At 44.9% G+C, this 71,600-nt stretch overlaps 1 protein-coding gene across 7 annotated transcripts; it reads right to left on the bottom strand.

The window, feature by feature from the left end:
• Positions 1 to 22,450: 22,450 nt before the first annotated feature.
• On the bottom strand, positions 22,451 to 69,723 carry IL12B (interleukin 12B). 7 transcript variants are annotated; one of them, XM_069953224.1, is made up of 8 exons: positions 69,704 to 69,723; positions 29,711 to 29,798; positions 27,565 to 27,828; positions 26,893 to 27,004; positions 26,363 to 26,562; positions 25,839 to 25,990; positions 24,647 to 24,768; positions 22,451 to 23,118 (listed from the first exon to the last, which is right to left on the bottom strand). In XM_069953224.1, the coding sequence occupies exons 2-8, from the start codon at positions 29,796 to 29,798 to the stop codon at positions 23,025 to 23,027; spliced, it is 1,032 nt and encodes a 343-aa protein (XP_069809325.1). In that variant the 5' UTR covers positions 69,704 to 69,723; the 3' UTR covers positions 22,451 to 23,024. The 7 variants fall into 7 exon arrangements, with proteins under 7 accessions (XP_069809325.1, XP_069809333.1, XP_069809315.1 ...); XM_069953232.1 differs by lacking the exon at positions 69,704 to 69,723 and adding an exon at positions 40,598 to 40,617; XM_069953214.1 differs by lacking the exon at positions 69,704 to 69,723 and adding an exon at positions 31,644 to 31,717.
• Positions 69,724 to 71,600: the final 1,877 nt, after the last annotated feature.

Raw genomic sequence — 71,600 nt, 5'->3', positions numbered from 1 at the left:
GGAGGCAGTGCCCTCTTGTCTCTCCAGACGGAGGCGGTGCCCCCTTGTCTCTCCAGGCGGAGGCGGTGCCCCCTTGTCTCTCCAGGCGGATGCGGTGCCCTCTTGTCTCTCCAGGCGGAGGCAGTGCCCTCTTGTCTCTCCGGGCGGAGGCAGTGCCCTCTTGTCTCTCCAGGCGGAGGCAGTGCCCTCTTGTCTCTCCAGGCGGAGGCAGTGCCCTCTTGTCTCTCCGGGCGGAGGCAGTGCCCTCTTGTCTCTCCAGGCCGAGGCAGTGCCCTCTTGTCTCTCCAGGCGGAGGCAGTACCCCCTTGTCTCTCCAGGCCGAGGCAGTGCCCTCTTGTCTCTCCAGGCCGAGGCAGTGCCCTCTTGTCTCTCCAGGCGGAGGCAGTACCCCCTTGTCTCTCCAGGCCGAGGCAGTGCCCTCTTGTCTCTCCAGGCCGAGGCAGTGCCCTCTTGTCTCTCCAGGCGGAGGCAGTACCCCCTTGTCTCTCCAGGCCGAGGCAGTGCCCTCTTGTCTCTCCGGGCGGAGGCAGCGCCCCCTTGTCTCTCCGGGCGGAGGCAGTGCCCTCTTGTCTCTCCAGGTGGAGGCAGCGCCCTCTTGTCTCTCCGGGCGGAGGCAGTGCCCTCTTGTCTCTCCAGGCGGAGGCAGTACCCCCTTGTCTCTCCAGGCCGAGGCAGTGCCCTCTTGTCTCTCCAGGTGGAGGCAGCGCCCCCTTGTCTCTCCGGGCGGAGGCAGTACCCCCTTGTCTCTCTAGGCGGAGGCAGTGCCCTCTTGTCTCTCCAGGCGGAGGCAGTGCCCTCTTGTCTCTCCGGGCGGAGGCAGTGCCCTCTTGTCTCTCCAGGTGGAGGCGGCGCCCCCTTGTCTCTCCGGGTGGAGGCGGTGCCCCCTTGTCTCTCCAGGCCGAGGCAGTGCCCTCTTGTCTCTCCAGGCGGAGGCAGTGCCCCCTTGTCTCTCCGGGCGGAGGCAGTGCCCCCTTGTCTCTCCGGGCGGAGGCAGCGCCCCCTTGTCTCTCCGGGCGGAGGCAGGGCCCCCTTGTCTCTCCGGGCGGAGGCAGCGCCCCCCTTGTCTCTCCGGGCGGAGGCAGCGCCCCCTTGTCTCTCCGGGCGGAGGCAGCGCCCCCTCGTCTCTCCGGGCGGAGTCAGTGACCTCTTGTCTCTCCGGGCGGAGGCAGTGCCCTCTTGTCCTTTGAGGGGGTTTTACCTGGAACATCTTTTCCCCATATTTCTTGTAGGGGCCATTTATATATTTGAATAAATTAATCATATCTCCCCTGAAACGTCTCTTCTCCAGACTAAACAAATGTAATTCTTTTAATCTCTCCTCATAACTAAGATGCTCTATTCCCCTTATTAGTTTAGTTGCCCGTCTTTGTACCCTCTCCAGCTCTAGAACGTCCTTTTTATGAATCGGGTTCCAAAACTGGACGGCATACTCCAGATGAGGCCGCACCAAAGCTTTATAAAGCGGTAATATTATATCCCTGTCCAGAGAGTCCAGGTCTGTTATATACATGACAATATCCTGCTGGCCTTAGAAGCAGCTGACTGACATTGTGTGCTGTTCTGTAGTCTATTATCTACAAGTACACCCAGATCCTTCTCCATTAGCGACTCTCCCAGAGTAACTCCCCCCAGGACATATGATGCATGCGGGTTATTAGTACCCAGGTGCAGGGCCGCCGATAGGGCAGTACAAGTGGTACTGCCGTATGGGGCCCGGACCCTAAGAGACATTGGGGGGGCCCGCCGCCCCCCGTCCGCTACGCTAGGGGGGCCCGCACGGCCCCCCTTGCCCCTTGTCTCTGAGCATCCCGAGAAGCTGCATCCCGATGCACTGATCGCTTTGATGTTCCGCCCGCACAGTAAGCGGGCGGAACATTAAAGCGATCAGAATACAGGAGCAGGACCTGTCAGCGTCCTCCTCCTGTATTCCCTCCCATAGGCTGCCGGAACTTCATACCAGCAGCCTATGGGAGGGCGGGACGTGACCTCTCCGGCAGGCGTGATCATGTGACGTCATCACGCCTGCCGGAAGTCCCGTCCCTGTGGCTCGCAAGATGGAGCCCGAAGAGGAGGAAGAGCTGCTGCCTGCACAGCGCGGATTAGGTGAGTAGGATGTTTGTTTTTTTAGGGGCACCTCTGGGGGCATTATTAGCTCATGGGGGCACCTCTGGGCAGGGCCGGCGCCAGCACCCAGCTGACTAGGGCAAGTGCCGGGGCCCACAGCTCCTCTAGGGGCCCACTCCCGTCTGTTACTACATTTCTTTTTCTGTTAGTAAAAAAAAAAAAAAGTGTAGTAACAGAGGGGAGTGGGCCCCTAGAGGCCGCATGTGACAGTTAGGGGCCCGCCGATACATACAGGGGTCACATCATGTCTTCCTTCCAGGGCCGGCTGGAGGTGTAAAGGACCTTTGATGAGGTCATGCCCATGTGACCAGTCTCATGTGTGGGATAGGCTATATTCCTCTGCTGGGAGATCTATGGGCCCAGGAGAAGGACCTGTGATGATGTCACAGGTCATGTGATTGGACACCTGATAGAGGGCAGAAAGGTAGGCTGTGTAAACTAATAGTGTTCTAGTTGCTTTGGGTATACAGGTCCTGCAGTGAGAGATATAGAGATTATTTATATATATATATATATATATATATATATATATATATATATATATATATATATATATATATAATCACTGCAGGACCTGTATTAATTAGAACTAGAGGTCTCAGCATGTTCATGTGTTATATTTGTATATAATATGAACAGTTGGGGCTTCTAGTTTTAGGGCCATTTTTAGCATTGTGCAAGCTGGACCTTAGGGTAAATTCACAAGGGCGGTTCCGCAGCGGATTAAGGGTGCCTTCACACCTACCGTATCGCAGTAGAAAATCCGCTGCGGATCCGCAGCAGATCCGCAGCGGATTTAACTAAATGAATGAACACAGCACTAAATCCGCACTTACAAATCTGCTGCGGATCCGCTGAGCTGGGAGCCTCAGACACGGCCGGATCTCGCTGCCGGTAATGTATTATCCCGGGCGGTGGGGGTTAATGGGGCCGGGACTTACATACTGGCAGCGAGATGAGAATCCCGCTGCGAGTATGTAATCACATTGGAATTCACAGGGGAAGGATCCACAGCGGTTTCAGCGGTGAATTTGCATTGTTAAATCCGCTGGGGAACCGCCCTTGTGAATTTACCCTTACTCAGCAGTGATTGTTACCCCTCATCCTGTCACTGTGTCTGACTCCTCCAGAGTCCTGACTACCGCAGAGATCAGGAGATACAGGAGGAGAAAGATATGAAGCAGCCGCATGTTTCTTCTGCTGCATATCTTTCCTCACCTGGATCTCCATGATTTGCTCCTCAATGGGGCCCACCGAGGCTCTGTCGCCCAAGGGCCCACAAAAACCTGGAGCCGGCCCTGCCTCTGGGGGCATTATTAGTGTATGGGGGCACCTCTGGGGGCATTATTAGTGTATGGGGGCACCTCTGGGGGCATTATTAGTATATGGGGGCACCTCTGGGGGCATTATTAGTGTATGGGGGCACCTCTGGGGGCATTATTAGTGTATGGGGGCACCTCTGGGGGCATTATTAGTGTATGGGGGCACCTCTGGGGCATTATTAATATATGGGGGCACCTCTGGGGGCATTACTAGTATATGGGGGCACCTCTGGGGGCATTATTAGTTCATGGGGGCACCTCTGGGGGCATTATTAGTATATGGGGGCACCTCTGGTGGCATTATTAGTTCATGGGGCACCTCTGGGGGCATTATTAGTGTATGGGGGTACCTCTGGGGGCATTATTAGCTCATGGGGGCCACCTCTGGGGGCATTATTAGTTCATGGGGGCACCTCTGGGGGCATTATTAGTATATGGGGGCACCTCTGGGGGCATTATTAGCTCATGAGGGTACCTCTGGGGGCATTATTAGCTCATGGGGGTACCTCTGGGGGCATTATTAGTTCATGGGGCCACCTCTGGGGGCATTATTAGTTCATGGGGGTACCTCTGAGGGCATTATTAGCTCAGGGGGGTACTTCTGGGGGCATTATTAGTTCATGGGGCCACCTCTGGGGGCATTATTAGTTCATGGGGGCACCTCTGGGGGCATTATAAGCTCATGGGGGCACAGCAGGGGATCCTACATACAGGGGGCATCCCACATTCCTACTCGCTTTACTGCACATAACACCAAACAGTGCAGTTACTTTGGGAGCCTACAAGGGGGAGAAAGGAAAGGTAGTTGCTAGAAATGTGCGGAGCCTAAATTGTTTGTCTCGCAGGTTCTAAAAAGATGAAACATATCTGGAAGGAATCATCATGGAGGACTGGGCCGGATGGAGAGGAAAAGGGAAAGTGACGCCTCAGATCAAAGAAGACGTCACCTGTGAGTCCCTGTATGACACTTTTCTTATTTTGTAGAACATCATTTAGTAGGGGCGCCCCGAGGTGACAGCTACTACATTATCTGTACTCAGAGATATCACTGTGTTATCTGTGTTGTTACATAGGACTGCAGGTGACTACTACATTATCTGTACTCAGAGATATCACTGTGTTATCTGTGCTGTTACATAGGACTGCAGGTGACATCTACTACATGATCTATACTCAGAGATATCACTGTGTTATCTGTGCTGTTACATAGGACTGCAGGTGAAATCTACTACATTATCTGTACTCAGAGATACCACTGTGTTATGTGGTGTTACATAGGACTGCAGGTGATATCAGGTGATTTCTCCAGGTTGCAGAAGTTCAAACTTCATCGTGCCCTGCTGACAGTTTATTATGGGAGTTGTAGTTTTGCAGCATGTGGCTCTTCAGGTTGCAGCACTACAACCCCCATAGTTTCCAACTGGCAGTTTATGATTAGAGTTGTAGTTTTTCAGCTGGAGAGTCAAAGATTGGAACAGCTTCCCTGGTCAGAGTAAGTGTGTGTCTGTGTGTTTATGTATACATGGGTGCTGGTGTCTGTGTGTTTATATATACATGTGTGCTGGTGTCTGTGTGTTTATATATACATGTGTACTGGTGTCTGTATACATGTGTGTTGGTGTCTGTATGTGTGTATACATGTGTGCTGGTGTCTGTATGTGTGTATACATGTGTGCTGGTGTCTGTATATGTGTATACATGTGTGCTGGGGTCTGTATACATGTGTGCTGGTGTCTGTATACATGTGTGCTGGTGTCTGTATTCATGTGTGCTGGTGTCTGTTTTCATGTGTGCTGGTGTCTGTATTCATGTGTGCATACATGTGTGCTGGTGTCTGTATACATGTGTGCTGGTGTCTGTATACATGTGTGCTGGTGTCTGTATGTCTGTATACATGTGTGCTGGTGTCTGTGTGTGAGATCAATTTTAGAGAACTGGCTCATATATCCCATTTTCCCCAGTCGCTTAAAATGTAACCTCTGTTATACAGTTATAAAATTGTAGAACCTAAATGTGAACAAGGTGCAATTCAAATAGACACTTACTTGTAGAGCTGTCTCTTGTGCTCTGTATGCAGTGCATTATATTCACCCTTGCAACGTACAATTTATAGCGTGTCTACAAGCCCAGCGGGGCTCATTATGATGGAGACTAAAACTTATACAAGAGTGGGGTAGGGGTTCCCCTGTATTCAGAATGCTGTTGAGTGCTAGGCAATGCCCCGTCTGGGATTATTGAATTTCGAGGGTCTATGCAGAGCAGGATAAAGACACCTCTGCTGCACAAACAGGATCTCCTAGAAAGCGTTCTCACCGCCATGTATTCGCTATCACTGGCTTGGGTGAGCTAAACTAGTCTGCCTGGGGGTGTGTGTGATTTGTATATGCTCACTAACATGGAACAGCCTCATTATATTAGCCTTATCAACATATTCTATGTTAGTGAGCATACCGGGGGGGGGGGGGGGGGGGGGGATATTGGTGAACATATACAAATCAAACAGCCCCCCAGACCCTCGAAATTCAATAATCCCAAACGGGGCATTGCCTAGTACTCAACAGCATTCTGAATACAGGGGAACCCCTACCCCACTCTTGTATAAGTTTTAGTCTCCATCATAACGAGCCCCGCTGGGCTTGTAGACGCGCTATAAATTGTACGTTGCAAGGGTGAATATAATGCACTGCATACAGAGCACAAGAGGCAGCTATACAAGTAAGGTGTCTGTATGGTGACATTTAAATTGCACCTTGTTCACATTTAGTTTCTACAATTTTATAACTGTATAACAGAGGTTACATTTTAAGCCACTGGGGAAAATGGGATATATGAGCCAGTTCTCTAGAATTGATCTGAACCAAATTATACCTCCCAGCAAGGCGTGGGTCGAACACACAATTTTTTTTTTTATTAATGTGGGGGGCCCAGACACTTTGGTTGTATGGGGCCCCGAAATTCCTGATGGCGGCCCTGCCCAGGTGCATAACTTTACATTTATCCACATTGAACCTCATTTGCCAAGTGGACGCCCAAACACTCAGTGTGTCTGAGTCATCCTGTAACATCTGCACATCCTCCATAGACTGTACTGTACTACAAAGCTTGGTGTCATCTGCAAAGATAGAAACATTGCTGTTAATTCCATCCTCAATATCAGTAATAAACAAGTTAAACAGAAGGGGGCCCAGTACTGACCCTTGGGGTACACCACTTTCAGAGTAGGAATCATTGACCACCACTCTCTCAAATATTAAAGGGAACCTGTCACCCCCCCTGCCGGGGTGACAGGCTCCCGACCCCCCGTTAGAGCCCCCTATTCTCACCTAATCCCGCCGGGTCCCGTTTCTGGAGGTGGTCGGGTGATGGAGATCTCAGCCGCTGCAGCCCGGCGCGCGCGCTGAGAGATAAGTCCAACACCCATAGAAAATGACAGGAGAGTCCAGCGCTCTATACAGAAGGTGTATAGAGGGGCAGAAGGTGACAGAAGTGAGTATGTGTACTCAAGTAAGATCCTAGAGATCGATGGTTAATGGGTAACTGAAAGCCTGTACACCTAAAAAGTATCACACTCTGGACCTCCTGTCTTGGGTACCAAGAGTGATTGTCCCATGTTTGATAGGAACTAGGAGACTACCACCATTTGTTTAAAGGGACCGGATAACAGATTAAAGGGGTTATCCAGCGTGGGGGCTATTTTTAGATCTGGCCGGGGAGGAGGTGGCTGTAAGAAAAGACGACCACTCACCTCCCCGGTTCTAACGCCAGGATCCCACCTCCTTCACTGAGTGGCTGAGCGGACCTGAGATGTGGGTCTCAGGCCCGCGTCAGACACCCGGAAGCGGGCGGGAATCGGGCACCGGAGCGCTGCGATGTGGGACCCGCCGCTGGAACTGGGGAGGTGAGTGGACGTCTTTTCTTTCAGCCACTTCCTCCCCGGCCAGATCTAAAAATAGCCCCCACGCTGGATAACCCCTTTAATGCTTTGGATACTGGTAGAGGACAGGACACCAGGAACTGTCCAGAGCAGGAAAGGTTTTCTATAGGGATTTGCTACTGCTCTGGACAGTTCCTGACATGGACAGAGGTGGCAGCAGAGAGCACTGTGTCACACTGGAAAGAATACACTACTTCCTGCAGGACATACAGCAGCTGAAGTAAGGGAAGACTTGAGATTTTGTAATCAAAATAATTTACAAATCTATGTAACTTTCTAACACCAGTTCATTTGATTTTTTTTAAATACTGGGCACCAGGGATCAGGGAAATTAAAAAAAGAAACAAGGACAATGGAAAAATGTCCTTCCACACATCACGCCACATACAGTATTATACCCTAGAAGAGAATAAGATCTATGTACTGTCCTAGCAACACGGGAGACGTTGTATTTCTGATTCCACCATAACACAGGTGAAGCCGCTGTGTTCAGCTTAATTCCCTCTCGGCAATCTTGCAGAATTCCTATGATCCAGCTGCCCCCTAATAACAGGGAGGATGGACCTCTCCCATTGAGTATAATTTACTGTAATGTTTCTGTAACAGGAACCACTCCATGAGGCGAGAGGAGGGGAGCTCCAGATTTATAACCTCACCAGAGACTTCATATATCCAGGTGGGAGAAAACACTCGGTTTACAACTCACTGCGATACTGTTGACCTTTATACTGCTTGTTTTACCCTAGTAAGCTACTGTGGTGATGTATTGCGGCACGTGGCCAGTGATGGTAGTGTCGTGACGCCAATGCTAGTCCAGCACACAGGTGTGATGTTGGTACCTGTTTTATATATGGCCGGTTTGTACTGTTCCCAAATGGTCCCCAATGTGATGGGTCCCTTGGGCTCTTGTCACAGTAGTCCTGAGTGGAAAATGACCAACCGAGACTATCGGTACCGCCACCCATAGAAAGGGGAAAATGACCCAAGGTGTGTAGCGGATGTGTATAGGTGCTGGTGCTGGTGCAATGACGACTGAGTCCCAGTAGAATAAATAATGGCTTAAATAAAAAGTCTTTGGGAAATACAGAACACTTTGGCAGCAAATTACTTATCTTGATACAGAACTGTGCTCTGCCGGAATTTTACATAGAAGAATACTTGGGAGATACTTGAGAGATAGATACTTGTGCCTGTGTTTGGACTTTGTTGTCTGACCACCTTTTGCCCTACAGTGTTGAGGTACTCGTCCTAATAAGGTGACACAAGCCCCAGTCTTGGTTACCTGTGTGAAGCTAAGTGTCCAAATTTTTCCCTGCGCTGCGAGATAGAGTACGTAGACCTTTGTTATAGTAGCTTTGCTCTATCCGTGTCAGTTCCTCTTGTAGCCTAGGATACTGCCCTGCACTTTTTAGAGATGTCCTTGGTGTGCGCTGGATTTTTCCCCGACTTGTCCTCCTTGTAGTGTCTAGCACTGCATAGTTGAAAAAGTAGATAGACTGAAGAAGTGGAATGTCTCAAGTTGCTCCATACGTGTGTGTCTTGACTCACTAACACAGTTGGACTGTCCCGGACAGGGGTCCTGGCAGAGCCAGGCCCTGGCTTAACTACAGCAGGGGTGCCTACTCTGTGTGTGTCTTCCTCCCATGAGAATCTGAGGGAAACTGAAGCTACACTTGCTCCCACCGAGTGACTACTTCCTACAAGGGTGTGTAAGAGCCCCTGTGAGTGGTGGAGAAGTATGTGTGCAAAGAGAAAGAAGTATCTCCATTTGACAATAAAATAAACAATACAGAAGGAGCAGTTACTCTTTGTTCACTACAGCTGTGCAATATATACAGGATCACATACAAAACACTGACATCTGGTGGTGAAACCAATACTTGACTTTGAGTGAAGGGCTTTTGTGACAGGTGTCGTACAAGAAACACCCATGGTGGGACACCACACAACCTGCCCCCCCTAAGTACCCTTCATGGCCTGGCATCTAGTCCCTGTCCTTGTGCAACCACTAGTCCAGCAGAAGCAGCAGGGGCTGTCACCTTAGGCCTTATTCACATAAGATCCGCTATTTTTACTCCGTGATCTGTGCAATTTGGTCCGTAATTGCATCGTGGTGCATCGGTATCTACGTCCACAAACGCATAAAATGTTGAACTAGTTTGATTTGATCCGCGTCTTTCACAGACGTCACGGATGATGTCCATGAAAGTCACGGATCCCATAGACTTCTTGCACCTGGGTGCACAGTTACTAATGGTTTGCACTGCACATAGAAATATGTGTATGTTAAAAACAAAACTTTCATTTTTCAATTGGACTCCTCCAGTGGAGGGGGTGGGGGTGGTATTTGCTTTATTCTGATTGATTTCTATTTGCTGTGGTAACTCATAGTGATATTATAAATTGTTCCAGATGTTCCCTGTTTGTCTATACCAGTATATTGGGGAAAAACATAAATATCTATTTTCTCTTATATTTCCCTTTTTCTCTGGTCAGGTAAACTTATGGGCCTTTGACCAGACTATTAGGCAACCAGTACTTGATACACACCACACTTGTCTATGGGTTGACATATGGTGACCACAAGCGATATATGGTGCAAAGCTAGATGAGGGCAATAGTGCGTTGTATATGTCACATGGCAGGGTGGCGGTGCTAGAGTAGTGTTCCTAGTGTACCACACACACTCTTTTTATTCGTTGATACAAATCTCGATAAGATTCTGACATTTTAATATATTCTTTACTAATCTTCAGTATAATCAGTGCAGTGTCCTGGTACCCGCACCCATCTACTAAAAGTATAAAGTTGTCACATGGCTGAGGAATCAAAGTGAGTAGATCAGTCTGGGTATCATGAGTTGCTATCACTGTCACTGTCATTTTGCTTGTCACATTATTGATACTGGATACTTTATTATTATGGACAAGCAAAGGTTTATATTGTTCTGTATTGCCACTCCTAGTGGGTCACATGTCAAGGATGTATGGGACATTGGTCACATGACCTCTTCTCAGGCAGCTTCAGTTAGAAGTGGGGTCTGAGGGAGGGGTATCCCAGGTTCGCTGGTTAGAACCGAACTTAGTCAGTCAAAATTAGTCAGTCTGGCTTGGTGAAAAAGTATTTGCCAGTTTTGCAGCTCAGTAGACTATAGTTCCTAGGCTGTGGAAAAATTTGCTTTGCTGTTGCCAGTTGAAGCCTGCTGCAAGCAATATAATCATACTTTCATGGCTTCTGATGCCATTATTTTCTTTTAATCCAGTGGTACAGTGCCAAAGGGGTGGGGCCTAGAGTGTCCGCTCCCTAAACCTGCGGTGGTTCTCAGGTCTTCCTCCAGGCCCTTCTTCTCTCCAGTGACGTCCTCCTAGGTCTTCCTCCACATCCTCCTTCTATCAAGCAACGTCATCCCAATTCAGCATATGCGCAGTTACAAACCGATACCAAAAAGATAGTCCTGCCCTGGGGGTGTCGCTTGAGAGAAGGAGGGCCTGGGGGAAGACCTGAGAGGAGCTGAAGGCTAGGGCATGGACACTTAGCCCCTTCCCTTTTGACACAAAAAATTTGGGTACAGATTTGCTTTAAAGAGTAACTGCTAACTTGTATAAAAGGGCACAGAGGAAACCTAACTTCTGTATGGGGGCACTGGGGCATTAGTACTACTATATTGGGGCACAGAGTTGTGCCCAACTTCTATACAAGGTTACAGAGGGGCCCAGCTTCTGTATGGAGCTTTACTACTATGTTGGGGCACAAAGGGGCCTTACTTCTACATTAGGGCAAGAGAGGCCTGTTATATAAGAATACTGAGGGGCCTAACTGCTATATGGGGGCACAGAAGGGACCTTAATTCTATATGGGGCACAAAATGGGAACCCTTACTTTGTTGGACAGTACAGATGAGGAGTTTGCATAGAGGTGATGATGGTGCTGGAGCAAGAGTCCTAAAATGTTTTTCTGGCACACTCTACGGAGAAGGGCTGTGGCCAAGAGAAGTTTTTAAAGCTTCACTTTCATAATTATACAACCATAATAAATTGGTATTTCCAGGAAACGATCTCTCCTCATTTCTAATTGTGACTCACACATTATCGGAATGTCAAAGGGCTATTATGGTACTCCATCTAGTAGGAAGAGACAGAAGATGAACCAAACTGCACCAAAGCTTTTACCAAGATCTCTTCCCATGATAAGAGTCATCTTACTAGTAATAGTAATACATTACTGCCGCATACCTCACATTCCAAGAAAAGCCCAAATACAACAAAACTCTTTATAGTTTAACCCCTTAAGGACGGGGCCAATTTAGATTTTTGCGTTTTCGTTTTTTCCTCCTTGTGCTTAAAAGGCCATAGCACTTGCATTTTTTCACCTAGAAACCCACATGAGCCCTTATTTTTTGGGCCACTAATTGAACTTTGCAATGACAGGCTGAATTTTTTCATAAAGTACACTGCGAAACCAGAAAAAAAAAAAACATATGGTGAAATTGAAAAAAACCCCCGCATTTTGTTTATTTGGAGGGTATTTGTTTTTACGCCATTCACCCTGGTTATATATGTTCCTCAAGTCGTTACAATTAAAACGATATGTAACGTATAACTTTTATATTATGTGATGGCCTGTAAAAAATTCAAACCATTGTTAACAAATATATGTTCCTTAAATTCGCTCTATTCCCATGCTTATAACGCTTTTATCCTTTGGTCTATGGGGCTGTATGATGTGTCATTTTTTGCGCCATGATTTGATCTTTCTATCGGTACCTTGATTGTGCATATACGACTTTTTGATCGCTTTTTATTACAATTTTTCTGGATTTGATGTGACAAAAAATGAGCAATTTTGCACTTTGGGATTTTTTTGCGCTGACGCCGTTTACCGTGCGAGATCAGGAATGTGATTAATTAATAGTTCGGGTGATTACGCACGCGGCGATACCAAACATGTTTGTTTATTTATTTCTTTACTTTTATTTATTACATGGGAAAAGGGGGGTGATTCTGACTTTTATTAGGGGAGGTGGCTTTTTATTGACTATCTCTTTTTTTTTTTTTTTTTACTTTTACACTTATACTAGAAGCCCCCCTAGGGTTAGGGTTATTCCCCCTGGGGTTAGGGTTATTCCCCCTGGGGGACTTCTAGTATAAGTACTCTGATCTCTCATTGAGATCTATGCTGTAAAGTTATACAGCATAGATCAATGAGATCGGCATTTATTTGCTTTCGGCTGCTGCAGCCGAAAGCATCCAAGTGCAGAGTCGGGATGAGCGCCATTTTGGCAGAGACCCCGGCAGGTAACAGACACGGTGATCGCTCCTCTGGGACAACGTCCGGGGGGCGGGGGGGCAGGGGCGTTCTCCGCCACTAGACACCAGGGATCGGCTGCAGCAAGTAATCGGATGCAGCTGTCAACTTTGACAGCTGCACCTGATTACTTGATTATAGCCGCGGCCCCGGGCTACATGCGGCACCCGGGACCGCGGTGGTCTACAGGGTGGCCGCCGCGCGGCCCCGCTCTGAGCTCCCTTACCGACCGCAGGGCGTAAATATACGCCCCCGGTCGTTAAGGGGTTAAAGGGAAGGTGTCACCTAAATTTACTTTTACTGATTAGACTCAGATACAAAAAGTTTTTATTTTATTCTAATCTTATTTTTTTTATTTCACTTTTTGTACATTGTTATGTGGGCGGCCATCTTGTCTGGGCTGTTCTTAAAGGGGTAGTGCGGCGTTTCAAAATTATTCACTAAATAACACACAGTACAAATTTGTGTTACAAACTTTGTAATGTATGTTATGTTAGTGAATGGCCCCCTTCCCCATGTTCCGTGTGAAACATTACTGAGCGGGATCTGCGACCTGTGAAGATGTCATTCCGCAGGGAGCTGCTATTGTCTCCTCTATCTACTGTCGCTACAATGCTGTACAGAACACTTTACAGCAGCCTCCTCTTATCACCACAGACACTAAAGGAAGTCTCAGCATGGTTTTAGCCCCAGTGGTGAGAATGAAAACTGCAAGATTATTTTGTAATATACAGGTCCTTCTCAAAAAATTAGCATATAGTGCTAAAGTTCATTATTTTCCATAATGTAATGATAAAAAATAAACTTTCATATATTTTAGAATCATTGCACACCAACTGAAATATTTTAGGTCTTTTATTGTTTTAATCCTAATGATTTTGACATACAGCTCATAAAAACCCAAAAATCCTATCTCAAAAAATTTGCATATCATGAAAAGGTTCCCTAAACGAGCTATTAACCTAATCATCTGAATCAACTAATTAACTCTAAACACCTGCAAAAGATACCTGAGGCTTTTAATAACTACCAGCCTGGTTCATTACTCCAATCAGCCATCATGGGTAAGACTGCCGACCTGACTGCTGTCCAGAAGGCCATCATTGACACCCTCAAGCAAGAGGGGAAGACCCAGAAAGAAATTTCTGAACAAATAGGCTGTTCCCAGAGTGCTGTATCAAGGCACCTCAATGGGAAGTCTGTGGGAAGGAAAAAATGTGGCAGAAAACGCTGCACAACGAGAAGAGGTGACCGGACCCTGAGGAAGATTGTGGAGAAGGACCGATTCCAGACCTTGATGGACCTGCGGAAGCAGTGGACTGAGTCTGGAGTAGAAACATCCAGAGCCACTGTGCACAGGCGTGTGCTGGAAATGGGCTACAGGTGCCGCTTTCCCCAGGTCAAGCCACTTAGGAACCAGAAACAGCGGCAGCAGCGCCTGACCTGGGCTGCAGAGAAGCAGCACTGGACTGTTGCTCAATGGTCCCAAGTATTTTTTTCTGATGGAAGCAAATTTTGCATGTCATTCGGAAATCAGGGTGCCAGAATCTGGAGGAAGACTGGGGAGAAGGAAATGCCAAAATGCCTGAAGTCCAGTGTCAAGTACCCACAGTCAGTGATGGTCTGGGGTGCCATGTCAGCTGCAGGTGTTGGTCCACTGTGTTTTATCAAGGGCAGGGTCAATGCAGCTAGCTATCAGGAGATTTTGAAGCACTTCATGCTTCCATCGGCTGAAAAACTTTATGGAGATGAAGATTTCATTTTTCAGCATGACCTGGCACCTGCTCACAGTGCCAAAACCACTGGTAAATGGTTTACTGACCATGGTGTTAGTGTGCTCAATTGACCTGCCAACTCTCCTGACCTGAACCCCATAGAGAATCTGTGGGACATTGTGAAGAGAAAGTTGAGAGACGCAAGACCCAACACTCTGGATGAGCTTAAGGCCGCTATCAAAGCATCCTGGGCCTCCATAACACCTGAGCAGTGCCGCAGGCTGATTGCCTCCATGCCACATTGCCGCATTGAAGCAGTCATTTCTGCAAAAGCATTCCCGACCAAGTGTTGAGTGCATAACTGAACATAATTATTTGAAGGTTGATTTTTTTTTATTAAAAAGACTTTTCTTTTATTGGTCGGATGAAATATGCTAATTTTTTGAGATAGGATTTTTGAGTTTTCATGAGCTGTATGCCAAAATCATCAGTATTAAAACAATAAAAGACCTGAAATATTTCAGTTGGTGTGCAATGATTCAAAACTATATGTAAGTTTAATTTTTATCATTACATTATGGAAAATAATGAACTTTAGCACTATATGCTAATTTTTTGAGAAGGACCTGTAGATAGAAAAAATAAAAAATTAGAAAGAAAAGTCACCAAAAATTCTTGGCCCCATGAGCTTCAAGGTGGTGTTGGTGTCATTGCTGGCCACAACCCTATATCTGGGGGTTTGGTGCTCTGAATGTGCCGTTTCCCAGCAGGTATGAAGTCCAGGCTCTCTATCTAGCAGGTGCAAAATCGCATCAGTCATTAAAACATCCAACATAGCAAAGTGCAACATTCCTGCTGACATATGGAGAGAATTAAAGGATTATTGGGAAATCTGAATTTCAGTAACATGTCAATTTGTCAGAGATTTTTACTTATTGTATCTGCCTCCTCGCAGCGTCGGTGATTTATTACAGACGTCCTTTATCCCAATAATTATATACATATAGCGAAAAGGTCTTGTTTATCTTGGAGATGGGAACAAAACCTGATAGATGATCTATGGGGTTGCTGCCACCTATAGGTCATACTGGAGGTTGCAAGCCTTGAATATATTGAATATATATATATATATATATATATATATATATATTTTGGATAGGTTTAGTAATTTCAAGCATTGTCTTCATGTTCAAAAGACAGACGTCACCTTGATGTCATGCACACCTCTTCATGTGGGAGGACCTGTTCGGTTACATACTGTATGTCCCTCTGTGTTCATGGCTATAATAAGATATAGTGATACAGAATGGGGGTTTCCAGCTTCTTTGGAAGCTGAATTGGCCATAGGTATAGATACTAGAGAGATAACATAACTATATATATATATATATATATATATATATATATATATATATATAGACAATATTTGTCCTACTGTCACTTTGTCCTATGGACGTCATTTAAGGAAGTTGAGAGACACGGCCGTATGATTTTACCATGGAAATATTTCATAATATTCTACTTCCTGTTTTCATCTCCGGCCGCATTTAATTTATTATGATGAATTCCGAGCTCCTATGTTTTGCTGTAGATGAGAAGCCTATGGGAGAACATTGGCTTATATCCCAGAATAAGGAATACGTCTATAGTTGTGTCGCAATCTCTGTAGAAAGCCAATAGATTTTAGCTACGTTATCAGATGAAGTGAGCAACTACTACTGTTTATCTATCATTACCAGGAAAAATTGATATATACTGTATACCAGTGGCGGATTAAATGTACCCTGGGCCCCGGGCTGTCCACCCAACCTGGGCACAGATCTATATATATGCAACAAAGCATCCAGTGTATAATGCACCTAGGACCCAATTACTACAACAGCTGCAGGCACTACAACTCCCAGCATCAGGGGCGTAACTAGAAATGGCTGGGCCCCATAGCAAACTTTCCAATGGGCCCCCCCTCCCCCCCACACTGTGACTGGATAACACCAGCACACCAGACCTGACCAATACCGCCATACTGTGACTGCGTAACACCGCCACACCGGACCTGACCTATACCGCCATATTGTGACTGGATAACACTGCCATACCAGACCTGAACAATACCGCCACACTGTGACTGGATAACACAGCCATAATACCTCATGACCCCTAACACTACAACCCTATAACAGAGTGCAGTTACAACCATTGACTCACCAGGGGCGTCTTCTCCGATCAGAGTCTGTCACCTTTTCTTTTTCTCTCCATCCAGCCTGGGCCACCTTGAAGTCTTCTCCTGGCTGTGAATCTTCTCTCCAGAATCTGCCAGACAAATATTTTAGGCTCCAACACATACAGTAGTTAGGTCCCTTGTACCCCTATACAGTAGTTACACCCCTCTGTACCCCTACATAGTTACACCCCTCTGTGCCTCCATAGTTTTAAGGTGTCCCTGTAGTATATAGACCCTCATGTGCTCCTCCAGTTATATACAGCCCTCCTGTGCGCTCCCCCATTAGTATATAGCCCCCCTGTGCACTCTCCCCAGTAGTATATAGCCCCCATGTGCTCTCCCACAATAGTATATAGCCCCCCTGTGCTCTCCCACAATAGTATATAGCCCCCCTATGCTCTCCCACAATAGTATATAGCCCCCTATGCTCTCCCACAATAGTATATAGCCCCCCTGTGCTCTCCCACAATAGTATATAGCCCCCTATGCTCTCCCACAATAGTATATAGCCCCCCTGTGCTCTCCCACAATAGTATATAGCCCCCCTGTGCTCTCCCCCCAATAGTATATAGCCCCCCTGTGCTCTCCCACAATAGTATATAGCCTCCCTGTGCTCTCCCCCCAATAGTATATAGCCCCCCTGTGCTCTTGCCAATAGTATATAGCCCCCCTGTGCTCTCCCCCATAGTATATAGACCCCTGTGCTCCCCAATAGTATATAGCCCCCTGTGCTCCCCAATAGTACATAGACCCCTGTGCTCCCCAATAGTATATAGCTCACTGTGCTCCCCAATAGTATATAGCTCCCCAATAGTATATAGCTCCCCTGTGCTCCCCATAGTATATAGCTCCCCTGTGCTCCCCAATAGTATATAGCTCCCCTGTGCTCCCCCATAGTATATAGCTCCCCTGTGCTCCCCAATAGTATATAGCCCCCTGTGCTCCCCAATAGTATATAGCTCCCCTGTGCTCCCCATAGTATATAGCTCCCCTGTGCTCCCCCATAGTATATAGCCCCCTGTGCTCCCCCATAGTATATAGCCCCCCTGTGCTCCCCAGTAGTATATAGCCCCCTGTGCTCCCCCATAGTATATAGCCCCCTGTGCTCCCCCATAGTATATAGCCCCCCTGTGCTCCCCCATAGTATATAGCCCCCTGTGCTCCCCCATAGTATATAGCCCCCTGTGCTCCCCCATAGTATATGGCCCCTGTGCTCCCCCATAGTATATAGGTCCCCTGTGCTCCCCCATAGTATATAGTTCCCCTGTGCTCCCCCATAGTATATAGCCCCCTGTGCTCCCCCATAGTATATAGCCCCCTGTACTCCCCCATAGTATATAGCCCCCCTGTGCTCCCCCATAGTATATAGCCCCCTGTGCTCCCCCATAGTATATGCGCTCCCCTGTGCTCCCCCATAGTATATAGCTCCCCTGTGCTCCCCCATAGTATATAGCTCCCCTGTGTTCCCCCATAGTATATAGCCCCTTGTGCTCCCCCATAGTATCTAGCTCCCCTGTGCTCCCCCATAGTATATAGCCCCCTGTGCTCCCCCATAGTATATAGCCCCCTGTGCTCCCCCATAGTATATAGCCCCCTGTGCTCCCCCATAGTATATGCGCTCCCCCTCCCATATAACATTGAAAAAAAAACTTTTACTCACCTAGGTCCACGCGTTCCTCTTCTCTTCCCTCTTGTGGCCGCACTTCCTGCGGTCACAAGAGGCTGCACTCCCCTTACCCTCTTGTGACCGCAGGATGTGCGGCCATAAGAGTGACTGACAGGGAGTGAGCCAATGGCTCTCTCTCTGTCAGTATCGCTGCTGCTTAAGGGCCGCAGCAGCAGCGGGCAGGGGCAGTGGCGGACGGGGGCCCTGCAGGGAGCGCCATGGAGGGGTAAGTAGATTACCCATCCATGGCGCTCCCCTCTGACAGGCTGGTGGCCGGAGCCCTGTGTGACCGCACTGGTCGCACATAGCAACAGCCGGCCTGCTCGGGGGGGCTTAAACCAGTGGGCCCGGTGCACGTGCACCATGTGCCCTCTGGTTAAAGCGGCCCTGCCCGCAGTCCCCACTGCCGGGCCCCTTGATGAGCCGGGCCCCGTAGCAGCAGCTACTGCTGCTACGGTGGTAGTTCCGCCACTGCCCAGCATGTACTGACAGTCTGCAGCCCTCAGGATATGCTGGGAGTTGTAGTGCCTGCAGTTGTAGTTGGATTCTAGTTTAAAAGTTTGCACTACTGTACTGTAGTGTCGGCAGGGCTGTGTCAGTACACTACCGCAAAGAATACACTGACCCATTTAGACCCCAATGTTACACAGGCTCTGCACACTATAGAAGCGATTACAGTGCAGTTACTAATGACTCACAGGTAATGTCTTCTCCGATTGCCATCGCTCACTTTTTGCTTTCTTCTCCATCTGGCGTAGCATCATGAAGACGTCTCCGACCAAAAATCGTCTGCAGGCGGGGAGCTGGGGGTCACTGGGGAAGGGAGGCAGCTGGGGGTGACAGGGGGAGAAGCTGGGGCGACAGGGGGAGCAGGAGAAGCTGGGGGGCAGGGGGAGCAGCTGGGGCCACAGGGGCCGGGGGGGGGGGGGCTGGGGAGGCAGGAAAGCAGCTGGGGGTGGCAGCAGGGGGAGATGATGGGCGTGGCAGCAGGGGGAGACAATGGGGGTGGCAGCAGGGGGAGACAATGGGGGTGGCAGCAGGGGGAGACAATGGGGGTGGCAGCAGGGGGAGACAATGGGGGTGGCCTCAGGGGGAGACAATGGGGGTGGCAGCAGAGGGAGAAGATGGGGCGGCATGGGGAGCAGCTAAGGGGCAGAGGAAGTAGCTAAGGGGCAAGGGGAACAGCCGGGCGGCAGGGGGAACAGGGGGTACAGCCGGGTGGCAGGGAGCCAGGATGAGCTTCCGGCACAGACAGCCTGTCACGCAACCCGGAAGCTCACAGTGCAGCCCAGCGGTGCCCGAACTTGCCCGAACTGCTTGGCCGCGCACATGATGTGACGTCATCACGCCGCCAGGAGAGAAGTACAGGCACCGCAAAGCTGCACGCAGGGGTCAGGGAGCAAAGGACGGAGGGGGAGTTCCCGCAGGCCACAGCCACCAGGCAGGGAATCAGAGAGAGGGGCGGCGCCACGGCGGACTTCAGCGACAGCACGCCACAGCAGAACATTACTCAGGGGCCCACTGGGCCCTGAAAGTGATGTGCTGCTGGCGCTGCTCTGTAACATCTTAATGTGGGCGGCGCGGCATGGGCCCCCCTGGAGGCCGCCCAAACCGCCCACATTATAATCCGCCACTGCTGTATACTTATACAATATGTGGCGACAGGTGCCAAGCGTTTTACTGCATTCAATGAGCTGCAGAGCACAAAAAAATAAAATAAAAGCGACACTATTATTTTTTTTGCTTCAACTATGCCTACACAGGGGTATATCTCAACATTTCAGTGTGCCAACAGGCAACAGGTGCCAGGTGTTTTACTGCTTTCAATGAGGCGCAGAGGGCAATCAACTACTGCGACAATTACTAGCTAGGACAAAATAGTCCGACACAAGTCTATGCAAGATAATTATAAGCTGCGTGACTGCCTGTCTGTTAATGGAGAAAGCAGCTATATGCTGTCTGTGCTTTGTAGTAGCCCTGATAAGGGCTTTTATGGTCTCTCCTGCCTACAATCTTCTAAAATCCTCACAGTCCCTACTCCAAAATCTATTCACTCAGCTACCTACAACACGTACAGTGAAGGAGATAAAATGCAGCCTATTCTTCACAGTGAGCTGCAGCTGCTTGCCTGTCAGTAAGAATAAGCTAATGTGCTTGTAGCCAGTTGATTTGCTGATTATCCGCAGATATATGCTGTGTATACTTGCAGCCCTAAAAGGGGCTTTTGGGTTCTTGCCTGCCTACAATCAGCTAAATCCTCACTCTCCCTGCTCCAGCCTTTCTCCCTGACTACCTTTAAGATGGCATCTAATGACGAGCAGGAAAAGCCAAGATCTTATACTCTGTAGGTCACATGAGTAAGCCAGCCAATGAATGTAGACGCTGTTATTGTGGTGCTATAGTGCTCCTAGGGCCCGTAACACTTCCCTGCATAGTGATTGGCTAATCAAAGGCTCCAGGCAAGGTGGGAGGAAAAAAATTTTTTACTGCATTTTTGGTTGGATGCTGGATCGATAACGAGTATTTCGAAAAGTCTAGTATTCGATCAAATAGCAACTCGATCGAGTACTACTCGCTCATCTCTATTGAGCACTTAATGGAGACTGGGGAACACTTACTAGGTTGACATTTACCGGTTCACTGCAGTTTGCTCTTCAATTTTGCTGTGTAGACTGGGACAGAGTATGCAGAGTCATGTCACTAGATTTGTATGTTTTTTTTTCCTGCCACTCCCAATATATGGGAAGAAGGGGTTTAGCCTTGAACAAACTTAAAATTAGATATACATTGATTTAACCTGGTGTTAGTGATGCATATAGAAGACATTGGACACAATAGCAAATGTAAAAATATTCCCCCATTGTTAGCAGTTTTACTGAACGGGCCTGGTGTTTGTTACCCTCCTCACACCCTTTCCATTACCATTGGGGCAATTTTCCTTCTTGGTTGAAGTGGTTCCTTTGGGGAGGAGAATCCTGAACAAATTCCACCACCAATAGGAAAGGAGATGGAACCAACTAGAGCCAGGCCTCTGCTCTCCTTGTGCCCATAGCAGTTAATAGACTGCCTCTGGGTTATGTATAGCCTTCTTAAATTAGACTTTAGATTCAGTCTACAGCTATCACACTCTTACTCCTCAAATAGTAGAGCATAAATCATATTTATTTATTTATTTATTTTACTTACAATAAATCCACCTGAATGGATCTTTGTTTCCATGTATGGTGGAAGGAAGCTTTGTTCACATGATTTTCTCCAGCAAAAAACTTTCCCAGTAATTGAAACACATTACAAAGTTATATAACTTTGTAATATGCTCTAATCACTCCCCTCTTCCCTATCTTTTCCCCCCTCAATCCCCCACCAGGAAGTGAAGTAAACTCATTCTTAGCTAATGACTGTTGACCCCAGGTTGCTCTGTGGCAGCCATTTTGTGACAATAACATCATCAAGAGGGAGGCAGGTGTAAACCCTGTTAAGCCAGCCTCTCTTTGTCAGATGACTCAGGTTGCTCAGCTCTGATTGGATGAGCAAGATGTAAGCCATCTAACAGTTTTACAGAGTCAGTTACACATCACAGGAGACAAAGTGCATCATGGGAAAGCCAAAACCAGGAAGTGAAGAAGAATAAAGACACCAACTGGAGGTTCAGGGACCTGCAAACAGCGGAAAATTGTAACGGAGACAGACTCAGGAGGGATGGTAAGTGTAAAAACTATGTTTATGATTGATTGATTGATTGTTTTTTTTCTTTTTATCAGCGCTGGAGTACCCCTTTAAGTACATCAGAGGGGTATGTTGGCCACTTAATAAGTTATTCATGTACATTGGCATACTGGCACCTTGAGTTTAATAGATAGAATTAGATTGAGCTACAGACTACATTTGTTCCTCTCCACAAGGTATACGAGTCCGTTATGGTATATATTGGAACAACCTTTTTAGATTGCTGATGCTTCTGGAGAAACTAGATAAGACCAAGTTGTCTGATGGTTTAAACTGACTTTTTATTGATGTTGGTGGAATTGTAGGGACTTGGTGGCTAAAATCTGACATCTATAGTCAGATCGACAATACACATGGTCCTGTATTATAAGTACATTTTCATGTTCATGTGTGGGAGCACATTTATAAATGATCACCATACAAACGTTTTTTCCTTTTACCCTTTATTCACAAAACAACAAAAATAACTTTATAACACAGAAGTTTTTGACATTTTTGACAATTTTTTTCTGCACATATTCCAAACCGGAGGAATATTGCCTATAAATACGGTACAAAAATATATGGTGTATATCCTTATACTCTATAAAGAACAGTTCGGCATGATAGGTTTTTGACATAGAAAACTACCTTCTTTTTTTAGGGAATGTCATGAAATGTAACAAAAAGTATAATAAATAATAGAATTTTTTTTTGTTTTAGGAATATAGAAGCCAAGGGCATAACCATGCTGGATGTGGAGGTAGTATACTCCTAGGCCCCGGTGCCACATAATAAGCTGTCAGTATTGTAGATAAGCATCAAGTTATAGGCAATCTAAACTTCTGATACCAATCGAAAATGAGTGTAAACAATAAATAACGGTATGAAAATATATTAAGGCTCTATGAAGTTTAAAAAATCCATGTAACAATGCAATGACCTGCGTAGTATTGTCACAACTGTGCAAAAAAAATGAGGAGGTCCGAGTTGTGTGTTTATGTGCAGTTGATATCTAACTTTTAGGTTATTATTACTTTGTGTTATGTGTTTTTTTGTTTTTCTTGCCCTTTTTCTTTTTCTTCTTGTCTTTCTCCTCTTTGTGCTTCTTTTTGTTTTTTTTCCTGCTGGGGTTGAATATATAAAAGAGATCAGCTCTTGCGGAGAATATATAGGCTGCTTATACATATAGGTACAGTATATATATATATATATATATATATATATATATATATATATATTGCAAGGAAATGATTAAATCAGGGATTTGATCCCGGGAAATGATAAAATGACCACTCCGTTGGGTATTTTCCCTGAAGAAAGTCAGAAATTTGATCAAATCCCTGTACCATTTCAGTGAAATGATCAAATAAACAAGCCTCAAACCTGGTGCCTGGTTCAATGCACATATGGGCCCTCCTGCTTCCCGTCCTTGAACCAGGCTTGTTCAATTACTCACCCCATCTTTGGCCTCCTGCTCCCCATCCACCCACTGACTTGCCTGCCGGGACTCCGGCGCCATCTTGGGCCTCCTGCTCCCTGTCCGCCCACTGCCATGCCTGCCGGAAAGCCGGAGCCATCTTGAGCCTCCTGCTTCCCTACCAACGGCTGCCATGCCTGCCGGAAAGGCCTCCTACTCCCTGTCGGAACGCTGGCCTGCCTGCTGGAAAGCCGGCGCCAACATAGAGCTGTGCGACTCTTCACTTGTTCATTTAATAATTTCACTGAAACAGTTCAGGGATTTGATCAAATCCCAATTTTTTTTAGGGAAATAAGCCATCAGAGTGTTCATTTTATCATTTTCCAGGATGTGATCAAATCCCTAATTTCATCATTTCCCTGCAACCAGTGTTGGACTGGGGTATCTGGGGCCCACCAGAGGAACTGTTCTCCCTATTTCATTACATAAGACAGACTCCATAGACTTACATAAAGCCCAGGACAGAGTGCTCAGCTAGCTGGGAAGAGAAGCTCTGAGCATTGCACTTCTCCCAGCTATAGGTTATCTAGAAAAAACAACATAGCTACTTTCCTGTAGAAACAGCACCACCCCTGCCCTTAGGTTGTGTGTGGTATTACACTTCAGCTTCATTCACTTCAATAGAACTGACCTGCAAAACCCAAACCCAGACTGAGGCACAAGTGATGCTGTTTCTGAAAGAAAGTGGATATATTTTTCTAAACCTATATATACCTCATAAGAACAAACGTTGTCTATATGGCATACAGAGAGGGTTCACCCAAGCCAGTCTGTAACATACAGTAACTCTTCCTCTGGTAGCTGCCCACAACAATCAACTGGTGTAAGAAAGTTATACAGATTTGTAAATTAATTCAATTTAAAATTTTTCAGTACTAATCAGTTGCTGTATGTCCTGCAGGAAGTTTTGTATTCTTTCCAGTCTGACACAGTGCGCTCTGCTGCCACCTCTGTCCATGTCAGGAACCGTCCAGAGCAAGAGAGGTTTTCTATGGAGATTTTCTACTGCTCTGGACAGTTCCTGAAAGCACCGTGCCAGACTGGAAAGAATACACTACTTACTACAGGACATACAGCAGCTGACAAGTAGTGGAAGACTTGAGATTTAAAGTAAATCTCTATAATAAATACAGTTCAAACACTTTGTACATAGGTGACACAGACATCTTACCTACTTGGCACATGACCAATTGCTCCAGTAAGAGTTAACATGGTACATGTCTCTGGCTTGGACACAGAACTGTGTAACATCGGTGTGGTCCAGGGACAGGGATGTATTATCAATATTTAGGTAGTTCTAAATATAAAAAAAATACATATGTTTAGTAATGTATAAATAAACATTGGAACTAGCTGATGGTGTATAAAGCAGCTTGTAGGGTATGTGTTACCAGGAGGACATCTTTAAAGGGTCAGTCAATGTTATGTAGAAGAAGCTTAAAGGGAAACTGTCAACCTGGCACCCCGGGCAGAACCCACACTACCCCTAGATTAAGGATGAAATATCTACCCCCTCCTACCAGTCCTGCTCCCGTTGCTGGTCCGATTGTGGAGAAATTGCCGCCCGCTCGTCTGGGCGCTCAATATATTAATGAGCACAGATGAGCCCAATGTCCATAGGAAATCACTGGAGCAGGCAGTACATCGGACTGAACAATGTTACCAAGAATTAAGGGGGATCGGTGTTGGCTCACTTGGATTTCTTCAGGAGGCTGCATGGTTGACTTCTCCCCATAATCGGACAACCGTGCAGCCTCTGGAGAAAGTTGAACAGTGCTAACAAAGCCTTTTTTCTATAGTGAGTAGTCCCAGAGCTGGCCCTCAAACAATGTCTGGCATTTTGGTAGAATGTGTCTTAATGGTGAAGAACTGAACAATGCTACCTAGAGTTAAGGGGCATTAGTGTTGGCTTCACTTAGTTTTCTTCAGGAAGCTGCATGGTTGGCTTCTACCCATAATAAGACAACCGTGCAGCCTCTGAAGAAAAATGAACCAATGTGTTTCTGTTCTCCAACAGTATAATGTAGGCCCCTATCCTCACGACAATATGTGATACCTCAACCTATCAAAAAGTGATGGCCCATGACTTTATGAAATGGCAAAACCCCTCTAAGGGTCCATATTTTGAATGTAACATCTACACCTCCACTGTACTATTCGTTGGATTTCATGTTCTATTGTGCTAATAAATTTATGGCCATATAAAACGGTAACTCAGATGTGACTTCTGATACCCTTGATATGAGGCTGAGCTGCAATACCAGATATGGCACGAAGTGGCACAGTTAAAAAAAAAAAAAGAAAAAACGACCACATTTCTAAAATCCCGTAACACCCCTGTAATACATTGGCCATAAACAGTCTTACCTCCTCCCCATGTGGAGGCTTCCTTTCTACTTTGACGTTAAAGACAAGCCCGTAGAATGAGTAGGAATTACACCAAGTCTTCGGATACTTCCAATGTAGGGAGAAGTCATTTTTGTTTTCTATGCGAAGATCATGTGGTGGATCGGGCTTTACTATAAGATAAAAGGGGTACATGTGATTTATAAGGGGGGGCACCTTGTAAGTATTGAGGAGACTCTCTGTCTTGCATCATTTCATGTGATCAGGGTATAGTTCATGTTTTAAAGGGACACTCTTGCTGGTACTGTTACTATTGACCATCTCTTCCTGATAGGCAACCACACACCACTTGCCTTGCTTTCACCAGTAATCTATGGATCTTATTAGTTCAGCCCATTATATACAATCCAATAGACAGCAGGAAGCTGCTAGCTTAAGTAGGCAGCAGCCCATCTGTCTTTAAAGGGGCTCTCCGGAGACTCCCAATTTTTATTTTTTTTGCTAATACATGGCTCAGTCAATCTATATTTCAGGTGAATACTTACTAATGTTTCTCAGTGTGAAGGATTTCTTGTGTAGCTCATATCTGTTCTTGTCCAGGACGTGCAGCTCAACATCAATACTTGGATTTTCTGAGTAATGGCAGGTGTGCGTGTCATGGCAGCTCACAGTATAGCTGGGGATGGCATGCCCTTCTATAGTATGTTTCGTAATGTTTTCACATTGTAGTTGGGTGTCCCTGTTACTATAAAAAAACTGATAAATTTAATATTGAGAATTCAATGGTTTAAATTTTGCTAAAACACTGGTTACCACCCAGTTATCTCCAGACTATGTAATAATGATAGTCCGCTGATTCTAATAACTTGTCCAGTGTTCCCAGGCTCTGAAGTGCTTGTGTTACTACTGACGCCATAGTGCGACTTTAACATCTAACACTTTAAATTATAAGCAGCTTTAGTGCCATTTATTAAAGCAATTATATATGTATGTATATTATTATATGCATTGTAATCAATTATATGGACGACTAACAAAACATTCTTCAATAACTTCACTAATGCCATGGACTTACTTGTCGAAGGCTTCGAAGAAGAACTCCGTGTTGGCATCCAAGGTTCCATTCCATGAGCAGGTGAAATGGCCGCTGTAGTTTTTTATCGAACAACTTATGGCATGCTCTACTTCTGTATAAAAATAAGAAAGCAATATTGTATCTCTATTCAGCGGGTACAGCATGGGCCCACAACCGGCTATGGACTCTAGATTTGTATAAGAAAAACACCTTGACCACCATCTACATAGAATTTCATGTTGCCGGCTACCTCTCCTATCCGTTGTGCTGGGTTCACACTACGTATATTTCAGTCAGTATTGTGGTCCTCATATTGCAACCAAAACCAGGAGTGGATTAAAAACACAGAAAGGATCTGTTCACATAATGTTGAAATTGAGTGGATGGCCGCCATTTAATGGCAAATATTTGCTGGTATTTTAAAACAACGGCTGTTGTATTGTAATAATGGCCGTTATTTACTGTTATATGGCGGCCATCCACTCAATTTCACCATTGTGTGAACAGATCCTTTCTGTGTTTTTAATCCACTCCTGGTTTTGGTTGCAATATGAGGACCACAATACTGACTGAAATATACGTAGTGTGAACCCAGTAATGCTGTTTTTTAGGCAATATGTATACATGTATGGAGATGTAATAACAACACAATAACATAACAATGATACTTACTGAGCATTCTATGGAGGACCGGTAGATTCACTTCATACAAGATGACGTGTGTATAATCAAGGACCTCATTTCTCAGCATACACGTATAGTTTTGGGCGTCTGGACGTTCGCTTACTCTTACAGTCAGGGTCTTGCCTGTTTTGCCTCTTTTGCTCCACTGTATTTCCTTGCTGTCTATGGCATCAGTGTGAGCGGTGGTATTACACTCGATGGTCACAGTTTCTCCACTTTTTGGATTTTTTCTATCAACCTCTACAATTAAAGCTGAGAAATAAAATAGTGAGTGACAGTAGCCAAATGGGTCCTCCATGTCCTATCAAGAGTAAAGTCATCTACCAGTCAACGGGATCCTTACGTCCACTCGAGTGGAAGGCCCTTGATGTATTTGCATTTTCATTGTTCACATAGGTCGCACCATTCAGTAAAGTTGCCATTTTGGAATGATTGTCTTGTCTTATAAAAAATTGCAAGTATCTTTTATTGATCAGACACAACCACTCTAGGTCTATAGGTCCAGAACTGTGCCCCCTTTCAGCCTATGAGGCACTGGATAGGAAGCTGGATGCAACAGATGCAGCTTGCTTCATCAGGTGCCCTGTTTCAGCCTATGAGGCACTGAATGGGAAGCTGGATGCAACAGATGCAACTTGTTTCACCAGGTGCCCTGTTTCACCCTTTGAGGCATTAAATAGGAAGCTGGATGCAACAGATCCAGCTTATTTCACCAGATGCCCTGTTTCAGCCTATGAGGCACTGGATAAGAAGCTGGATGCAACAGATCCAGCTTATTTCACCAGGTGCCCTGTTTCAGCATATGAGGCACTAAATAGGAAGCTGGATGAAACTTGTTTCTCCAGGTGCCTGGATGACTCTAAATAGCTAGATATAGGTGTTCACCATCTAACTTAGTGACACTGGCCTACAAGCTGTTGCAAAACTACAATTTCCATCATACCTGGGCAGCCACATCCGTATGGTTGTCCAGGCATGATGGGAATTGTAGTTTTTCAACAGCTAGAAAACCGAAGCTTTCTCATCCCTGCTCTAACTAAATATCAGACTTTATTATTCCATTACTCTACTTCCAGTCAGACAGAGCTATAGTTATATATTAAAACTCTACTGATCTACCACTAGGGGGAGCCTATGAGTATAGTGAAGACAGCTAGCTCCCTAATATTCTATTTATCGTTCAATTTACACTTTTCTCCTAGAGATAGAACTTTTCCTGTATATTTTTTGTTTTCTTAAAGTGTTTTGGTCACTGTGTTATTGTGCATTGTCTATAGCTCGACTGGTATGTAACTGGTAGGAATCCACCAAGTATTTTGTTATTGTTTCATATTGCATTATGTATAGGCATTTACACCGAGGGCATTGGTATCATAGAGACAACTCTTTTTTTAATGCACAGGACTAAGCTTAAAGGCAAAATACAGGACTAACATGCACAAACATGATAAACAGCGAAAGGGACTTTCGAGTGTAGAAAACCTCTAAGGTAGGTATTACAAGGGAGTCCCCCGCATAGCATCCTCATGTTGCTAGTGTCTATAGAAACCATCTCTTGTTCTAGAGAATTTAGTACACTTAGGGCCACATGTATCATCCTGCGAATGGATGATTTTCGGCGGAAAGTGCCGATTTGCGTATTTTTTTATACGCAAATGGCCAATCTGCGAATAAAATATTCGCAAATCGACACTTTCCGCCGAGTACGCCAGGGGGGCGGAAAGGGGGCGTGTAGTGGGCGGAACGGAGGGCGCGGACTCAGAGTCCGCGCAATTTACCATCCGTTCCGTAAAAAACGCCGGACAGATGCTCCAGTCCGATCTTTCAGTATTTGAATACTGGTGACTGAAGAAGTTGGATGCAGTCCTAGGAAGTCCGGGAAAAGATTTATACAGCCTGAGGTCGTACACATCCAGGAGTCCCTAGGGCTGCATCCGGTCTTTAAATGGCGACCATGTTCCAGTTGCTCTCATCTCTAACAAGAAGATTACTGCTTCTAGTGAGAAGAGTGTAATACCTCATTTCTCCTGCAGAGGTGCTATAAAGAAAGGGAACACTGTTTCCTCTACCGTCAGCTTCACTCTAATGTCAAAGAATATACATAAATGTAAAGGGAATCTTGAAATATACTTACTTTTATCTTTTAAGTGGAAAAACCTTGCTGCTTGGAGAAGATCTGAGCATGCAATAAGCAAAACGACGACTGGTAAAAGGTGCCCCATCTGAAACGAAAATAAGACCATCTAAAAAATGATCTGCAGTAACACATGATAACTAAGGGTCCTATTACACTGGCCAATGAGGGCCCGATCAATACTGTAAATGATTGCTGGTCTGCTAGATCGGCGCTTGTTTACTGGACCTATTACACGGCCTGATAATCGTTTAGCAAGGACTGCACGGACATCAGTAGCGGTGTCCGTGCAGTCCTTGGCCAAACAGTAAATACTTCACCTGTCCACGTTCCCGGTCTTCTCCCGCGCTCTGTATGCCTCCTGGAACTGCGCACTGTGGCTTCAGAGCGGCCTGTCTGAGCTGACTCTCCCTCTGAGGAAACTCTCTCCTGAAACACGTTAACCCATTAAAAACTGTCATTTTTATTCAATTACATGGTGAAGAATTGGATTCTGTTTGAGGCAGCGCTGGGTCTTTTATACCTCCAATTTTCTATTTTTGCTTATCATTATGCTATACATACGGGCCCCCTTGCTGGGAGCATCCCGTTGCGAGGCACCTTCAGCTTTTTCAGCCCCTGTTCACTTGCCAGTGTCTCCTGTCGGAATCCTACCCAGGTTTATAACCCAGTAGAGGTGATATGCCAAGGGTGAGCGCACTACCATTACACTCCATTATGTCAAACCCAATGATATGACACGAGGCGCTGATGCCCTTGTGTCTTCTCCTCTCTTTTTCCTTTGAAGGGCTTGTGGTAGTCCCGGTGTTGATGAGGTCCTATATGACTGTGTGCTCCTCCCTACTGCTGTTGGTGAACTGGCCAGTTGATGCCCCTAATCTCATTTCATGACTATTTTGCATTGTATTTTGGTCCTCACCAACAATTAAAATGAGAAAAAGATCCACCTAGAACGAACCCCCTTCATCCCATGGGGTACCATAGCCGCTACATGCACTGCCTCTATGGTATGAATGACTTTGGCTATGGTCACTAACGATTCTCTTCCTAGCTCCCCTCATTTATTTAAGGGAAACTATAGTAAAACTTGTTTGTCTTTTAAATCAACTGGTGTCGGAAATTTATATAGATTTGTAATTTACCTCTATTTAAAAAATCTCCAGTCTTCCAGTACTTATCAGCTGCTGTATGTCCTGCAGGAAGTGGTGTATTCTTTCCAGTCTGACACAGTAGTCTCTGCTGCCACCTCTGTCCGTGTCAGGAACTGTCCAGAGCAGGAGCAAATCCCCATAGAAAACCCCTCCTGCTCTGGACAGTTCCTGACATGGACAGAGATGGCAGCAGAGAGCACTGTGTCAGACTGGAAAGAAAAACATACAGCAGCTGAAGTACTGGAAGACTGGATATTTTTAAATATAAGTAATTTTCAAATCTACATAACTTTCTGAAGCCAGTTGATTTGAAAGCGAACAAAAATCATCGGAGTTCCCCTTTAAGTACACCTTAAAGGGACATATAAAAAGTTTTGATTGGTTAGGGTCTTGGTACTTGGACCCCAATTGCTAGAGTGATCAGGGAAGGGAGAGAAGCCATAGACTTACATTAGGTGTCCATCTCAGTCTCTTGCAGTGAGCTGGATATAAGACGTGCTTAGCAATCACTTTTCCCAGCTCTATCCAGCAAACCAATAAAAATTTTGGATTTTTTTTTAAAGTGACAGTACCCATTTGGGAACAAAACAGACAAAACTGAATGATCAATGGCAGCAAAAAAAAAAAAAAAAAAAAAAAATTAAGGTCATAGCATTGGATTCCCATTGCAGACAATGTAAGTGAACATTATAACAAGCACTATACAGAAATGACTATGGTGTGTAACATCTCTATGGCATTTACAATAATCCATCCTGTGTATAAGAGGACCGGTATCTTACCTCTCTCCCTGCGCGTAGCCTGGAGCAGTTCCTCTAATTCCGGAGCCCGTCTAACTCGTGGCTTTTCTTTGTGAGTTCTCGTTGCTTTCTGACAGTGAACTATTCTGGTTTATATAGAATGAGTGACATCACAGTACAGTCCCTTTCCAGGAGGAAGCTTTTTTTTTTTTAGTTTCCTCTTTCCCTTTCTCACCCTGGCCAGAGAGTATTGGCCATAAAAATGTGTAAAATAACCACATAGTAAATCATAAAGAAGTCTAACAGTGACGCGTTTCAGGTTAATCCCCATCACATTGATATTATATTGCAAGAGTCCTGCGCATTTCTAGAAAGCATTGCTTGAGCATCAGGGACACCGACTAGTCCCTATTGTATCGTATAGTAGCACAAGAGTCCTGCACATAGTTGTCAACATAATCCTGATACATTTAAAGGGCTTATACTGTACTAAACTATATTGAGCTGCACAAAGAGGGTTAATACTATATGGGGGCTGCACAGAGGGGTAATACTATACCGAAGGCTGTTTTACTGAGGGGAGGAGATATCAGTGCACTAGGGGTACTAGGCCCTCCTCCAGTGAACCAAACCAGACATTTACATAAGTACAAGCCAAAGGAGATCTCAGGAACCAGACGGCAATGGGAGGAATGGATAGCATCATTACAATGTGCGTGGTGATATAGATATCTTAATTGAGTAGTTATAGTGGTCCATTCGCTTTAAGGAGCTCCTCCTACTCTGCACAATTACTTATTATACAATTGTTTTAACTTGTTACCTGTATATAAACACCTGTCCACACACTCAATGACTCATACTTCCAACCTCTCCAACATGGTCAAGACCAAATTGCTGTCTAAGGATACTGGGAACAAAATGGTAGACCTGCACAAGGCTGGGATAGGCTACAGGACAACAGGCTTGGTAAGAAGGCAACAACTATTGGTGCAATTATTAGAACTTATTAAAAAAATGGAAGAAACACAAGACAGTTGTCAATCTCCCTCAGTCTGGGGCTCCATGCAAGATCTTGCCTCATGAGGTAAGGATGATTCTGAAAAAGGTCAGGAATCAGTCCAGAACTACATGGGAGAACCTGGTCAATGACCTGAAGAGAGCTGGGACCACAGTCTCAAAGATTGCTGTTAGTAACATACTATGCCATCATGGATTAGCCGTGAAGCATGGGGTGGAAACATCATACTTTGGGGCTTTTTTTCTGTAATGGGGACTGGACGACTGCATCATATTGAAGAGAGGGGTTAGGCGATCCCAACCTTGTGGGAGGTATTGGTTATAATCAAAACATATGCCCTAAGGCTAAATACCGGCTTGCCCCAAGGTAAAACATAACTTTTAATTAATTACTTATAAAATGCAAACGTGAGTGGTAGTGTATAATACAGTGTTTATGCTAAAATAGACTTATGCTCATATACACATGTATCTTAGCAATGAAAATAGGACCACGTAATGTACCCAGGTAATATATTACTACTGGGATAGCTATATACAACTCTAGGGGCTCCGCTCAGTGCTTGTAATAGAGTGCTAACAGCACTATAGACCAGTTGTCACACTATCGATATTGTACCGCTCCGCATTGTATGAAAGCGCTATGAGCCAGTTGAAACGGTTAGTGCGCTGTCTATATCGTGGAGACTCAGCTCCGTACTGTATGAGAGTTCTATCAGTGATATAGATCAGTTACTGCACTGTCTGTACTATGGCAGATATTTGAAGCCTGCGACCTCGCAGGTGATGATCAACACTAGGAGTCACTTAGAGTTGATAGCGTGAGGGAACCGCTGTACACTAGCAGTGATATGTCATTGCAGGCAATATGTGCCAAGACTAGCTGTGACAATATCACACTTATGAGTCCAAGGTCTGGTACTACTAGGTGTACTGCGCTCTCCCCCCCTGTTCACATTACGTATGCTAGTAGTATATGAATAGGCATAAGTCTAGTTTAAAATAGCCATGGCCTCCTTGCTGACTAGTTTCGTCGGCAATACTCCGACTTTATCAAAGGCGCCAACTTTAGTATTGCCGACGAAACTAGTCAGCAAGGAGGCCATGGCTATTTTAAACTAGACTTATGCCTATTCATATACTACTAGCATACGTAATGTGAACAGGGGGGGAGAGCGCAGTACACCTAGTAGTACCAGACCTTGGACTCATAAGTGTGATATTGTCACAGCTAGTCTTGGCACATATTGCCTGCAATGACATATCACTGCTAGTGTACAGCGGTTCCCTCACGCTATCAACTCTAAGTGACTCCTAGTGTTGATCATCACCTGCGAGGTCGCAGGCTTCAAATATCTGCCATAGTACAGACAGTGCAGTAACTGATCTATATCACTGATAGAACTCTCATACAGTACGGAGCTGAGTCTCCACGATATAGACAGCGCACTAACCGTTTCAACTGGCTCATAGCGCTTTCATACAATGCGGAGCGGTACAATATCGATAGTGTGACAACTGGTCTATAGTGCTGTTAGCACTCTATTACAAGCACTGAGCGGAGCCCCTAGAGCTGTATATAGCTATCCCAGTAGTAATATATTACCTGGGTACATTACGTGGTCCTATTTTCATTGCTAAGATACATGTGTATATGAGCATAAGTCTATTTTAGCATAAACACTGTATTATACACTACCACTCACGTTTGCATTTTATAAGTAATTAATTAAAAGTTATGTTTTACCTTGGGGCAAGCCGGTATTTAGCCTTAGGGCATATGTTTTCATATTGAAGAGAGGACGGATGGGGCCATGTATGACAAGATTTTGGCCAACAACCTTCTTGTAAGAGCATTGAAGATGGGTTTTGGCTAAGGGCCCTATTCCACGGGCCGAGCAGGGCCCGATCAACAATGTAAACGAGGGCCTATTCCACGGCCCCGATGATCGTTAAGCGAGGGCTGCAGGGACATCGTTACCGATGTCCTTGCAGCCCTTGTGTCATACATTACCTGTCCGGGCTGCAGGTCTTCTCCGTCTTCCTCCCAGTCCTGTGCTGCAGCAACTTCGGAGCGGGGCTGTCTGAACTGACAGATCACTCAGCCAATCAATGGCCGTGGCAGTTCCGGCCAGTGATTGGCTAAACGGTCTGTCAGTTCAGACAGCCCCGCTCCGAAGCTGCTGCGCGCGGGACCCCGGGAGAAGGAGAAGACCTGCAGCCCGGACAGGTAATATATGGGGCTGCTGAAATCGTTGGTCGCCGTCGCGTACCGCTATTCTATTGTGGCGATGCGCTGTTGGCGAACAATTATTTTAATGATGTCTGAACCTAAATGAATGATCAGCCGATGACACGATCATCGGCTGATCGTTCTCTTCCACGGAGCGATAATCGGCCGAATTGGGCCGATTCGGCCGATTATCGCTCCGTGGAATAGGCCCCTAAGTCTTCCAGCATGACCATGACCAGAAACACAGAGTTAGGGCAACTAAGGAGCAGCTCCGTTAAAGCATTTTAAGGTCTTGGGGGCGGCCTAGCTAGTCTCCATACCTGAACCCAATAAAAATTCAATGTTGCCCAGCGACAGCCCCGAAAAATCTGTATGGAGGAGTGGGACTAAATCCCTACTGCAAACCTGGTCAAAGACTCCTGGAAACATCTGACCTCTGTAACTGCACACAAAGCTTTCTGGACCAAACTTTCTAACCACCTTCTGTATATCATCCATGGATAAAAATATGTGATGTAAACTTTCACCAAGACCCTACAGATGGTAAAATACCCATACACCCCACCAGCGTGCGGAATCCCGATGCCTGGAGATTATCGGTAACTCGTGTAAACGCCAATTTGTTGTAAATGTTTTCTTTAATAGCCCAGAGTGTAAACTTTCACATTCCCCATAGGAGAGTGTATTCCTCAGCATGGTTATTAATAATTCTGTGCTGATAGTGAGTATGAATGGTGTGCTTCAGAGACAAGTCATACCCCGGGACGCACACGCAGCTGACATTCCTAGGTGCTTTCTGCCTAATTCCTCATATAGGACTGGTCAGTGATAAATAAAATGTCCATATTAAATAATAGCTGATTCCTTCGAAGCCTGGGTTATTTTCCAGGGTAAAGGGGGTTGTACAGGATTGCTTTTTTCCTAAAAACTAGAGACCAAACTTCCCAAACCGAGATTTGTTTGGAACTGTGCAAAGAGTTTGGTTTAGTACCGAACCAAACTTTTTGCAAAAGTTCACAACAAGTTCAGAAAGATCTAAAAAAAAATCTAAATAAATGGTGTTCCCCCCTGTCCGCGCTCCCTCTGGTGTCCTCCTTCGGGTCTCCAGTGCCTTCAGCCAATCACTGACAGAGATGGGACAATGCCGCATCCACTGATTGGCTGAGAAAACTGCCACTCTGGTCCCAAGAGTTCGCTCATCTAATCACTGGCCGTGGCTCTGTGCTGTTTCAGTAAGTTATTGGCTGAACTGGATTTTTTGGCAGCTGCGGGGGACACTGGACAAGAAGGGCACAAAGGGAGTGGGGACAGGTAAGTATAGATCAGCAAATTTTTTGAACTGCGCTGAAACAGCTTAAACACCTACAATCGTTTACCTGTTTTAGTGCAGTTTGTTTAAGGTAAGGTTCGGACGATCCGGAAACTTTATGTTAAAAATTGGTAAAACTTTTGAAAAGATCACTAATATCTAATAGAAACTATAAAATATTCAGTTTAAAAATATTCTCTATGGCTATGTTCCCATAACATTTTTTTTGTGTGGCTGTTTTGTGGACGTTTTTTGGGGCAGCTTTTATTTTGGTCCCAAAACTTTTATGTCAGGAATGTGCAGTAGCCTGGTGTGAACTGGGCCTGGTTTTTGCTTTTGTGTGACACACCAGATTGCTTCTCAGCTTCCGTCAATGAGGTAGTTATACTGAGCTCTGCTAGACTTGATTGCTGCAGCTGAGCAAGTCTTTTTGATTGACGTTTTCCTCTGACTGTCTGGAACCTTGAGGATCAGAGCGCCGGTCCAATTGGGATCCGGACCGGGCTCTTGATCCTCATAAAAGAAAGCTGAGCCAGTCTCTCAGCGCTGGCTATTGAGATTCATACGCTGATCCCAGCTCCCCCTGTCTATTCCTGCGATCCCCGTATCTAATCCCTCTGCTCAATTTACCTGTTACCTGACCTCCCGCCTGACCTTTGACTATCCGATTGTTTACTGATTTTGTACTGCATTGCCCGTTTGGTTCTGACTTTGGCTTGTTGACTCTCCTTTTGTGTTTGTTCGTCTGTCTTGTTCTGTTTTACACTTATACCAGAGCAGGGACCGCCTTTGTGGTTGTCCGCGGCTGCCTAGGGCCGTTTAAGGCAAGTAGGTAGGAACAGTGGGTGGGTTCAGCCTTAGGGCTCACTGTCGTGTCTTATCCCTACCTCCCTTGGTGGACAGTAAGTAGGTGGATCTGTGAAATTGGATTAGTTGCCCCTATCAGATTCCACCTTTCATTTTCCAAGGAGTCTGTACGGAATGAAAGGTGGAATCTGATTGGTTGCTAGGGGCAACTGAGCCAGTTTCTCTTTATACCATGTTTGATAAATGTCCCCCTTCATAACCCTATTTCACATACTGTCCACCTACTTGTGGACCACCATATATATATTTCTATTTTGGGCTTAATTAATGGTGTCATACAGCACTCAGTGTGCACAGTGCTCAAATAGTGTTCTCACACACACAGACACTGCCCTATTAATACCGCCTTTTAGTGCTCATTTACTTCCACCGTATTATATACTCTAAATCCAGCTCAAATGGCCTCTTGCTGATTCTGGGCCTGTTTTAGTGGGTGCACCTGTACCCATAATCTCCCATCTGTTACACATTGATTACCTTGTCATCCATAGATATTAATAGATACACGTGTGGGAAATCACAGCGAGTCAGTCCCGCCTGCACTGTGTACACTGGTGACATAACCCAGCAATCCTTCTATGTAGGTATGCAGTCTGTCCTATAAACAATGTCATGTATTACATGCTAATAAATGCCGCTAGTAGTCTTCCGGAGGTGCGGCACTTTCATCATCATCTCAAGGCTTATGCAACTGGTTTTAAAATGCAGATGAATAATAATCCCTAATATCCGACGCGTGCACTTATAATAGCTTAAAGGGGAATATTACAAGCTATCATTGTAGTATCTGAAATAAACTTATTTACATCCTATAGATTTCAGGGCTTACACTGATTAACCCCTTAAGGACCGGGCCAAGTTCAATTTTTGTGCTTTCGTTTTTTCCTCCTTGTACTTAAAAGGCCATAGCACTTGCATTTTTTTACCTACAGACCCACAGAAACCCTTATTTTTTTGTGCTACTAATTGTACTTTGCAATGACAGGCTTAATTCTTTGCATAAAATACACTGCGAAACCAGAAAAAAATTATATGTGTGGTGAGATTAAAAATAAAACGCAAATTTTCGTTTTACGCCGTTCACCCTAGAGTAAAACTGACCTGTTATACATGTTTCTTCAAGTCAATACGATTACAATAATATGTAACTTGTGTAACTTTTATTTTATTTGTTGGCTTTTAAAAAATTAAAACTTTTTAAAAAAATAAATGTTCCTTAAAATCGCTCTATTCCCAGGCTTATAGCGCTTTTATCCTTTGGTCTATGGGGCTATGTGAGGTGGCATTTTTTTACATCATGATCTGTACTTTCTATTGGTACCTTGATTGCGTATATGTGGCTTTTTGATCGCTTTTTATTAAAATTTTTCTTTATTTGATGCGACCAAAAATGAGCAATTTCGCACTTTGGTGGGTTTTTGTGCTTATGCCGTTTACAGTGCAAGATAAGGAATGTGATAATTTAATAGTTCAGGCGATTACGTACGCGGCGATACCAAATATGTAGGTTTATTTATTTATTTTTATTTATAAAATGCTGAAAGGGGGGGGGGATTCAGACTTTTATTAGGGAAGGGATTTTTTTATTAATAAAAACATTTTTTTTACACACTTACTAGAAGTCTCTCTGGGGTTAGGGTTATTCCCCCTTCGGTTAGGGTTATTCCCCTTGGGGGACTAGTATCACTACTCTGATCTCTCATTGAGATCTATGCAGTATAGAAAATATCTATAGTGCATATAGAAGTTTATCTATACTGCATAGATCAATGAGATAGGCAAGCTATTGCCCTGGCTTGCTGCAGCCAGGAACAATAGATCGCTGAGCCGGGATCAGCACCATTACGGCACAGACCCCTGGATGGAGCAGGTGCGGGGATCGCTCCTCTGTGATGGCATTGCGGGAGGCGATCCACATCCCCCCCCCCCGACAAGACCACCAGGCATGTGAAAAACAGCCTTTTAAATGCAGCTGTCAACTTTGACAGCTGCATTTAAATGGCTAATTAGCGGGCACGGCGATCGGACTGTGCCCGCTAATCGCCGACGGCCCCCCTCTAAACGCCCCTAACAACGCCAGGGCATACATGTGTGTTGTTGAGAGGTTAGGGCCCTATTACACGGAGCGATAATCGTCCGATTCGGGAGATCATCACTCCGTGTAATAGAGACAACAATCCCCCTATGAAATGATCATTGGCTGATCGTTGGTTTAGGTTTGGACGTAATACCGATGCACGGCCAACGGCTGAGGATTGGCCAAACCTGACACCTTCTCTCCTGTGCTCCATAGCTTCCCGGTGGCAGCAGAGACTGAGCAGCCTGTCAGCTGACAGGCCGTTCAGCCAATCACAGTCTGCAGCGGTCCTGTTGCTAATGATGTCCATGCAGCCCTTGCTGACCGATTATCAGCCCATCTAATAGGTCCAGTAAACTAGCGCTAATCTAGCAGATAGGCACTCTTTTACTAAAATGATCGGCCCGTAGTCGGCCCATGTAATAGTACCCTAAGGAGGGTCAGTTAATTTGAATATTTTCTCCCATGGAGCATTGCCTGATATCACTAATCTCTTCAATGAGAGTAAGTACTCCCCTAAGCTGCATGTACGGCATCTCACACCATTACTGCTACTTTGGATATGTTAAAAGTTACTGATCGCACAGGGTCTCGCTCCTGATCCCGAGATGCAGTGGAAGGCTATGTGTGGCAGCCACTCCTCCCGAGCTATCAATCAAACTTTGACATTATAGTCTATGAAGAAAACAAGTTAGATGTCCCTGCCAGCTGGAGAATGGAGCACATTGCCGCACACTTCCCCCAGCTGTATCTCGGGGCTCAAGAGTAAGACCCTATTGTCATCAGTAACAATACACACTGGTTGATGTGGCCATCATACAATGTCCAGGAAGTTTCATCCATGAGCCTTATTGGCTAAAATTGATAACCGTACCATCATGCAGTTGTGTCTTTGAATTGGGATGTAGAATAACATTGGGGCGAGCCTAGGGCTAGAGTGGGTCTACCCCACCATTGGCTTGACAAGAAAACATTGGTTTACCCATATTGTTATGGTCCTCTAAAGCCCATTGAGTCCTGATATCTACAGAAGCCTTACATTTTTTTTTATACTTTTAATGAACTGGTGCCATAAAGTGCCAGAGAGTTGTAATTTACTTCTATTTAAAAAAAAAACTTAAGTCTTCCAGTACTTAGCAGCTGCTGTACTGTATGTCCTGCAGGAAGTGGTGTATTCTTTCCAGTCTGGAGAGCAGGAGAGGTTTTCTATGGAATGTGCTGCTGCTCTGGACAATTCCTGACATGGACAGAGGTGGCAGCAGAGAGCACTGAGTCAGACTGGAAAGAATATACCACTTCCTGCAGGACACACAGCAGCTGATAAGTACTGGAAGATTGAACATTTTTAAATAGAAGTAATTTACATATCTGTATAACTTTCTGACACTAGTTAATTAAAAAAATATATTATTTTTTCTCTGAACTACCCATTTAAGTAATATCAAATACAATCTTCCAATGAAACTACATATTATGGTAATTCAACAAACCTCATCAAATATTTTCTATACTGTATTATCAATATACGTATTCCATATATAGAGATCTTCAGCCATTCTTCTTCTTCTTTTCTTTTTTTCACTAGGGGCCTTCACACGTAACGGATCCGCTGCGAATTTGCAGTGAGATCCGGTGCGGCTCCCTGCCCTGTACACTCTATGGGCAGACAAACTCGCAGCGGGATGGACATCCCACTGCAAGTATGTCCGCAGCAAGCCCCGTTAACCCCCCCCCCCCTCGCCGCCTGAGCGTATATATGACCTTCTCCACGCTCCGGCTTGCTTCGGGGGTTCCTGGCAAGTCCAGCTCGGCCAATCAGTGTGCTGCCCGACGCAGTGCACTGATTGGCTGAGAGGGACGTGAAGACGCCGGGAGCCCTGAAGCAAGCCAGAGCGGGGGAGCAGGTGAAGTATACGCTCCGGCGGCGGGGGATTACCGGGGCGGGCTGCTGACACACTTACAGCGGGATATCCATCCCGCTGTGAGTTTGTCTGCCCATATAGTGTACAAGACTGGGATCCGCAGCGGAGAAATCCACTGCGGATCCGTTACGTGTGAAAGCATTCATAGGGAGAGATTTATTAAACATGCTGTAAAGTGAAACTGGCTCAGTTGCCCCTAGCAACCAATCAGATTCCACCTTTCATTCCTCACAGACTCTTCAGAAAATGAAAGGGGGAATCTGATTGGTTGCTAGGGGCAACTGAGCCAGTTTCACTTTACACCATGTTTGATAAGTCTCCACCATAGTTTTTATCATCTTATTCACTCATCTTATTCACCAGTGTGGGTTCAGTCATACATCAGAACGTTCCGGATTGAATGCGGCTGTAAATCATGACGTGATTAGGTCTTTGGTTTCAGATGTGAATTACATGGAGTATCGTGACGTCATTGGGGGGATACCTTTGTCCCAATGAAGAAGTGAGAGAGCCACGGTATGATATTACATAGAACTGTGGTGGAGAAACAAAACAGAGAACAGTGACTGGATGACATGGACGTCCAAGAGGGAATAGAAACTTAGCGACGCCAATCTCGAGTAATAGAGAATTGGAGACGCTCGCCTCCACAGAAGTGCACACATAGTACAGGCACTAGGACTTTCCCTTTAACATCTTGTACATTGTGTTCTACATTTTTTCTTTAACCCTTTGGCTTCATTGATTATGGGGATGGCCCGTGCTGGGAATTACCTTAATACATTGATCACTGGCTTTCCCTAGTAAATTATTCACACATATATCTATATGTCTGGACCTTGGTCTGAATGAGTTCTCCTGCTTGAGAATTTTCATCATGTCATAAAATGGTTGTGTGAAGAGAACCTTAAACCTTAAGAACCCCCCTCCTTGAGACTGAGGGCCCTATTCCACGGGACGATTATCGTTCGCATAATCGTTAACGATTAACGATACAAACGACCGCTATTCCGAAAGACCTGAAATCGTTTACCCATTTACATGGAACAATAATTGTTACTTATGATCGTTCTTCCGGTCGTCTTGTCGTCACTACTGCGAACGAATGAACAACGTCTTACTCAATGCGAACGTTTTGCAAATAAGCAACGATAAAAATAGGTCCAGGTCTTATTAAACGATCAACGATTTCTCATTCGGTCGTTAATCGTTGACTGCTATTCAACCGAATGATTATCGTTCAGGTTCGAACGATTTAACGATAATCTGAAAGATAATCGTCCGGTGGAATAGGGCCCTAATAATTCATTCCATACATGTCTTTACCTTTTCTGTTTGCTTCCCCCAGTTTCGAGCTGCTGATTTCTGCCGAAGACATAGAAAACTGTGTGAGCTTTTCTGTCTGTCTCCCCCTTCTCCCTACTGAGACGGCTCATGCAAACAAGTCCCTGAATGCAACTTAATGCTGGAAGGGATAATCACAAAGAAGCTGCAAAGTTGCAGATAAAGCCAGTCAGGGACTTGTTTACATCAGCCATCTTGAAAGGGAGGGAGGAGGAGGGGGAGACAGAGACAACAGCTCACACACAGATTTTTGTGTCTTTAGCAGAAAGTATAAGCTCAGAACTAGGGGAAGGAGACTGAAAAGAAAATGTATGGAATGAATTGTTAGTCTCCGGGACTTTTTAACCCCGAAAAATCTTCTCAGAAGTCAGGGGTCGTCTTAAACGCCGGGTATGATATTGAGAATGGAATTAACAGCAATGTTTCTATCTTTGCAGATGACACCAAGCTTTGTAGTACAGTACAGTCTATGGAGGATGTGCAGATGTTACAGGATGACTTAGACACACTGAGTGTTTGGGCGTCCACTTGGCAAATGAGGTTCAATGTGGATAAATGTAAAGTTATGTACCTGGGCAGTGTCGGACTGGAGTGCCTTGGCCCACCAGGGGAAATCATTCTTGGGGCCCACCCTTCTGCCACCGCACTTATCTATGGTAACATTAATAAGGGTACATTAACACGGCGTGATATGGGGCAGCATAGGGCTGCAAATGATTGCTAATCAGCAGGGCAGGAATATATAGGGATGTGCAGCCGACAGCAATGATCTTAGCCGCACAAAAGATCAAATCAGCCGACTATGGGGCATTTGCTTGCATGTCAGCCAATCTCTGGCACTTTTACATGGGCCGATCATCGGCTGAATAGACTTCCTAGGAGCACTTGTTACCGATTATTGGCCGGTGTAATCGCGCTATAAGACAATTTTCTTTGCATGATAACACTGTATGCTACCAATAACACCAGTATATAAAGAGCAAATATCCCCACACATATTACCGCTATACAGTAACTGACCAAATCCTGTATATCAAGACCGATATTACCAATAAACCAGTATAAAGGAGGGAAATAGTATCACCATACATATTACCGCTATACTGTTACTGACCAAATCCTGTATACTGAGACCAAAATTACCAGTACACAAGGGGGAAATATTACCGCCACACCACAACCATCACCACCATATTGTTACTGACCAAATCTGGTATACTAAGACCAATGAACACCGCACCAGATTACAAGTAACAAATAATACCCCCACATACTGACTAACACCACCACATACTGACTAACACCACAGCTGCTACTGAATAAAACCCTCTGAACAAAGATCAATATCCCCTCATACAGTCATATAGAGGTAGCCCCAGCTCTACACTATATACGTTACAGTGCACATAGATTTAGTGACTCACAGGGGACGTCTTCTCTGATCGGAGTTCTTCCCTTTTCATCTACTTCTCCATCTGTCCTGGGCCGTTATGAGAACTTCTCCGAGCCACGAATCCACAGAATCTGCCAGAGAAATATATTAGGCTCCTTACTCTGTCACCATCCTCATCTCTCTACAAACTGCACATCTGTATTGGCCTCTTTACACCTTCTCTCAGTGGTTAGCCCTGACTATTGTGTGTGTGTGTGTGTTCATATATATATATATATATATATATATATATATATATATATATATACACATATATATATATATATATATATATATATATATTGTGCACACACCTTGTAGATGGCCCAGTGTTCAGTCCTCCATATAGATGGCCCTGTGTCCCTGTGTGCCTCTACTATAGTAGAGATCCCCCTCTGTGTAATCCCTTTATAGTAGATGACAACCTCTGTGCATTCCCTATTATCAGGGGTAGGGAACCTTGGCTCTCCAGCTGTTGCAAAACTACAACTCCCTTCATGCCTGCAACAACTGCAACAGCTGGAGATCCAAGGTTCCCTATTCCTGCCCTATAGTATATGGCCCCCTCTGTGTAGTCCCCTTATAGATGACCCCTCTGTGTAGTCCACTAAAGTAGATGCCCCTCTCTGTGCATGCCCTATTGTATACACACCGCACCCAGTATAGTTACCCTTATACATTGTTGTCCCCCTCTGTGTAGTGCCCTTTATAGATGCCTCCTCAGTGTTGTCCTCCTTATAAATTGCCCCCATCCAGTGTCCCTTATAGATGGCTCCCTGTGTTATCCCCCTTATAACTGGCCCGCTTGTGTTATCCATCCCCCCATATAGATAGCCCCCTTATGTTGTCCATCCCTACCCCCCATATAGCCCCTTATGTTGTCTATTCCCCCGTATAGCCACCTTATGTTGTCCTTGCCCCATATAGCCCCCTTAAGTTTTCCTTCCCCTGTATACAGCCCCTTATGTTATCCTGCCCCTGTATATAGCCCCTTATGTTGTCCTCCCCCTGTATACAGCCCCTTATGTTGTCCTTCCCTGTATACAGCCCCCCTTATGTTGTCCTTCCCTGTATACAGCCCCCCTTATGTTGTCCTTCCCTGTATACAGCCCCCCTTATGTTGTCCTTCCCTGTATACAGCCCCCCTTATGTTGTCCTTCCCTGTATACAGCCCCCCTTATGTTGTCCTTCCCTGTATACAGCCCCCCTTATGTTGTCCTTCCCTGTATACAGCCCCCCTTATGTTGTCCTTCCCTGTATACAGCCCCCCTTATGTTGTCCTTCCCTGTATACAGCCCCCCTTATGTTGTCCTTCCCTGTATACAGCCCCCCTTATGTTGTCCTTCCCTGTATACAGCCCCCCTTCTGTTGTCCTTCCCTGTATACAGCCCCCCTTCTGTTGTCCTTCCCTGTATACAGCCCCCCTTCTGTTGTCCTTCCCTGAATACATACCCCCTTGTTGTCCTTCCCCTGTATACATACCCCCTTTTGTCCTGCCCCTGTATATACCCCCTTATGTTGTTCTCCCCCTGTATACAGCCCCTTATGTTGTCCTCCCCCTGTATACAGCCCCCCTTATGTTGTCCTGCCCCTGTATATACCTCCTTATGTTGTCCTCCCCCTGTATACAGCCCCTTATGTTGTCCTCCCCCTGTATATAGCCCCTTATGTTGTCCTCCCCCTGTATACAGCCCCCCTTATGTTGTCCTCCCCCTGTATACAGCCCCCCTATGTTGTTCTCCCCCTGTATACAGCCCCCCTTATGTTGTCCTCCCCCTGTATACAGCCCCCCTTATGTTGTTCTCCCCCTGTATACAGCCCCCTTATGTTGTCCTCCCCCTGTATACAGCCCCCCTATGTTGTCCTCCCCTGTATACAGCCCCCCTTATGTTGTTCTCCCCCTGTATACAGCCCCCCTATGTTGTCCTCCCCCCTGTATACAGCCCCCCCTTATCTTGCCCCCTCTGATAAAAAATAAAAAAAAACACAATACAACTCACCTAACCACACGCTCCCCCGTCGGTCGCCGGTGTCCTCTTCTCTGACAGCAGCTCCGATGTTAAGTCCTGCCGGCGCCATCACTGACCTCAGTGTGCGCCGCTGTGGCTGGGACTTCCGGTATTCGCTTCATGAACCGGAAGTCCTAGCCGCCGCGGCGCACACTGAGGTCAGTGATGACGCTGCTGGGACTTCACAACGGAGCTTGCGACACTCTTGTGATCGCAAGCAAATCTCTGCTTGCGGTCACAAGAGTGATTGACAGGGCGGGAAGCCGTAGGCTTCCCGCCCTGTCAATCACAACACTGCTTACATTTAACTGGAAGCGATTGTTGCGATCGCTTCCAGTTAAAAAGGGAGGTGCGGCCCCCGGCCCCCCTAGGAGCGGGGGGGCCCACTCCAGCTCGGGGCCCACCGGGGGTTTCCCCGGCCCCCCGGTGGCCCAGTCCGAGCCTGTACCTGGGTACTAATAACCCACATGCATCATATGTCCTGGGGGGAGTTACTCTGGGAGAGTCACTGATAGAGAAGGATCTGGGTGTACTTGTAGATAATAGACTACAGAACAGCACACAATGTCAGTCAGCTGCTTCTAAGGCCAGCAGGATATTGTCATGCATTAAAACAGGCATGGACTCACGGGACAGGGATATAATATTACCGCTTTATAAAGCCTTGGTGCGGCCCCATCTGGAGTATGCCGTCCAGTTTTGGAACCCGATTCATAAAAAGGACGTTCTAGAGCTGGAGAGGGTACAAAGACGGGCAACTAAACTAATAAGGGGAATAGAGCATCTTAGTTATGAGGAGAGATTAAAAGAATTACATTTGTTTAGTCTGGAGAAGAGACATTTAAGGGGAGATATGATTAACTTATTTAAATATATAAATGGCCCCTTCAAGAAATATGGGGAAAAGATGTTCCAGGTAAAACCCCCTCAAACGACAAGAGGGCACTGCCTCCGCCTGGAGAGACAAGGGGGCACTGCCTCCACCCGGAGAGACAAGGGGGCACTGCCTCCGCCCGGAGAGACAAGGGGGCACTGCCTCCACCCGGAGAGACAAGGGGGCACTGCCTCCGCCCGGAGAGACAAGGGGGGCATTGCCTCCACCTGGAGAAAAAAAGGTTCAATCTCTGGAGGCAACAAGCCTTCTTTACCATGAGAACTGTGAATCTGTGGAACAGTCTACCACAGGATCTGGTCACAGCAACAACAGTAGAGGGCTTCAAAACAGGGCTACACAAGTTCTTAGAGCAAAATAATATAAATGCATATGTATAGAACCTATCACCCCTCCCCCTTCCCTACATCCATCCCCTCCTTGGTTGAACTTGATGGACATGTGTCTTTTTTCGACCGTATTAACTATGTAACTATGTATGGTCGCCACATACAATGGGGGGGCTCAGGCATGGCTGCATAACCACTGTATGTGGCAACCGCTACAAAAACAAACAAACAGTTAACTCAAGTTTGACCCGTTCCCAGCAACTGCGCATCTCCTGTCCCGTTTCACTGTCTGTGCCGGAAATCCCGGAGGCTCTCACAGGCAGCCAAGTGTCTCATTGGAGAAGCTCGGAGACGCTCGGCTGCCCGGAAAGCTTCGGGAAAAAGTCCCCGAAGCCTCTGTGATTCTCCCGAAGCTCTCCCGGCAGCCGAGCGTCTCCGAGCTTCTCCGATAAGACGGTCGGCTGCCCGGGAGAGCTTCGGGGACCTTCAGTGCAGACAGTGTACATCACACTCCCTGCGCCGGGAACGGGACAGGAAACGCGCGGATGCCGGGAATGATAGATGGTATATGACCACCCCTGCTGTTCTGATTACTGTAGATACAGATACTCAATGAGTACTATGTATACAGTTTAGCAAGCAACAATAATTCCACTTACTTCCATTGCAGTAATGAGATGGTCTCTCCAGAGATGTATATCACCAGATATTTTCAGGGTGGAATCATTGTTAAAATGCCCCCCTCCCATAGGTCTTAAATTGGGGTATAATATGTAAAATAAATGAAAATATAAGGAAGGGCAAAGTAAAATAACAGATAAATAAAATAAAATAAAGATACTATTAGACTACATCTTATAGCCCCGCCCCCGAGGACCCATGACAATATATCTGAAAAGAACTGTAATGGAAAGATAATAATAATAATAATATTCATGCAGTGTCCCAGAACAGCCCTTCTCATGCTCATACTTTTATTATAACCAGTTCTGTTCTGGAAAGCTATGGTCCACTGCAAACTGCGTGTATTGTGTTACCCTTCTCAGTATTCAGGTCTGCTATTCCATTCATTTATTGCATGTATATTCAGGTATCAGTGTCTAATGGTATTGTGTCGCCTCCTAGTGTTCAAGTATGGTACTTCTCATGTATATTTCTCTGTATATACCTAATGGTGTGATGATGCAATGGCTGGATGTCCCGTGACTGTGCCCTGCTTCCATGGTAACACCAATGGTCATCAAGCTTTTGGCTGGGGTTACCATGTGACTTCCTGTGCTACCTGAGTCTTGTTCTCCACCTTCAGGAGACAAGTTCGGAGTCTATTCCCTACCACAAAGGGGATAGGTTGTGTGTTTGTCCTCTCTCCCTGCTAAGAGAGAGGCCTGCGTGTGCTCTGCTGCCCCAGTCCACTGGCTGTGTTCCTGTCTCAAGTCTCAAGATTCTCATCTGGGTGTCGATTCTTCAGTCATTCTTCAGTTCCTCTCATCATCATCTTCTCTAATCATCAACAGCAAGTATTTCATTCAAGTCTCATTCCACTCAGCATCTCAACTTCAGTTTCACTACTACTCCCATCATTCAGCACGCTACTCTCACAGCCTATTGCAGCATCACCCATTATTCTGCTTTATTCAAGTTTGCCTTATTCTCGGTTGCATCCGGAGAGACTGTTGCTACTAGTTACCACCGTTACAATAAATATACAACTACCGTTGTTTCTGAACCTTGGCATTGGTGTGATAATTGGTGCCCTGACTAAGGACAACGAAGAATCGCATGCCCAGTATTCCCGCAGGGTCAGGAGCCCGGTTTCCAGCTGTATCACCCTCGTGCCTACACCGTGACCACATTATCCTACAGCTGCCCCGGTTCCTGCCTGTTAGCACCATCTATACTGCGGAATGGCCCCTAGGGGCCAGGGCATAGCATTTTTATGTATAGCGCAAACAGATTACGCAGCGGTGGTAGTGGTATTTTTTGCTATTAAAAAACAGAAAATCACCTAGATTGAATATGATTGTATCTGCAATAAAGAAGGGAACAAGTGAAGTGAAGAAAATACTTTATTTACACAGGGAAAAACCTGTTATTTAACCGAAAACTCTTACGTTCTCATCAATAAACCACCGTATACCTCTAGGTAAACTAGAGATGAACCCTTTGGTCAGTCTAGACCATGCTTCTCATAACAGCGACCCTCCAGCTGTTGCAAAACTACATTTCCCATCATGTCTGGACAGCCAAATCCAAAGCTTTAGCTGTCCAGGCATGATGGAAGTTGTGGTTTCGCAACAGCTGGAGGGCCGCAGTTTGGACACCCATAGCCTAGACCCTTGTGCAGCCCTTCTCCCTACTGCCTGATCTGATGTTGACCTTTGGAGTCAGTTCTGATTGGTGGAGCAGGGACTTGTATTTCCTGCTCCACCAATCAGGGCACTGCTGCTTTGCACTGACAGTCAAAGCTTAAAGAGGCAATACAACGGCTGAGCTTTGGCTGAACATAGAGACTGAACAATTCTCTATACTGCCTGTCATAGTGCCTGGCCTGCTCATAGACGCAAGTCACGAGAGAAGCGAAGTTTATATTACATACACCAGAATTTAATCAGTGAAAGTTTCCATAACTTCCTTAAGATTCTGCAAACAAAACTGATAATATCACAATTAGTCACAGTCAGCATGAAGCAGTGACGGTGCTAGGCACTGCTGGGGTATATCTGGATTAGTATGTGTGTGTACTTTTATGGGTTTCTATTGACTTCTGCTTTAGCTGTACTCATCATTATGATGAATTATTCCTTAGAAATACAAAATGTACATCCAAACTTTTTGACACTTCCTAAGTATTTATGGTGGGGATATCCTGCGTTTAGAATACTAAGGTTAGGTTAGGTTATATATTTACACATTGGATACCCCTTAGAAAATCTAAATAACCATTGTGAATTTCCCTTAGAACCAGAATACAGTGTCAGTTCTGTGTGTTTGGGGGTCTACAGATGTCAATTTTGGGTTACCTTATCTTACGTGGACAATCGTCTCTGCATGATGACTGGTAGCTGATCAGTGCTGATCTGGTGGGGAAAGCGACCACTATAGAAGAAACTTGGTATAACATGGCACTTGTTTTATACAGGACCCCTATAAACCTGGAGGATCCCAAATTTAGGACCCACTTTATGATGTCCATCTACCGTAATAGGGGTTGTTCTAATGCATGCATTTGGTCCATGAATACTCAAGCCGTAAAGTTTTCAGCAAACTAAAGAAGCCACGTTGACCTCATTGCATAGTCAGGTAGAGCTCTGTAAGTTTTAGAGTGGATGTGACTTATTCAAGTAAATGGGGCTGTAATACCAAGCACTGTAAATTGAGTTGAACATTGACTTATAGGGCCACTTAATATGGCGGTTTTGGTGGTTTCTTTACCGTAGCCACCCCTTGCCCGGGTCCTTCCCAGAGGGCTATCTGGCTAGTTTCTGCATTCTTGTATTTCCCAGAGAGCAATGCACCTAGGATTTCACTGCATTGAGTGCTTTAACCAGCAGCCGGCAGTGTTATCTTTGGCTGGTCTCCCTGAGATCAGTGATCTGTTTGGCTCTACTAGGCATTGCTCCCACCTAGCTAAAATCCTGCTCCACACTGATGAGGGGCAACACCCCGAAACAGCTGTCTGTGGGTGGATAGATACCTGGCTTTGTTTTTTCCCCTTGTCATGTCCTTGGGCTCCTAAATTGAGTTGGACATTGACTGAAAGGGCCACTTTACATGGTGGTTTCCTTACAGGAGCAACCCCTTGGCTGGGCCCTTCCCAGAGAGCCACAAGAAGACACAGAAGGAGCACGGATAGGTGAGAATAACTTTTTTTTTAGATGTGTGGCTGCTCTTCCCCAACCTGTCCGAACTTTGCGAAAAGTTTGGTTTGGTAGCGAACCGAACTTTCTGCAAACTTAGGAATAAATCTGGGTTCGGGCGGCTCAGTTCGCTCATCTCTACGTATCAGTACTGTAGTCCCAGAAAACCCTTCAAATAATACCATATTTTGTAGTTTTTTTCTCAGGCTCAAAAATATAGATTTCTATTGAAACCTAAGTAAAAGGAGAAAAAACTACTTTTTTTTTCCCCCTCTGGAGTAAGTATTTTTTTTACATTTTTGAATGAAAAAGCTTTTTAGTGCATTAACTTCCTCCTATAAATTTCTACTTTACCTATGGTCACACGGTATTCCTTTCATGTGAGACGCATCTCAACAATGGTCATAACCACAAGAGAATAGAAAGGAATTGTGCAATCTCACTTCTCTTTTTCCTACTACATTACAAAAAAAAAAAACTCTTATGTTGTGCAGATCCACAGTATCAACCTGAAAGAGGAAGGTGGAAAAAATGAACCTGTCTCCATCTATTCACCGCAACAAAATATTCAAACATATCAGGTGTACAGTATATATGTCATCACTTGGGTAAGCCAAGATTTTGGTGTGAACTGTCCCTTGCAGTCTGTATTTCTGGTTGTGCCTGGTCATTTAGGACCTGCATGTGTGTGTGTGTGGGGGGGGGGGGGGGGGGCGGTGGTGCTAGCCCAAGGGCCCACTTGTCCTGTCTCTTTGTTCACTGGGTCCCTGACATATACGTAGATTATGTGCTTATCTGTGTTTGTTCCATTCCTCATGAGGCCCAATATAAATGCTGAAAATACTGTATGTACATAGTCATGCATTAACGCATGACTTTAATTTTTACTGCTGTAAAATAAATTATGCAATAAGTTTTGCAAATTTTGCAGGTGCAAAAAAATTGCCCCGTTTTTTGGGTTAGTATTTCAGCCATTTTTGCATGATAAACAGGTGCTTTTTTAAAGCTACAAATATAGCCCCCACCCCCACCGCACACACACATACACTACAATAGTCTATTTAAAAAGAAGCCTAGTCATGGGAACAGGTTTGGGTGAGTTGCAGGATTTTATTTCTTTTTTTAATAATTTCTGGCATAAAGGTGGCAATTTTAAATGTGGAGTATAGAAAATTCCTAACTACAATTTGAGGGCACATCAAAGAACAATGAAGAGGTGAGTGTACAAAAGGTGGGCAGATATCCTTTGGGACTGGTGGACAACTATTATGTGAGGGTGCAAAATTAGGTTTTTACTATTTTATCAAAGATGTCCGTACTCCTTTATGGGGACTCAAAGGGAGGTGAAAGCAGATGCACCTGGGCCTAAATAACTGAGGGGGCTCAAAATCATCTACCCTATACAAAGACATCCATATTCTAATGGGATAGGCAGTGTTGGGAGCTTCTTATAGAATTTCCCCTGGGGCCCAGGAGCATAAAGTAATGTTCTGTGTCAGTATAATGATGTCATTTTGTGTTGTTTTAACCATTCTTTTCACTAGAATATAGAAAGTGATAGTAAGATGAAAGAGCAAATTCTTTAATTACAGATCTGACCACACACTATTTTATTGTTCACTGGGAAAAAAAAAAAACTAAATAAATATTTTTAGCATTAAAATTTAAAATGAGAGGACACAGCAGGGTGATCGCACCCTAGAAAACTGTGGGGTACGGATCCCTTTAAAAACTTTGGCAGCGGATTGTCCAGACAGATGTTTCCAGAGGCTCATCATGAGGATGGGTTTGGGCGAGTATCAAGGTTATATTTTAATTTATTTACTGGCATAATGTGGCACTAATAATGTAGAGGGTAGGGTGTAGAAAATACCTAACTACTACTTGAGGGCACTAAAAGAACAACAAATAAGTAAGATGGACAAATTCTCGATGGGGTATGAACCTGGATTACTATTATGTGAGGATGTAAAAGGAGGACAGTAATGCTTTATGGGGGCTCATAGAGATCCTTACTACTTTATGGGGGCTAAAAGGGGGGCATTACTGCTGTATAGGGGCTTAAAGAGGGAAATTACTATTGTATTGTGGCTCAGAAGGGGACATGACTATTGTATGAAGGTACAAAGGAGGCTATTACTACTGTTTTGGGGAAAAGGGGGCATTACTACTGTATGGAGGCACAAAAAAGAACATTACTACTCGACGACAACTCTGTAAAGGTGCAAAATAAAGGAATTACTATTTTATAGGGGCTCAAAGAGGTCCTTACTACTGTATGGGGGCTCAAGGGAAGGCATTACTGTACTGCTATATGGGGTCTTAAAATGGACATTACTATTGTATAGGGGGACAAGGGAGGCATTATTGTGGAGGGATGACAAAAGGTGGCATTGTTTTTGTGTGTGTAGGGTAGGAGTTGGGCACAAAATTGTACTATATATGGCGGAGACTTTTAAAAAACTAACAATCTAATCTCCCTAGGATCATTTTTCTAAGAAGCCTCTCATCAGGCACTGACAGCAGGAATATACAGTAACAAATGTACCAACTATGACCATAGATAGGGGATAACAAGCTGAGATGGGAATACCCCTTAAAGATGAAAGTATCCCTCTGGGAAGTACCCAGCCAAGGGGCAGCTCCTGTTAGGAAACCACCAAAACCACCATATTAAGTGTCCCTATAAGTCAATGTAATGACAAGGGTAAACCAAGGCTAGATTACCATCCACATACAGCTGTTTCGGGGTGTTGCCCCTCATCAGTGTGGAGCAGGATTCTGGCTAGGTGGGAGCAATGCCTAGTAGAGCCATAAGAGAAACAGATTGCTGAACTCAGGGAGACCAGCCAAACGACAACACTGCCGGCTGCTAGTGAAAGCTCTCAATGCAGTGAAGTCCTAGGTGCATTGCCCCTTGGAAAACATGAATATGCAAAAGAGGAGCCCGTGGAGCAATCTTTTTCTCTTATGGCTCTACTAGGCATTGCTCCCACCTAGCCAGAATCCTGCTCCACACTGATGAGGGGCAACACCCCGAAACAGCTGTATGTGGATGGTAATCTAGCCTTGGTTTATCCCTTGTCATTACACTGACTTATAGGGCCACATAATATGGTGGTTTTGGTGGTTTCCTAACAGGAGCTGCCCCTTGGCTGGGTCCTTACCGGAGGGATATCTGGCTAGTCCTGTGTTTTGAGACTCTTCAATGAGGCTCCACGGGCTCCTCTTTTGCATATTCATGTTTCCCAGGGGGCAATGCACCTAGGACTTCACTGTATTGAGCGCTTTCACTAGCAGCTATGTTGTCATTTGGCTGGTCTCCCTGAGTTCAGCAATCTGTTTCTCTTATATCTAAGTGGTTAGACAGAGATAGGGCCTCTCTCTGTTAACCCTATCAGCCTTCCTGTCACATGACCATGGGTTGCAGATAGGATGTCACATTCATATGACTATTACTCCCTAATATCAAATAGACATTTGATATTGCTGTATTCATACTCACCCACAGAATAAAGTCAGTGTGCCATTTATATCACATGGTGAATGCTGTAAAATTAAAACTAAAAAGTAAAACCGGAAAAATTTCTGTTTTTTTCCATTCCTCCTGAAATAATTTTTTTCCAATACTTTATATGTACTCTTAAAAGAGTGCCATTAAAGGGACCTGGCAGGAGTGTTAATCTGCCTGTGCAACCGGTGGCAGGAAACAGAAAATGCTGCATTTATTCTATGAGTCAATATGGTTTCAGCTATACCAGGTATAGATATTTTTTTTTTTTTACTACAAGAAAATTAAAAACGGAAAGTGTACCCTCAAAAAAAAAAAAAAAATTCTCTCCCCATGCACTCATTTCTCCTAGTTATATCAAGCAATTTGTCAGTGATAAGTGATCAGAACACCGGGGAGCATGGAGAGGTAACGTATATACTTATATTATAACGAATATTATTTACTATATACAGCAAAGGCTGCACGGACATCGCTAACAATATATATAGAGATTGGTAAGGCAGACAAAAATTTGTTTTGTGAGTTTCGCAAATTTTGGGTCAAACTCATTAAGATTCGCATATCGAATCTTAACGAATTTCATTAAAACAGACAAAACTATAGTAGCTACAATACTGGGACTATTACAGAAGGGAGAATTTGTTAATGCATGTGTAGTATACCAGAGCCCAATGGGCTGAAGATGGCACCTGTCCACAAGTGGTTTATTGTATATTCTATAAGGTAACATATTCCTATGTAAATTGTTATATGTATTTCTCTGTACCAGTGTAACTGGCAGGCAGAGAATGGGTTAAATGTTTTACAAAACACACTACACAAACTGTTAGAAAACAGTGACACCTACTGTCCTTAGTGGGAACTGCTTTAGGTAGTGTAAGAAGCCCCTAGAACTTGACAGAAAGTGGGAGGAGCAGGTTCCTCACAAAACCTAGCTGTGACAGGAAGTAGTGTTCAGTCAGTGTTGAGCTGAGTGCTCAGTGAGTACAGTCACTGTATAGTGCAGCTAGTGGCTGTAAGCAGGCCGGGGAAGGCGATAAAGGAGGTGGAGGAGAAACTGAACAAAAGGAGAAGTGAAGTTGAGAGTGAGAGAGAGACACAAAGGGGGAGATTTATCAAACATGGTGTAAAGTGAAACTGGCTCAGTTGCCCCTAGCAACCAATCAGATTCCACCTTTTATTTCCCAAAGAGTCTGTGAGGAATGAAAGGTGGAATCTGATTGGTTGCTAGGGGCAACTGAGCCAGTTTCACTTTACACCATGTTTGATAAATCTCCCCCAAAGTACTTCTCTACTGTTAGGATTCCCACTAAGGAAAGGAACCCTAAGCAAAAGGACTTGAGTATACTGAGTAGCAGAGTTAACTTAACTCTGAATTCGGTGGAGGGGGGGGGGGGAGAGAGATTTATTAGGACCCCTGGATACCTCTAGGACCTGAAAGTTGTGGCCTAAGGCCCGGCTTAGTAACTTAAAGCAGAAAGCTCCCTAGCTGACTGGGAGGGAAACAGACTAAAGTACCATTGGGGGAGAGGTCCACAGGATTACAGGGCCCACCAGCATCTCACAAAGGTCCACACCACGACCACCTTACACACAGGTGCAGCAGGGCCGCTTTAACCAGAGGGCACATGGTGCACGTGCATCGGGCCCACTAGTTAAAGGGGCCCACCCTGAGCAGGGCCGGCCTTTGCTCTGTGCGACCATTGCGGTCGCACAGGGCTCCGGCCACCAGCCTGCCAGGGGGGCGCCATCGGGATGGGTATGTTACCCATCCATGGCGCCCCCTGCAGGGCCCCCCCGCCTGCTGCTGCGCTCTGTACTGTTACGAGCGCTCATAGGTACAGGCAGCAGCAGCGGCACTGACAGGTCGGTGCTTTACCTGCGGTCAAAAGAGGCCGCTTTCCCGCAGTGGTATCGGCGCTGAGTGACGTCACTCAGCGCCGACACTGCGAGAGGGGAGAGCGGCCTCTTGTGACCGCAGGTAAAGCACTGCCTGCGGCCATAAGAGTGAGGTGAAGAGAAGAGGAACGTGCGGACCCAGGTGAGTATAAAGTGTTTTTTTTAATTGCTATATGGGAGTGGGGAGCACAAAGGGGGGCTATATAATGGGGGGCAGCACACAGCGGGGGTCTATACTACTAGTGGTGCCTCAGGAGGGGCCTATATACTACTGGGGGGGGAGGCACACAGGGGGTATATATAACTGGGGGGGCACACAGGGGGTATATATAACTGGGGGGAGCGCACAGTGGGGTATATATACCAGGGGGAGCACACGGGGGTATATATAACTCGGGGAGGGCACAGTGGGGCTATATACTACTGGGGGGTGCACAGTGGGGTATATATAACTGGGGGAGTGTACAGGGGGATATATATAACTGGGGGAGCGCACAGGGGGATATATATAACTGGGGGAGCGCACAGGGGGTATATATATATAACTGGGGGAGCGCACAGTGGGTATATATATAACTGGGGGAGCGCACGGGGGGTATATATAACGGGGAGCACAAGGGGGGTAAATATAACTGGGGGAGTGCACAGGGGGGTATATATATAACAGGGAGCACAGAGGGGGGCTATATACTACTGGGGGGTGCACAGGGGGGTATATATAACTGGGGGGGGCGCACAGGGGGTATATATATAACTGGGGGAGCGCACAGGGGGGTATATATAACTGGGGGAGTGCAGAGGGGGGCTATACACAACTGGGGCGCACAGGGGATATATATATACACAACTGGGCGGTGCACGGGGGGTATATATAACTGGGGGGCGCACAGGGGTATATATAACTGGGGGCGCACAGGGGGTATATATAACTGGTATATATAACGGGGAGTGCACATGGGGGCTATATACTACTCGGGGGCGCACAGGGGATATATATAACTGGGAAAGCGTACTGGGGGGAGCACAGGGGATATATATACTACTGTGGGGTGCACAGGGGGACTATATACTACTGGGGGGGAGCACAGGGGATATATATACTACTGGAGGGTGCACAGGGGGGTATATATGCTACTGAGGAATGCACAGGGGGACTATATACTACTGGGGGAGCACAGGGGATATACATACTACTGTGGGTGCACAGGGGAAGTATATACTACTGGGGGAGCACAGGGGATATATATACTACTGGGGGCTGCATGGGGGGTATATATACTACTGGGGGATGCACGGGGGGGTATATATAACTGGGGGAGCACAGAGGGGGCTATATACTACTGGGGGCAGCACCTAGTGGTCTATAGTACTGGGCGAAGCACACAAGGGGTCTATATACTAGGGGCAGCACAATGGGGTCTATATACTACTGGGGGGTGCACAGGGGGTATATATACTACTGGGAGCAGCACCTATTGGTCTATAGTACTGGGGGCAGCACACAGGTGTCTATATACTACTGGGGGCAGCACACAGCTGTGGGGGAGCACAGAGGGGTGTAACTACTATATAGGGGTACATAGGGGGGTAACTACTGTATAGGGGTACATAGTGGGGTAACTACTGTATAGGGGTACAGGGGACCTTACTACTGTATGTGTTGGAGCCTAAAATGTTTCTCTGGCAGATTCTGGAGAGAAGATTCACAGCCAGGAGAAGACTTCATGGTGGCCCGGGCTGGATGGAGTGACAGAGAAAAGGTGAAAGACTCTGATGAGAGAAGACGCCCCCTGTGAGTAAATGGATGTAACTGTTATAGGGCTGTAGTGATAGTGGTCATGGTGTGGCGGTATTATGTAATGGTATCATTGGTGATATCGTTATAAGGTAACTACCGTATGTATTGGGGCTCTTAATACAGTGTGGGGACATTTTCAGGGGATCATACTGTGTGTTAAGGTTGGGGGGGGCCCACTCTTGAGGCCTGTGCACTGGGCCCACCAATGTATTAAAACGGCCCTGAGGTGCAGCCCACAGAAGAGAGGGAGAATACAAGGAAGCACCAGAGAGTAACCTGTACCTGTGGAAGCCCTTGTGCCCACCTGAGACCGTGACAAATGAGTCAGTAAGGCTGCGGTGCACCACAAGACCCAGCCATCCTGCAGGTAACAGCACACTCTCACTCTGCAGCCCTCAGTGTATTCCCTCAGTGTATTCCCTCACTTAGGAGCTCATCGAAACACACAGGAGAGGCATAACCACCTACAAGCCAAAAACTACAACCACCATCATCCTCTCCTCATCCCCTCACTCTCTTCCACACCCCGGCTTGCTGCATATGTTGTCGTACAAGTGTCAAAAATCGGAAAATCATAAGTGAAAAAACAGACAATCAGCCAGTCAATCATCCAATTTTTGCCATGGACAGCAGTGGACCTTGGGGGATCAGCGGCGTAATATGATTTTTTTTCCCAGGACAGGAGTCAAGTGCGAGCACTGATTATTTAAGGCGCCCACTCAGTTCAGTAATGAAACCCAACTTGTATAAACACAGTAGGAGTGAAGTGCGAGCACTGATTATTTAAGGCGCCCACTCAGTTCAGTAATGAAACCCAACTTGTATAACACAGTAGGAGTGGAGTGCGAGCACTGATTATGTAAGGTGCACAATCAGTTCAGTAATGAAACCCAACTTGTATAACACAGTAGGAGTGGAGTGCGAGCACTGATTATGTAAGGTGCACACTCAGTTCAGTAATGAAACCAAATTTCTTTAACACAGTAGGAGTGGATTGCAACCACTGGTTATGTAAGGTACATTCTCAATTCACTGATTCCAGTAAATTGGTATAACTCAATAGGGGTTTATAGTGCCCAGTAAGTGAATGCCATGGACTGTGTCTTCACTGGTTCCAGTGAATTTCTATAGGCACCCAGTTACTTGGTAAACTGGAAACTTGGTTGGTAGCTACAACAAAAAATCCCCCACAATCAGCCCTCCTATCCTCTCCTCTCTCCCCTATATCGCTCTTAGTCTCTCCCTGCACTGCTCTAACTGCCCGCTGCCATCCTGCTCTCTCCTCTACACACAGCCGACTGGCCACCTCCGTTGCCGAACCTCCTTATATAGAGGGGGAGGAGGGGGTACTGACATCACAGAGGGGACTGCAACTGATTGGATGGGCGATAAAGATTATGTTTAAGTACTTTCTCCTGCCCAGTGATGCTCCAGACACCATTTTGTTTTTTTTGCAAATTTCCTTAACAAATGGGCAGGAATTTGCTTCGCAGAGTGAAGCGAATTGACGGACCCATTCTCAGCGAATTTTTGTTCATCTCTCTCTCTCTCTCTCTCTCTCTCTCTCTCTCTCTATATATATATATATATATATATATACATAAAGCCCTTGCTGCATGATTATCAAGCCATAAAATAGGCTCAGTAAACGAGCACTGATCTAGCAGTTAGGTTACATTAGTGATCGGGTAATACATAATTTGGCCCTAAGAACAATAAATCTCTTTATAATAAAAACCTGATATATTAAATGATCAGTCATTTTCTAATAGTGCTTTCGCTTTTACTGTTCTTACTTGAAAATTTCTAGTCTAGTATTATTAGGATAATATCCCCGATCTGGCCGCTGCATCCTTAGGTGTCACTTGGTGCAACAAAACAGCAACCACTGAGCTCAGGGAGATCAGTAAAAAAAATCCAATGAAGTACTCACTCAAGAGTCTCCATTGTTACATTGCCCCACTGTCCCTTGGTTTCCCTTTCCTTACATCTTATGTCTCAACTAAATGTTACAATGAACCACAGTATTAGACCGCATGTGATAGTAGGATTTGCCAATTAACACGACAGTTCCTTATTCTGCAGTTATGGTCAATGAACAGACGTCAGTGGACTTTTGTTGTTGTTGGGTAGGTTTATGTTGGTTTTATACAGATACTCACAATAGAGAATAGAAAGACAATGACCATGTGTACACAGAGCCCCGTGCTCCCCTGCAACAGGTGACCCAGAGTGATGACTTGTCGTCTGCTTGGATGTGTACTGTCTCTAGTAAGGTACTGATTTCCTATCACAGTGATAATAATTAATTATTCCATTGCTGTTTTGTGATGAGGAATTGTACATGTAAGACATACCATGTTTGCAGTGTCCAGTCATATAGTTGACTGACCTACATGATCAACCAATGACCCTACCATGCACACTGATTGAGAGGGGAGTCCGACCACTGAGAAAAAAACCCCTTGGTGTCTGATTGCGGGAGAGGTCCGACCGCTGGGACCCAAGTACAATGGACGTCTGACCACTGGGATCGGGGTACAATGGTGTGGTGGTAGAGTATAATAGGAAATTGGTGATTGTGGGGCAGTCCGACCACTGGGGCATGAGAACAATGGTGTTTAACTTTTTTTGTGTTGTGATTTTATGGTAATTCCATAAAGTAATAATTTTTTTCAGATTCCATTTGTACTAGTTATTGGTTTTGTACTATTGGGGCTTTAGCCTATTATAGGAGAGTAATGGGGGGGGGGGGAAGGGGGAGTCTATCCATTGGGACCTGAGTACACTGAAACGGTGGTAAAGTAGAATACGGGACAAGTGTCTGATTTTGAGGGGAGTCCAACCACTAGGACCCAAGCACACTAAAGTTGTGGTACAATAGGGGATTTTCAAACGCAGGTTGGATATCCTGCAATCAGACATTACACGATTAGCATTGTTAACCCATCAGTTTTTCAATTTGGGGGTGGGGTAATAGGTGAGTTAACCCTATGTATTATAGGATCACCCACAATTACTGGTTGGATCACTATTGGTAGGTTATAGGATTTGCCAGAAGATCCCGTAATGTGAACTTGTGAACTCTGATAAACCATTTATAGACATTTTCTCCAGGTTCCTCTTTTTCCTGTCTGGAGGCTCTCGTGATCATCTGACATTTATTGTCCACTGAAGTGAGAGAGAGAGAGAGAGAAAGAGAGATTTCCATTCATAAGTTCTCGATAGAGGAATGGAATTAACATTAAATTCCGTCTCTTGATCTTAACGGGGGAAAACTCCCTTTGGCTGTCAATAGACATGATGGGACTGTGATATCATTGGACTGACCTTTTACCTTCTTCCATTGAATATTTTTCAGCTTAGAGGAAAAGCTTATATTAAACCAATAATTCCTTGCTATAGAGTTCACGACAAAGTGCAGCGGACTTTACTTTTTTTTCCATTTTCAAAATTTCTACCAATTTTTCTAACTTTTTTTAATACCATAGAGCAGTGCTTCTAAACTCCAGTCCTCATGGCCCACCAGCAGGTCATGATTTGAGGATACCCCATAGAAAGAAAACCTGTGATAATACCTGATACATTGTCTATTGTTATATCACCGTCGAAATACTAAGGAAATCCTAAAAACATGATCTGTTGGTGGACCATGAGGACTGGAATTGAGAAGCACTGCCATAGAGAAACCTTTATAAGAACCAAAAATCGCTAAGAGTGATAAAGGATATCTATGTAAACCAATACAATCTATCTATGTTATCATTTTAAATTGCTGACCATGACGTACAAGGCCATCCACGACCTGTCCTCTCTGTGCATCTCTGACCTGATATCCCGCTACCGAACCTCACGCAACCTTCGGTCTACTAATGACCTCCTTTTGTGCCTCCCCCTTGTTCGTACCTCACACAACAGCCTCCATGACTTTGCCTGAGCCTCCCCCATAGGGTAAGTTGCCGCTGAGCAAATTCGGCAGAATTCCGCTGCAGAGCTCTCTGCCATGGAATCCCACCTGCCTCAGTGTCAATTCTTTGAGCGGGCCCTCCCATAGACGCTCTGGAATCAAGGGCGCTTGGTAAAACAAAGAGGCAGAAGAGTTCGAAAGAGCGCTGTGCCCCTTTGTTTCTGCTCGTGTTTTCTCGAAAATCTATGTATGGATTCATAGAAGATCTCATAGACTTTTTATACATCCGTACAAAGTTGGCTCCGCTTTTCAAGGAGAACCAGGAAGAGCCAAGCAGAATAAAGGGGGTACAACATTCAGCCGATATCTTCTATCCCTTTGCTTTAAGGGACGATTAATGGGCGAATACTGGGCAAAACAGGTTAATATTGTCTCCTGTAATAGAGCTTTAATTGGGGATGTGCGGCCAATAGTTGATTAAAGCCATGTCCGGAAGCCATGTGAAGGGTGGGGGGGATTAAAGGGTTGGATGTTATGCTATGTATTACATTACCTGATTATGGAATTGATTTTGTAAGTGATTGTAATCTTTGTATGTTTTTCTTCCTTTTAAATTGGAAAAAATAAAATTTATAAATAAAAAAAATAAAATAAAAATAGTTGAATAAAGCAATGGCAAGAGTCTAGTAATAATTTTTGCATCCTTGGCCGCATGATTAACGAACCATATAATGGGCTGGGTAAAAAAGCACTGATCAACGGGATCGGCTTTAGTGTACTAGTTGGCCTCTAAATCTAGACCACACCTATCAAAACCTCTGACATGACCCTTTGATAGTCTGTTTACGTCACTAAACTTTAGTGGAGAGAGCTGTCCACAATTGTTATCGGGTCTACTTTGCTCTGTCTATGATATGAACCATTGTGACGATCATTGCTTGCTCTTAGGCCCCTGGTTAGGCCCAGTTTTATATGCACACACTGAATGATCGAGTCTTGCATAGTTTTTTGTACGTTTCTCCTACTCATTCTGTAATTCATTAGAGTCGGCATAGAAGACGCATAAATCTAGGAAATAAAATTAGAATATGCTGCCATGTATCTTGACTCATGGTTCAATTTACCAACACATGTCATTTTCATTGTTATTAGCATTGAAACTACCTGTACTATCACGTTCACTATTACACTTTTACGCATTCGCTCAAAGTAGCTGAATCGAATTTTACTGTTTTATTACAGAGTGCTAGGTCTGGAAGCATGAGCCATGGCACTGCACAACCAGGCGAAGTTAGCCACTCAATCAATGGAGTACTTTGGCTAAGTCACACTTTGCTCCACTGCAGACAAACCTTTCTTGCTTTCTTTTGGAACGGCCTGACTAGGTATAGAACAGTCACCCCTGACATAGGCAAGGTTGTCCCTTATGGGTAGGTACCACAGCTTTGGGTTTAGCACTGCATAGCTTTTGTCAGGCTGATCATTGCACATCACAAGGACTGTGACTCCACTATTTCTCAGGCACGGCTCAATATTTTTCCTAGTACCTAGAAGACCTATTTACCCCCTTAGCGACCCATGACGTATCTGATACGCCATGGCGCCGCGGGGGGTGTTCAGAGAGGGATCCCGCCGGGACCCCACTCTGAACAGTGCCGCTCCCGGCTGATATGTATAGCCGGGGAGCGCCTCTATTAGCCGGCGCGGGTCCTGTTGCCGCGCCGGCTAATTAAGCCTCTAAATGCAGCTGCTAAACCTGACAGCTGCACTTAGATGCTGTGCTCTCCCTGTCCCTGGTGTCTAGTGAGACGGATCTCCCCCCCCACGATGCGATCGCGCGGGGGGGAGATCCATTCCTCTGCCCGTGCCGGGCCTCAGCGTCGCAATGACGCTAATCCCGGCTCGGCAATACATTGCTATGGCCTGCAGCACGCCATAGCAATGAATAACCGATATGATGGATCATTACTTCATATATACACAGCATTGATCTCTATGAGAGATCAGTGCTGTCTATATACAAGTCCCCCAGGGGGACTTCTAGTTAATGTAAAAATGAAAGTAAAAATGTTTTTTTTATTAATAAAAAATCCCCTCCCCTAATAAAAGTCCAAGTCACCCCCCTTTTCCCATTTTATAAATATAATTAAACAAATAAATAAACATATTTGGTATCGCCGTGCATATAATCGCCCGAACTATTAATTAATGACATTCCTGATCTCGCACGGTAAATGGCGTCAGCGCAAAAAAAAATTCCAAAGTGCAAAATTGCACATTTTTTGTCGCATCAAATCCAGAAAAAATGTAATAAAAAACGATCAAAAAGTCGCATATGTGCAATCAAGGTACCGATAGAAAGAACACATCATGGCGCAAAAAATGACACCTCACACAGCCCCATAGACCAAAGGATAAAAGCGCTATAAGCCTGGGAATGGAGCGATTTTAAGGAACATATATTTGTTAACAATGGTTTGAATTTTTTACAGGCCATCAGATACAATATAAGTTATACATGTTACATATCGTTGTAATCGTAACAACTTGAGGAACATGCATAACAAGTCAGTTTTACCCCAGGGCGAACGGCCTAAATGCAAAACTCCCCGAAATCAAAACAAATTCCTTTTTTATTTCAATTTGACAGCGCAAATGATTTTTTCCAGTTTCGCTGCATATTTTATGGAAAAATAATGCCTGTCATTGCAAATTACAATTGGTTTAGCAAAAAATAAGGGCTCATATGGGTCTCTAGGTGAAAAAATGCAAGTGCTATGGACTTTTAAACATAAAGTGGAAAAAGCAAAAGTGCAAAAATGAAAATTGGCTTTGACCTTAAGGGGTTAGTCTGATTTGCTTGAATGATATAAATTTGCAGCGAGCTGTAATACTAGGTACAGGTGATACTAAAAAATATCAACATGTGCCCATTTAACAATGGAGGGGATGCTGTGTGATCCTTTCAATCAGCTGACCACCTGGAAAATCCCTTTAAGTCACATGGGGCTTTCATATCAAAATTTCCTTCATTGCACTTGCATACAGAACATTTCAACTCTGCAGCTCGGTTACAATGCGGCTCTAATAGGGGAAGTGAGAGCGGAAAAAAAATGTGCTGTCATCCTCAGGTATGCGGCTTAGTTACGCCATAGAGAGAACAGAGCCTGACAACCAACCAGAGATAATTTTTGAGTGAGACTACAATTTTCTCTGTAGCCACACCTGATCTGGTGAGAATCCTTTCCTAACAAACTAGGGGTGTCAGTCTAAGGACAGTATTTCACTAGCATAATACAGACAAGTGCTTGTGTAAAAATTAAAGGGATTATCCAAGATTACAAAAAAATATAGCTACTTTCCTGCAAAAACAGCGCCAACCCCGTGTGTGGTATTACAATTCAGCTTTATTCACTTCAATGGAACTGAGCTTCTAAACTACACCCAAACTGAGGAAAAGAGTGATGCTGTTTCTGGAGGAAAGCAGCCATGTTTTGTTAACCCCTGCAAGTTCTAGACCATCTGTGGGTGTGATGACCAGTACTGACAGCCGCTGTTTTGGGTCATCAGACCTATAACTAGGTCAGAACTTGAGGCTGCGAATGCCAGATGTGCCAGTCCCTCTGTGGGCCACTTTCTGAGGCTGCAAATGCCAGATGTGCCAGTCCCTCTGTGGGCCACTTTCCAAGGCTGAAATTACCAGATGGGCCAGTCACTCTGTGGGCCACTTTCCGTGGTTGTGAATGCCAGATTTGCCAGTCCCTCTGTGGGCCACTTTCCAAGGCTGAAATTGCCAGATGGGCCAGTCACTCTGTGGGCCACTTTCCGTGGTTGCGAATGCCAGATTTGCCAGTCCCTCTGTGGGCCACTTTTCTAGCTCCTCCCTTAGGGTCCTTTTAGACAAAGTGATTTTTTTGTTTTCTACGATTAACGATAAACGATTACAAAGTATCTCTTCTGAGAACAACTTGAAATCGTTCACCGTAATACACGGAATGATAGTTTAGTATACGAGCAATCGTAATAACGAACAATTGGTGTGTACATACACCGAAAGATTTTAGAACGATTAACAATAATTTTATGGTTGTTTGATCGTTGCCTGCATACAAACGGAAAAATATCGCTTAAATTAGAACAATATACCAATTTTTCACACGATAGTCTTTCCGTGTTATAGAGCCCACACAAGACTTTACAGCCTGCTGCAGTAACAGCTGTGCAGTAAAGCAAGTGTGCTGTGCAGGGTAGGGGGAGGATCACTCACCATAAGGCCCTCCATATGATCATACCATTAGATAGATAAAAGCAGTACATGGGGGATATTATACATAATCAATATATATTTAAAAGTAGTCCCTAACATGTCGCTTTCCAGCTGTTGCAAAATGACAGCTTTTTGCTTTACAGTCAACATAATGTTTTGTTTTCCTTTATCAGTAGGAACATGCGTAGGACATTCTTCCCCTATAAGTAACAAAATCTCCATCATCATGAGTCTGTCTGGTTTTGGGTAGTTGTCAATCATGTGGTCTAATAAGGAAGTGAATATATTCTAACTGTAGTATTTTAGGAAGTTATTGTCTACGCAGGGTTGTGCAACACACCGTACAACTGTTTACATTGCAGCAGGTTCAGCGAGTGGTCTGACTGGTTTTACAAGGTTTCGATTGCGTGTGCCCTTATTATCACAGTCATAAAATGTAACAGTGAAAGCGCATACCTACTATACGCCATCAGCCATAACATTAAAACCACACGATTAATATTGCTGGGGTGTGCATTATAATGTTCTGCAGCAGCTGAAGTGTATTATGATTAGAGATGAGCGAATTTGCCGATGTTCGGGTTCATATGAACCTGAACTATCGGCTTCTGATTCCCGCTATCTGCAGCCTCCGTAAACAGGGTGGATACAGCGTAAGGACCGCCTGGAAACAGGGATACTGGGATACTGGGATACAGCCTATGCCAATGTCTGCATCCCAGTTTTCCGGGCGGTCCGTAAGGCTGTATCCACCCTGTTAACGGAAGCTGCAGACAGCGGGAATCAGACGCCGATAGTTCAGGTTCACACAAACCTGAACTTCAGCAAATTCGGCAAAATCTCTAATAATGATGTTCTGCAGCAGCTGAGGTATATTATGATGTCCTGCAGCAGCTGAGCTTTGTATGATGATGTTCTGCAGCAGCAGAGGTGTATGATGATGTTCTGCAGCAGCAGAGGTGTAGTGTGATGTTCTGCAGCAGCTGAGGTGTATTATGATGTTCTGCAGCAGCTGAGGTGTATTATGATGTTCTGCAGCAGCTGAGGTGTAGTATGATGTTCTGCATCAGCTGAGGTGTATTATAATGTTTTGCAGCAGCTGAGGTGTATGATGATGTTCTGCAGCAGCTGAGGTGTATTATGATGTTCTGCAGCAGCTGAGGTGTATTATGATATTCTGCAGCAGCTGAGGTGTATTATGAGGTTCTGCAGCAGCCGAGATGTGTATTATAATGTTCTGCAGCAGCTGAGGTGTATTATAATGTTCTGCAGCAGCTGAGGTGTATGAGGTTCTGCAGCAGCTGAGGTGTATTATGATGTTCTGCAGCAGCTCAGGTGTATTATGAGGTTCTGCAGCAGCTCAGGTGTATTATGAGGTTCTGCAGCAGCTGAGGTGTATTATGATGTTCTGCAGCGGCTCAGGTGTATTATGAGGTTCTGCAGCGGCTGAGGTGTAGTATGAGGTTCTGCAGCAGCTGAGGTGTATTTTGATGTTCTGCAGCAGCTGAAGTGTATTATGATGTTCTGCAGCAGCTCAGGTGTATTATGAGGTTCTGCAGCAGCTCAGGTGTATTATGATGTTCTGCAGCAGCTGAGGTGTATTATGTGGTTCAGCAGCAGCTCAGGTGTATTATGAGGTTCTGCAGCAGCTCAGGTGTATTATGATGTTCTGCAGCAGCTACGGTGTATTATGAGGTTCTGCAGCAGTTAAACCTCATTGTGTTGTAAGAGAGAGGACTACCTATCAGTGATTCAGTAGTTACCACGGAAGGACCTTACATAAGTGATCTGTGACCCATCACTTCTGCAGGAAGCTTCTATGCTCCACTGATATCAGACGTCAGGATGTGATGAGTATACAAATACCCTGCACACACCTGTCAATGTAGAATTCCCAATAGTATGTAATATCAATATACAAGCTATGAAACGGATGGGGGAGAGGAAACAACATGGCACCATAATGGGCACAAATTTTGACCTTCACTTCTTTTCTTTTTGTTTTATACTAACAATAATACCATCCACATGCAGCGTCCCACTGTCTGTTATTTGCGTTATTCGTTGGTTTTAGGATGTATAGGGCTTATGAACTGCACTTTTGTGTCGCACTCTTCCTTATGTTTGCTCTTTAGGCAGTATCTTTATTGTTTGCATTGGTAATGCACAGTTTTCAGTGATGCTAAAGGGGTTGTCCAGTGATTTTTTCTTATTTAACATATGCTTGGAGGTGTGTAAAAGTAAAAAGATGCCTATACTCACCTACCCTGATCCCTCGCTACTCATGGCTACTTCTTGGTTCCTGATGAAATGTTGAACTGCCTGCTCTTTGCCACTTTTACCACTGATCAAAGTATGGACCCATGGACTTTAATAATTATTTGGAATAGCTCTTAATTTACCTTTAACAAAGTGCTATTGACAGTTCCTGACATGGACAGAGGTGGCAGCAGAGAGCACTGTGTCAGACTGGAAAGAATACCCCACTTCCTTGATGGCATGCAGCAGATAATAAGTACTGGAACTCTTGGGATTTTTAAATAGTAATTTGCAAATCCATATAAATTTCATCATGTTAAAGAATAAGTCATGCAAAAGAGTTTTTTTTCTTTTTAAATTACATAGAAATTTCCTCATGCATTTGAAATCCATCCAGATTCTTACTCATAGGACGCTAAGTTCCCATTACAGCCCCATCTATCAGACAACACCCACTTCTGTACTGCACACCCACTATAACCGTCATGATCATCAACAATACACATGCTGAGGGTACAGGACAGTGGAAATTACCCACTCTGTGAAATCCACACTGTATTGGGAAAATTTGATTTTTTTCTAATTTGAATGTTCCACATTAATTTGGGAAAAGAGCTGGTAAATAAACACTGTGGGGGAGATTTATCAAACATGGTGTCAAGTGAAACTGGCTCAGTTTCCCCTAGCAACCAATCAGATTCCACCTTTCATTTTACAAAGAGTCTGTGAGGAATGAAAGGTGGACTCTGATTGGTTGCTAGGGGCAACTGAGCCAGTTTCACTTTACACCATGTTTGATAAATCTCCCCCATGGTGTAAAGTGAAATTGGCCCAGTTGCCCCTAGCAACCAATCAGATTCCACCTTTCATTCCTCACAGACGCTTTGGAAAATGAAAGGTGGAATCTGATTGGTTGCTAGGGGCAACTGAGACAGTTTCACTTTACACCATGTTTGATAAATCTCCCCGTCACTTGAAAAAGTGCTAAGTAGAGCTCTTCTGTGGGAAGACTGATTCATTTAAATACAGTTTTATTCCTTTATAAGAAATGCAGTGCCTGTAGATTACCCTTAAAGGGGTTGGCCACTTTATAGTAAAATAGCTCAGTGTACAGTATTAGTAAGTGAACTCACTGTATATACTGACAGCAGCTCCCTGTGTACTCACTGTATATACTGACAGCAGCTCCCTGTGTACCTCATAGAGCTAAAATCAGACTCCTCTCCTCCAGGCTGTGCTGTCCTGCTCTGTGGTGAATCTGTCCATAAGATGGCCAGCATGGAGGAGCATGTGACCATGCCCCGCCCCCAAGCTAAACTTGTATATGCCTATGGAGGACACTGGGGGGCGGGGCATGGTCACATGCTCCTCCATGTCGGCCATTTTATGGACAGACTCGCCACAGTGAAGGGCAGCACAGTCTGAATGTGTGTGGTTTTAGCTCTATGAGGTACACAGGGATCTGCTCTAAGTAAAAGCAGTGAGTACACTTACTAATACTGTACATTGAACTATTTTTCTATAAAGTGGCCAAACTTTTTAAACAAGAATGGAAACCTTTGGCACTTCAGCTGTTCAAACCTACAATTCCCATCATTGCCCGCTTTTTCTATGTCTGTCCAGGCATGATGGGAATTGTTGTTTTTTGTTTTACCAGAGCTAGAGGTTCCCATATTATAAAAATGTTCTAAAATAAAGAATTGATTAAAAGAAAGGTTCCCCATCCCTGTCCTGTAGAAACTACAAACTGCAATATTACTAACCGTACACTAGAGGGCAACATCTGACAGCAAATCCTTGCATCCAAAGACACTGGGAGAGCACCAACCCGGGATGGGAAATGAAATTTTGATTGAAACCAGACAAGTCTGAATGCCGCATTCTCTGCTGTGCCATCCACTTTCCCATGGGCTCCAACACTCACGGACTCATAAATAACTAGTCGCTTTAGCTCTTAAGTGCTCCGCCACAGACATATTCTTAGGGATTTTTTTTTGTGTGTGTGTTTTGGGACAAAAATCTTTTTTTTTCTGTGAAAATCAAATTCTGCAAAAGTGCATCTGTCATGTCTTGCAGCAACCAGACGGTTCCAGCTGCTATGGGAATCTGATTTACAGAGTTAAAAGTTTGGTTAAAAAAATAAAAAAATGAAGATATATAAACAACTTGTAAATAAAATCTCCTGCATGTTCTATGATAGAGGAAAAGAATATGGAGTCTGGATCAGTGAAAGAATAGAGTAAGAGTTCAGTGCTCTGAGATGTCATTTATCAGTCTAAGCCTTTTGGCTTCCTGGTCTGTCAGTTCATTGCATGTCTGTATATAAATGTGCATTTCCAGGCTTTCCATGGGTTTTAAGGAAACCATCAGCATGGCAAATGTTTTAAATTATAAAATGTTAAAAGGGATTATTAGGGACTATAATATTGATGGATTTTACTCCCATCATCTCAACTAATCGGCAGCGGGCTCCACTTCCCAGAGTACTTGCATAGTTACATAGTTAATAAGATTAAAAAATAAAAAAAAAGACAAGAGTCCATCAAGTTCAAAATCCCAGGTGACAATTGACCATCACAGGAACCAGTTACAGGAAGAGATAGGAAGGCAGTACTAGCTGTTAAATCTTTGTTCACAATACTATATGCAGAGGCAGTACTGTCTGTTAAAACATTATTCACAGGAAGGCAGTACTATCTGGGTTTACATAATTTATAGAGAGAGACAGGAAGGCAGTACTATCTGGGTTTATATCATTTATAGAGAGAAAGGAAGGCAGTACTATCTGGGTTTATATCATTTATAGAGAGAAAGGAAGGCAGTACTATCTGGGTTTATATAATTTATAGAGAGAAAGGAAGGCAGTATTATCTGTATTTACATAATTTATAGAGAGAGACAGGAAGGCAGTATTATCTGTATTTACATAATTTATAGAGAGAGACAGGAAGGCAGTACTATCTGGGTTTATATAATTTATAGAGAGAAAGGAAGGCATTACTATCTGTATTTACATAATTTATAGAGAGAGACAGGAAGGCAGTATTATCTGTATTTACATAAT

The sequence above is a fragment of the Dendropsophus ebraccatus genome, chromosome 1 (genome assembly GCF_027789765.1).
Source record: "Dendropsophus ebraccatus isolate aDenEbr1 chromosome 1, aDenEbr1.pat, whole genome shotgun sequence".
NCBI classification, from domain to species: domain Eukaryota; kingdom Metazoa; phylum Chordata; class Amphibia; order Anura; family Hylidae; genus Dendropsophus; species Dendropsophus ebraccatus.
The sequence above is the reverse complement of the archived record's forward strand: the minus strand, read 5'-3'. Positions and strand labels throughout refer to the sequence as shown.

Excerpts from the sequence above, each read along its gene's own strand:
- IL12B (XM_069953224.1), bottom strand. The coding sequence starts at position 29,798 with ATGGGGCACCTTTTACCAGTCGTCGTTTTGCTTATTGCATGCTCAGAT. Across the intron at positions 27,829-29,710 it reads TTTCCACTTAAAAGATAAAA|CTTTAATTGTAGAGGTTGAT; the intron begins GTAAGTATATTT and ends TTTATTTCTCAG. Across the intron at positions 26,563-26,892 it reads TTCTTCGAAGCCTTCGACAA|TAACAGGGACACCCAACTAC; the intron begins GTAAGTCCATGG and ends GTTTTTTTATAG.